The sequence below is a fragment of the Choloepus didactylus genome, chromosome 5, assembly GCF_015220235.1.
Source record: "Choloepus didactylus isolate mChoDid1 chromosome 5, mChoDid1.pri, whole genome shotgun sequence".
In the NCBI taxonomy this organism is placed as follows: Eukaryota; Metazoa; Chordata; class Mammalia; order Pilosa; family Megalonychidae; genus Choloepus; species Choloepus didactylus.
In genome coordinates this window covers 140,421,238-140,489,486 of record NC_051311.1, presented here as the reverse complement: position 1 = coordinate 140,489,486, position 68,249 = coordinate 140,421,238, and the positions used below count along the sequence as shown (strand labels likewise).

General features: G+C 38.4%; 1 protein-coding gene across 1 annotated transcript; it reads right to left on the bottom strand.

Moving 5' to 3' along the window:
- Nucleotides 1–12,205: 12,205 nt before the first annotated feature.
- Nucleotides 12,206–54,934, bottom strand: GARS1 (glycyl-tRNA synthetase 1). Its single transcript, XM_037836991.1, has 17 exons — nt 54,639–54,934; nt 50,518–50,619; nt 49,760–49,862; nt 48,652–48,793; nt 47,368–47,456; nt 46,917–46,993; nt 39,922–40,067; nt 37,783–37,932; nt 31,541–31,703; nt 30,352–30,516; nt 22,832–22,939; nt 21,888–22,033; nt 19,313–19,398; nt 17,170–17,279; nt 14,617–14,710; nt 13,801–13,991; nt 12,206–12,526 (listed from the first exon to the last, which is right to left on the bottom strand). The coding sequence occupies exons 1-17, from the start codon at nt 54,870–54,872 to the stop codon at nt 12,401–12,403; spliced, it is 2,232 nt and encodes a 743-aa protein (XP_037692919.1). The 5' UTR covers nt 54,873–54,934; the 3' UTR covers nt 12,206–12,400.
- Nucleotides 54,935–68,249: the final 13,315 nt, after the last annotated feature.

The following is a 68,249-nucleotide window of genomic DNA, read 5'->3' as shown; positions in this document are numbered from 1 at the left end:
AGGGAGTGGGGGTGGCTCTAACAATCAAATCTCCCTGGTGATCCTGGAGATTTAAAGCTGCTGCAATAGTCTAATCCTTCAGTTCAGTCCTGCCACAGTTTGTCTCTGCCACTGACCCACAGGTCCTTGGTATTGGCGTATGGCTCCTGAGACTTGCGAGTGGGTCCCTCTTCCAGGCCGTGCACCCCCTGGTCCTCTGTTGAGGGATGACTGTGCTATGTCACAGGTGAGTGCCCCCCAGGGCAGTTCTGGGCTGCTGGGCTGTGTAGGGAGGCTCCCAGTCTGCTGAAATGATGGCTGAATGGGGCTTTGTTAATTCACACTGCTCCATTCCCAACTCTGGGACAATCAACTGAGGTTGCAGGGAAGGCTAATGTCCACGCCCAGTTTTGTGGTATGTGCCTGTTATTTGAAGCACTTCCATCACACTGGGTTGTCTGGGGCAGCTCTGGGCTATGGGGCTGGCGATGGACAGGGGTGTTTCCTGTCCACCAGGATGATGACCGTGAGCGGACACCCCCCTTTTCTTGGGAAGTTGTGGTATTTAGTGAATTTTCTCAGCCACTGGATTATTGCCTTTTGTCTCAGAGTTCTCTTAGTTCTGCTCTTGTCTTGACCTGCCCAAATTGCAAGTCTTTGAAGCTTTCTGTATTGGGCTTCTTAGAGTAATTGTTTTAGAAAAAGAAAAAAGGATTAAAAAAAAAAAAAAGGGCCCTCCTCACAGATCTAATGTGTTATTGAAATGCTAAGAGACAAAGCAATTAGGGCCATTAAGGAAAGGTCCACAGGGCAGAGAGATCAGCTTTTCTTCGGGATTTGCATATGAGCCTCAGGGCCTGAGCTCTGCCCTTCCCCTTTCTATGTTCACCAGAACTCCAAAAATCCTCCGCTTTTATTTTGGAGTTTTTCGTGTTGTTTTTTTTTTTCTATGCCTGTCTCCTCTCTGCTGGGCTGGCTGCTCTCAGATTCTCTGGTGTCTGGTCTCAGTCTATCTATGGTTGGAGTTTGGATCAGTAGAATGAGTTTCCGATAAGGGCTGCCACTGCAGTACTCCCTTCTCCTTCCCAGAGCTGACAGCCCCTCCTCCCATGGGACTGAGCCTGGCAGGGAGGGGCGCGGGTCCCCTGGCCACAAAAACTTACAGATTTCGCTGATCTCAGCAGTTCCACATTTTCATGAGTGTTGTATGAAGTATGCCCAAAGTCAGATTGCTCTGTGGTGTCCAGTCCACGCAGTTCCTGGCTTTCTACCTACTTTCCTGGAGGAGTAACTAAAACATACAGCTCACCAGTCCGCCATCTTGCCCCGCCTCTCCTGAGATTACTGTTGATTGGGTCTTCTCCCAATTTTCTCATTAGGGTTTTATTTTGCTTAGGGCCTCAGGCCCTTCACATGCGTGGACCTGTAGCATGCCTCCCCCATCCCAGAACCTTTGTAGGGGCTCATCCTCCAACCAGCGAACCCCACCCACCCTACAGGGCCCAGCTCAAATAGGCCCTCTTCCAGGAAGCCTTCCAGCCAGCATCAGTTGATGTGTCCCCTCTGGCAGATCCTGGGGCAGTCCCTGCCAGGTTCTGCTGCCAGGCTATGCATTCCTGGGGATGTGTGCTATTGCTTCTCCACATAGCAAGATCCCTGCCTCCCTACAGGGAAATGCCAGAAGCTGTCAAACTGCAACCCTGTGACCTTGATTCTTGAAGATGATTGTATAACTATGTATATTGCATAGTGTGACTGTGTGATTGTGAAAACTTTGTGGCTGACACTCCCTTTATCCAGCGTATGGACAGATGAGTGGAAAAATGGGGACCAAAATTAGGTGAAGAACAGGGTGGGATGGAAGGGATGGAAAAAGTTAGGGGTTCTTTTCTGCTTTTATTGTTATTTTGGAGTAAGGAAAAGGTTCAAAAATTGATTCTGGTGATGAAAGCACAACTGTATGATGGTGCTATGAATAATTGTACACTGCGGATGACTTTAGGGTGGGTGGATATATCTCAATTAAACTATTAAAAAAAGTAAATGAACAATGGGCAGAGGAGGGGAATGGGATGTTTTGGATATTCTTTTTTATTTTAATTTTAATTTTATTTTTTGGAGTAATGAAAATGTTCAAAGTTTGATTGTGGTATTGAAAGCACAACTATATGATGATATTGTGAACAACTGATTGTACACTTTGAATGATTGTATGTTGTGTGATCATATCTCAATAAAATTGCATTAAAAAAAAAATCCCTGTATCCAGGAGCTCTAGGAACATTTGTTGACTCCACTGACCTTTCCTGTTGGTGCCACCCAGAGCTGGTGAACCACAGGCCAGAGTTCAGTATTAACAAAAGACCAAAGCCACAAAGAGAAATCCCGGAGGTCTGTTAACTTTGCATAGAGAGAAAACCCATCCTCTGGCCCTGGACCCACCAGTAACGCAGCCGCGATGCCAACTGCAGGATGAGGGCACCCCTCTCCACTTCACAGGGTGGGAGAGCCTCACTCACCTCCTTCCAGACTCCTCTGCAGGTGTCCACAGATAACGCTCACCCCACAAGTGATTCTGCCTCCCCTCAAGGCCTGACCTTCACCAGGTCCTTAAGGTACGGTGACCAGACACAGTGTGCCCCGATTGTCTAGGTTTATAGCTGTGGTCCTAGTGTAATGAACATCATCCCTGTCACTCTCACTATGTTCTGGATTGGAGCCCTACCTAAAGTCCACATTTGTCTGAGTACACAGTAGGGGCCATAAATGGGCTAGAATAATTGAATGATGAAAGTCAGCTCCACAAAAAAGTGGGAATGTTAGCTAATGCACTTTGGGAAGAGAACCTGAGTCGAAGGAACCCTCTGAGGCTAAGACCAGAGTCCCATCTCAATATCCGCTTGTTGGACAAATGAATGAGCAGGGGCAGGAAGGAGCTAGTGATTCTAACTCTGGAAGAAAACTGTCCCTCAGCCTCTGATGCAAATACAACAACATAATTAATTGTGCTTCTTAATTAGCTCTGCAGGACACTGAGTAAGGCCCCCTCTGTCTCGCTGTGGCCTAGCTGCAATAAATAGCTGAGGCCTAGCTGCAATAAATAGCCAGCTCCATGGATCCCCACGGAGGCCTCTCTGCCCAGGAAGGCGGAGAAACTTGGAGACCTCCTTCCTCTCCCAGTTCTAGTTTCCACTGTCTCTGGGAAAGGCCGGAAGAAGGCCCGTGAACCCTGCTGCTGCCTCCTTTCCTACTTATTCTTCCTGCTGGGCCCAAATACCTTCAATTTACAAGCAGAATTCATATTCCCATGTGGTGGTTTGAAACTGTATGTACTGCAGAAATCATGTTCTTAAAGCTAATCAAGTCCTGTGAGTGTGGACCCACTGTAAGCAGAACCTTTTGATGAGGTTATTTCAGTTAAGGCATGGCCCAGGGTCTTAATCCTCTTATTGGAGTCCTTTACAAACAGAATGAATACAAACAGAGACAGAAAAAGCCATGGAAGCAAGAAGTTGAGAGTAAGGAAACTTGGAAGAGAAGAGAGAGACTAGCAGATGCTGCCACGTGCCTTGCCATGTGGCAGAGGAGCCCAGGATCACTGGCAGCCAGTCTTGGGGAAGAAAGCATCATCTTGATGATGCCTTGATTTGAACATTTTCATGGACTCACAACTGTAAGCTTGTAAGCTAATAAATTCCCATTGTTAAAATCTAACCCAGTTCATGGTATATGGCTTTCAGTGGCCTATACCATCCCACTTGCCCACGTGGAGGCATGTACTATGGAATCTGTGCCTTTGTCCCTAAGCCAATGAACCATCCCAGGCCCTGTGCCTCCAAGTTCACCTCAATCCTCAGCTCACAACAGATTCTGGGCTATCTGAATGTTAAGATCTTTACATGTAAAGGAATGACATGCCAGTGCTGGTGTGTTTTTCCAAAAAGGAGCTCCTTCTGGAGAAAGCAGTCCTCTATGACCTGCAGTGGGAGATCTTAACTCCATTTGGGTAGCTGAAAATGTGAAAATGTGATGAATCTTTTTCCCTAGAAATATCTAGATTTATATAAAATAATGCATGTAATTTCTTCAGAAATCCTTGAAGGACCAATGGAACCAAGTTTAAGAGCCCCTGACCTACAGATAAAATACAAATGCTCTAATTTCCTGAATAAGAATGCCCAAAAGGGGTGGTTTCTCAAGCCTGGCTGTGTAGCCTGGCCGTGCAGGGATTTCTAAGTGCCGCCCCAGACCTCCTGAGCAACATCGCTGGAGGTGTGAGCTTACACATTTCCCAGGCTGCAGGAGCTGTTCTCATGCAGGAGGGCCCCTAGGACCATTGGTACACAAGCCCTTCACACCTGTCTCTCATGGCCATGCCCACCCCACTCCCCACTCCTTGGACTGGGCAACCCCACCTTTCCAGGCTGGGCCATGCTCACCTACTGTGGCGAAGCCTAGGTCTCCTGCACTGAACTGTGAAAGGTTTGAGGACAGGCCCATGTGTGGCTCAGTATTGAATTGCAAGCACCCAGGACCCAGGGAAATCAGGGGGTCTCGCCCAGCCCTGGGAACTGTCCCTAAAAGACCTTGAAGTCCAGGGATAGTGTCTGTCTGCCTGGAACCTCTTCCCAGAATCTAAAAGTTGTATAAGAATTTTAAAATTCCCTGCTTTCAATTTTGTGATATCTTTAATATCTTACCTGTTACAAAACATCTTTTTCATATAGTCAATTGAAAGTTTTATAGGACAAAACAGTTACCATTAGATTCAGGCTGAGGTTCTGGCCTGGAATGGAGACTAGCAGCTAGACCACGCCCCTTGATTACCCTGGCCACGCCCTGATAAGGCCCCCAGCAGTCACCCCAGTCCTTAGTAACACCCTATTCTGCCCAGTTCCCTGATTTTCACTTTTGCCTTATCAGTTGGTTCAAACTGGACAAAATCAGAAAATTCTTGCTACCTCTACCTACAAATGTGCAAAACAACAAAATTCTGACCTAAAGTTACCTATGACTAATTATAATACTAAAATCTCTGTCCCTCCTCGTGCTGTCATTTGTTACGCGATGTATGAGCAGGCATGATCTTCCACTGCGCATGCTCCACTTAACCCTGCCTGCAAACATACGTCATCTCACCCCATCTGCTTCACCTCATTCCACCACCCTAAACCAACCTCTTCCATATCATATAAAAATCCTATACCTTTTCAGCTTGGGGAGCCAGATTTGAGCCTTGCCTTCCGTTTCCTTGCTTGACTGACTCGCAATAAACTCTTTCCTCGAAATCTTGGTGTCATAGTTTTGACTTCTATGCACATCGGGCAATGAGCTCGCTTGCTTGGTGACATCGGTGGGTTTTTTTCTTTCCCAAGATTTCATTGTACATAATCTTGCTGTCAATTAACTCACATTCAGATGCAGAACAGTGGATTTGATGAGCCAAAAAAAGGTTTTAATTAGCCTAAACTGTTTTAGTTAGCATAACTGCTTTTGCACTAATTGTTGGTGATTGAGTTTTAAGACCTAACAAATGCAGACACTGGCTGGAAAAATTCCACACTGGCTTCCTTCTGCACTAAGTCCTATAAAAAGAGAAGGCAGAGAGCTCCCAAAGAGAGAACTCTTTCTTTCCAGTCTCAAGCTTATGGAACTACTATTAGATTCAGGCTCAGGCTGTGGACTGGAATGGAGACATGGAGGGTTACAGTGGGGCTATTGCAGCTAGTTTCTAGAAGATTCAAGACTAGAATCCAGTTTACTGTATTCCCAGCACAGAGCTCACTGCACCCCTCTGCTTTCCCTTCTCTCTCATATGGCAAGAATGCAGCTTCAGATAAAATTACCCACGGAAATTGAAATCCCCACTGCTGCCTCCCCCACATCCGCTTTTCTAATTGTTTCATTGGATATGCAGACAAGTGATAGGTTCTTCCAAATTCATATTTTTGAAGGAAAACCCCTTTCAGGAGAGCAATGGGTCCAGAATTTCACATTGCAAGCAAGTTCACAGCAGGGCAATAGTAGAGGAAACACTGAAAAGAACAACTACCCCCTCTGAGGAGTCCCCTACGGCTCATCTTGATTGTATTATCCCCTTCCCCAACATACACCATACACAGAGCCAATATCCAGTAAATATTTGCTAATTCAAATTGGATCTTTTTCTCTTTCAAATCCAGTTGCACATGGACTGAGGCCTCTCCATCCACTGTCCAGAGCTGTAGTTCTGCAATGTCCCCTCTGGCCAGCTTGAAGAGGCCTTAGATTTAAGAAAAATCAAGCCAGAAATGGCTAGTCCTTTAAATAAAGCTTCATGTTAACTGAAGCTTTATTCAATTAACATGAGAGCCCACTGGGTCCCAACACAGGTCTGTTTGCCTAAAGCTCTGCTGATGGGGAATTTCTTTCCTTTTTAAGGAGTTCTGTGAAGTGTATTTAATGGTGATGGATATCAGTTTTATGTAATGCAAATTGCCCAAGGTAGTGTCAGAGCCCGGTTCACCTCTGTATGTGTCAACCTCCAAAGTCTATGCTTTAACTATCAATGCCTCACAGTAGGAGGAAATGGCATTGGGGCAGGAAAACAGAGATGGTTGCAGATTTTCAACCCAACTACTAAAAAGCACAGAAAAGCCAGACAGGCCAAGGACAGCAGCCTCGTTCTCACAGTGGATGCAGGAGTGAGGGTAAAACACATTAATTCTACTCAGTTGTTCCATGGGTATACTTATTAAAAATTGAAATTATTCAGTTCAGCCACCTTTCAGAAAAGGAATCCTTGAAGAAAGTAGAAAAACAGACTACATGACTCAAGTGACAACTCAGCTCTCCCTCCTTAAGCAGGGGCCCTTCCTTACAGTTCTGATATTATCCCCCCAGTTTTGATACTTCTAGCCATGCACAGGCTTATGCCCTTAGTGCCTTATGAAAAGCTGACTCAATTCTCTGACACACTTTAGAAGGGACGTGCCCTCAATTCATAACCCAGGCAAAAGAAAGAATCTTAAACAGCTTCACAAATGGTGCATAAATAGTTTTGGTAAATCTAGGTATCAAGGCAAACATGGATGCTCTGAAATAACCTCCTGATGCCAAATAAAAATTCTATGTGCTTTGTGGTAAATATCCTAAATGGACCAATGTTGAATAGGCAAGGGCCAAATCAGAGAGAGAGAAGAAAAAAGGGGAAAAAAATGAACTAGATAGACATTAAGCCAAATTATTTGTTGAGAACAAACATGGCTGTGTGGAGACAGAAGATACGGAAACCGCCACCTACTTACCCACTGTTACTCTAAGCAGCCCCTCCCTTACTAGTTTGCAGAAGTTTCCACTCCTTTCTCTTTGAGCTTTCACCTTCTCAGGTTTATTCTTAAGAAGTTTGCTTCACTGCAAGATAGTTTCCTGTTTTCCTCTCCCTTTGCAGCACCTGTTAAAGCCAGTTCTGACTGATTCTAGCCACAAGCACATGCACCATCAGGAAAAGCCCCGACCTAATTATAATAGTAAAAACCACACCCACAGATTATACTAAGCTGCCATTTTTGAGCATGGCACCACACAAAGTAGCATGATTTGGAACTGCGTGCGCTCCACTTGACCCTACTCCTTATCCCATGTCACCTCGCCTTATTCTAAACCACATCCTTGGAGCCACCTACCCCAAATACATAAATGTCTCAAACCTTTTCAACTCAGGGAGACAGACATGAGGCATGCCTGGCAATAAACTCTTTTCTCAAAACCCTGGTGCCAGGACATTAACTTCTGTGCTCATCAAAAAACAAGCCCACTTAGGTGGTGGCAATCTCTGTTGTGCAACCCAACAGTGAGCCTACTAATAGGCTGCTTTCACCTTCTCTCACTTTTCCGTCTAGTGTTATCAACCCCTTCCTCAAGGACAAGTCTATACACACACTTCTCTCGAAGTCAATCAAGGAAAAGCAGGCTCCTTAATCTGGTTGAGAACCAACTCCAAAGTGTGGGACAGTAAGGAAAGGTCTTGGGTTGTGGGACAAGGGATTTAGGTTAACAACTAAATTTAGGTTATTCATAAGTGTTTTCTGAATACAGCTCAGGTGTATTTAAGACTGCCAAAGACAGAAGAGTAAGTTAGTAGGCTTCTCCAGGCCCCTTCCTCTACAGATCTAGGAACCTGCTCCATTAGACACAAAATCAACTCCAAGATTCCAAGATTCCAAGATACTGATTTAACTGGCTGTCAGCTCAAGACAGCCATTTTGATTTCAAGAGCTCAGGCTTCCCCAGCATTTGAGAAGGTAAATTCCACTGCTGTCAGGGAACACATGTAATTTCTTATTCACTAGGGCTGAGTAATCTGGAGCACTTCTCTTTTTAAATGAAAGATTTAGACTCTTCAAGACGTCTTTCTCGAGTCATCTTCACCACTATTCACAAAAGGTAGAAACTAGCAAAACATAGATGGCAGCAGAGTATGATATGATTGAGAACTTTGAACTTGGTTCAAAACTGTTTCTGGCTCCAGGTGGCCAAGTGAACTTGAAAAGGTACAGCTTCCTTTTCCTTTTATGTAAAAGGACAATAATGACACATTATTGTAAGAGTTATATATAACAAACATAAACTGTCTTAGAATAGCCTGGCACATGGTAGGCACCCGAAAATGTGCCTTTCTCCTTACAAACCCTATGCAATAGTCTTCACTAAAATCTCTGGGGAAACAGGGCAGGCTGGGCTTATGGGGCAGAGAGAAATCCATCTGTCAATGCGATACAAGGTAGGCAGGACACAAGCTGTATGATGCTTGGAGTTACGAGAGCACATTTACAGTCATCTCAGTGGAGTAACACAAAAACAGTGCCAGATAAATTCACCTTTTCTGGAAACTTTGGTGTTACACACACGGCACCTATTGTCAGAAGAAACCCTTCTCCATTCCGCAGATCCTTCCCCACTCCAGGGCGTCAAGGATCTTCACGACTTGAGCTGAGAGGCATCTCCTACAACAGTTCTCCTTAAGTGCTTTCAAAAAAGTATCTGTGCCCAGGCCCCCTGAGAGCAATTCATTAAATTAGTTTGAGTTGGGGTCCAGACACAAGCATTTTTTCAAGCTCAAGTGATTCTCATGTGCAGCTGGAATCAAGAACCACTGCCTGAACACCTTTTACTAAAATGCAGCAGGCTTAAAAAGGTGTGTCCCTCTGACATGGTATGTGCTATCATCCAGCTGAGAGAAGAGCAGCACATCACCAGCACAAGGGAAGGAGCTCTTGGATGGGAGAGTGGAGCTGGTCTCCTCTCAGGCAATCCCGGGCGAGGCTCCCAAATTATATCCCAATTTCCGAAGAAGACGTTAATTCCATCTACATGAATTTAACACAATTACTGCCTGGAGGCAGCCCAATAACTAAGAATTACTGAAGAGGCAATAAGAGGTGAATTTTGAGGCAGAGCAAAATTATTCATCCATTCACTCACTGAAACTTCAACTAAATTTCATTCTGGTGGTGAAGTCTGTCTGCTGGGCAGATGCCAAAAAAAAAAAGAAAAAGAAAAAGAAAAAAAGCTTTCCTTAAACATAGCCAGACCACTAGCAAAGATCCTAGTGCAAGGCTTTTTAATCTGAGCCCCACTCAAGAGATACAGACAAACCCATTGTGACAGGAGGTTAATTTATGTGTGGCTATATCCAGAGATAATCCAGATTTATCTGCAGGGCATCTGATTCTCCCATGAATAGACTCCACTCACTGCCATTAATTATCCTCAGCTTATACTGGCTAAGGGGACAGTAAATAAAGGTCTAGAACAAATCTATTTCAAGTGATTTATTAAACAAAATAATTTTCCAAGTCCTTGTCATAATGAACCTTGGACATCTGACATCTGAAGTACCATTCCATGCAATTAGTAAGATAATTTCTCTAGTTCCATAATTAATTGGTGATAAATTGCTTTTCTGGAATTCCAATCTACATTCAGTATTTGCCATTAAGAACTTTTAAGCAATATTAAGGTTCTAGCCTCTTGCAGAAACTGAGCAAAAACCTCACTTTATACTTGACTGAATGCCTTGTATTTCAACCTAAGATATGTTTTAAAGAATCTAACATCTGTGTTCTTACGTACATTCCATGGAAACCAGTTAGAATCTGACTCTCCCCCACCACTATATTTTTGGGGAGTGATGAGCAAGAATAATTTCTGCAAGAGACAATGCTATTTATCTGGTTCCTGTTTACCTAGCCCACAGTTCAACACACACAAATACTGCACATAAGTAATAAAAAAGGCCTCATAGAATATCAAATCAGAAAGACTCTCGCTTCAAATATATATTGGGCTTGAACATGACAAGCAAACTCTCAAGTGTAACTTGAGTGAAAACTGCTCTTTTCCTGGTTGTGCTTTGAATTAAGCAAATACAGTACAAACAGAACCAGAAAACTGCCGCTGGGCCATCTTCCCCCATAAGGAAATCAATCACTTCAGAGTGATCCTCTCAGGAGTGATTTCTCTTAGGAGACATCATGCATTGCCACCTAGGGGATGAACAGAGAAAGGGAGGGCTTGCAGAATTAATATCTAGCATCTAACTAATGACAAATGTATTCACCAATGAAAAGTGAAGAGAGCTTTGGTTCTAATCCCTTTATGACCCAAAGTAGACAAATTCCTCTATGTGTTTTATTGTATTAATGAGTTCGTAACAGGGTCTGAGGTTGTGGTGATTTTTCAACTATGGAGGCAATCACTGTAAAAGGAAGTAAACAGGAAAAGGTAAAGACAACCCTCCAACACCATGAGAATGCTCCCACTTACGTGCTGTATTATAAGGAATTTGAGGTGAGAGGAATCCCTGGAAAGCAAAAACTTGGCTCATTTAAACTCTAGCTCCTTCAAAGTTAATAAGCACTTGGCAAAAGAGGAATAAACTTTACTATAAGGCTTTCTTCCTCAAAAGATCTGTTTAAAAATTCAAGACTCATCCAAAGTCTAGGAATACCTACTATGTATAGCACTGTCATAGGCATCACTGGAGATGACATAAAAATTGGAACACCCCTGGGAGATTACTTGTGCAGCTAAGAAATCACAACTTCAATTGCTTTTGATACCCGAGTAAAAGGAAAACATTCTGGAGACCACCCTTCCCTTTCCCCATTCCATATGGAAGTAGAAATACTAGATTAGCTCCTAACTCCGCAAATAAATAGCTGTTCAGATTTGTGCATCCCTGAATTTTTCCCTTACAATTAAACATTCATATTCTGAGTATTCAATAAAAATATAAGAAAGTCTTTCAAATGCTCAGCCAAAACTACCAGGGCTAGAATCAAGATACTGGGGATGGTTGAGAAGAACTGCTAGTCAGACATGTTCCTCTATCATCATGCGTGCAATGACTCCAGGGCTACCTGTGAAGCCAAGTCTAAACTGCAAAGCACATCGTAAAACAGAGGCTTTCTGTCAATGCAGCCCCTCTTGCAGGCTATAAAGAGCCAAGTCACCTGTCAGCAGAACATTAGGGTTAGCTGCCTACACCCCCATGCCAGTACCCCTCCTTCTCCACTGCTCCTGCCATGCTGTTCCCACCTCAGCCTCTCTCAGAAACCATTCCAACTTCTCGGAGGCTGTTAGCACAACACATCACTTGCTCAGAAAAAGAGAGAGTAAGCATAAAAAAAATTTTCTTAGAAGAGCAACTGAATGGATGGAGAGGCCACACCACTGCACCTGTTACAGGTTTAGGAACATCAGCTGCTTTAGTGTTCACAGGTCATGCTGGGGAAAGGAGTTTTTCTAGAATTTTACTAGAACTTTTTAAATGAGAAAAAGAGAAATGCTCTCATATTGTGTTAAAAATAAACACATTAACCATGTTTACATATTGTATGATTCCATTTATATGAAATATCCAGAAAAGGCAAATCTACAGAAATAGGAAGTAGATTAGTGGTTGCTTGGGGCTGGGGTAGCAATGGAGAGTGATGGTAAATGACCATGAGATTTATTTTTGCGGAGTGGAAATGTGCTAAAATTAAATGTGGAGATGGTTGCACAACTCTGTAAATATACTAACCATTGAACTGTTCCCTTAAAACAGGTGAATCTGATGGTATGTAAATTACATCTCAATAAAGCAATTAATAAAAAATACATGGTGTTTAACATTAAGCCTTAAGTGTGTCTACCCAAAGATGGGAAAAACAGCTTTGATGAAAACACAGGAACACAAGCATATGGATTACAAAGTTTTGTTCAGAATTCCTTCAACTTTAATTGTGAGGGTTTGGATAGGAAGGGAAAATCAGGCAGCCACTGAGGATAAAATACAGTCCCTGGGTACAATCACAATGCTGTTTTTTTTTGTAAAGTGGACATGATAAGAATTATTTTTTTATTAGCACAAGTGGCAAAAGACTCCAAATTGTCCTCACTCCTCAATCGTTTCTTTTTTACCAGTCTCTTGCCCTTCAAACAGAGGATATCTGGCCTCCACATCAGCCCACGTGATGCTGCCACTGGCCAGATCGCAGATTACACTGGGAAGTTCAGAGACCTGGGGTCAAAAAAAAAAGAAGTCTAAGAATCAACAAACTTGTTTAGATTTTCACAAAGAATATTTACCCTGAACCCAGGAAAACTTACATAGAGCCAAAACAATGTCTAAATCATAATAGGATCCCTCTATCAACTGGCCTCAAATAGTGATCCAATCTTGTTTCTTGGCACTCCCACCAAAGCCTCCTTACATAATTCTCCCCCTCCCAAGCCTTTGTTTATATCCTCTCCCAGCCTTGAATGCCTCCCAGCTTCACTGGAGCATCCAATTCTTCTATGAAGCCTTCCCCAACTACTCTAAATCTCGGTGTCTCTTGAAGTTCCATCAGGAGTGTTAGATTTAACTCTTACAACAGGGGCCAGCTGCTCTTCAGCCATAACCAGATGTTGGCGGCCATGGAGCGGAGGTCCTCAAACTTGAGTGTGCATCACAGTCATCTGGAGGTCACGTTAAAACAGACTCTGCCTCACTTCCACCTAAGTGATGAGTAGGTGTGGGGTGGGGCCTGAGATTGTGCTTATCTAACAAGTTTCTCGGTGATGCTGCTACTGCTGGTCCAGGGACCACACTTTGAGAACCGCTGCCATATGGGAATGCAGGTCCGGAGCAGCCAGATTTGATTTTGTAAAAGATAAACCAGAAGTCTATGATTTTGGAATTAAGGCCATAAACTCCTCTGGAAAAAAGCAGTCTTTTACTTCTGTTCTCCCTGTTATTAACTCTCTGTATCAAGTTGAGTACATACTGGGCACTGTATAAAAACACCTGCTCAACATTAATAAATTAGTCAGGCAGTCGTCAAAGTGGCTACCACTCTATCCATTCCATTACCACCTTCCTTCCCTTTCTGTGCTCACACATCTCCATTAGTCCCTTCCCAAGAACTAGAATTACTGAGATATTATTGTCTGTTTTATATATAAATACAATTATACAAACGTCTAAGCCCCCAAAGCCTGCCAGTAAAATTATGGCAAAAATCTCTTGGGCTCATTTTCCCTTGCCCAAATAAACAAACAATGACAAAAGCAAACTACCTGAGAATGAGTCCACAGCTATTCAAATGGCTCTACAATATTAGAGAAGAGCTAATGGATATTTTCATAATTAAACCAAAGGGACTGGGGAATCTAGGCTGTGTCTGATACAAACCTATTACTGAAATTAAAAGGAAAAATAAAAGAAGGAAGATCACAAATACATCAAACTCCAACTCAAATCAGGAGGAACCGGTACACATTTCTATCCCTGAGAATAGAGAAGCTGATCACCTCTGCTCTTATCTGCCGCATGGAGTCTCGGTCTCTCAGAGTTGCAGTGTGAGGGGTCTTGTTCACTGTATCAAAGTCAATGGTGATGCCAAAAGCCACACCAATCTCATCAGTCCTGGCATAACGTCTTCCAATAGACCCAGAGGAGTCGTCCACTTTGTGAGAAACGCCGTTTCTGGTCAGGGCATCAGCTATCCAAAATAAATAAAGCAAATTAAAAATAAAATAATGAAGAACATCCCAATGTCATCTAAATGTCATCTTATATGCTCAGGAAACTTTTGAAAGGGTCTTATGCAAGACAGCAACATGTCACAGTTGCCAGAGAAAGAAAAACCCCAAGTTTAATTGAGCCCAGACCTCCTCTCACCTGATCCAAATGCAGCACTGGACCGAGAGCCAAGACCAGGAGACTGGTCCTGACTCTGCCACCTCCAGCTGCATGACCCTAAGCAGCTTAACTCTTCCCACTTCCCAACTCTGAAATAAGTGGCCACACTGGACGACCACTAGATCCCTTCCAGTGGTGACGAGAGTCGGTGGTGGTAGACCTACTAGGGTTGCTACACTCTACTAGGGTTGCCCTGATGAAATGGGCATCAAGGGCAATATGAGAAGCAAGCATGTTTTAAGTATGACTCTTGGGTCCTACTTTGACTCATTCAAATATTAGGAAATAAGAGCAGAAGCTAAAATCACTTCAATTTATTCTTAATTCAATAATGTTTAATTTTTATTGAAATAAATGATACTTTTTCTAAAATTCAGCCTACTTGAGGGTGTTCACAAAGAGATTACACAATTGGATTTGCTTACATAATTCCTTGACAAACGGCATGAACTCCTGATTCTGGCTCAGTGGAAGAACGGAACATTTGAACGGAGCTACTACTGCAGGGAAACTGAAGAACTAGATGGTTTAAAAAGAAAGAAATCCAAATACGTTAGTTTTTAATTATCTAAATAATACCTTGCCCTGTTAATGTCCCAAACCAAAAGAGGTTAAAATTCAATGGACGTCCAAGCATAACTTCACTATCAAGATGCCAGAAAACATGCTATGAAAAGTAGTATGATAAAAGAGAAGAAACAGGACAACCAGAATCAGAAATACATGGTTTTCAACTCTGAATCTGGACCAACTTGGTGAACCCTCTGAACCCAGTTTCTCCGTCTACAAAGTAGGTTTCTACCGCTTACTTTATATGTCTGTTGAAAAAAAGTCAAATGATGTGAAAGCACTCTGAAAGCTACTATATATATATAAGATGGTAATTTAATACCACACAAAAGCCTTACTTCTTTCTGTGAAGATCACCTTAAGAACTTTCCCCAGATCATCAAGTAACAAGTGGTGGTACCAAAAAAAACCTCACTATCATTTAAGAGATTCGGCATAGCAGAAGAATCTAGGACCCTTAATGACCACGTAAAACAGAAAACTTTAATTAGCTCACAAATATATGCCCAAAAGAAACAGTACAAAGCAAAAAGATGTTCTATATACCTATACTGAAGAGTGTAGCCCTCCTGAACTGTTCCTGAAATAGGTTTCTGAGTTACTCAGAAATTTACAAAAGGCAAAGATGTACTGTGGAATGCCAGAGCCAATCTACCAATTTAGGTTGGGAATGAGAGCTGAAGGCACTTCTTAAATATCTGCACAACAGGCTCACTTGAAGGGCAGAATATGCAACTGGGAATGAATTCTTTCCACAAAAATGATAAATGACACAAGGTTCTAAGTTAGCTCCCAAAAAGCTTAGTTAACCTTTCATGCCAAACAGCAGGGAATAGGCCACAGTAAATAAATCCTGGATTCTACTAATATGGTTGCCTCTATCACACAAAGTACAGAAGTCCATTCCCCTCCTCCATCTTGTGATAATTCCATTTAAAGTGACAGAGGAGCAGGAATAAATTTATTAATGTCATTTACAATGTTTTCATTCCAAATTTACAAAATTTATAAAAATGGGTTGAGGGACTATGTTCTCGTAATTTAGAAACATTTTTAGTTTCCTACAACTAATCAAATTTCTCTTCATGATGGGAATCTCAATATAATAAAACACTGTCCTAACTTATTCTTGCTTAGCCTTTAAGAAATTCCTATTAATACTCATTATATCAATATTGTTAGATTCAAAAGAACAGCTAAAAGATTTTTTTAGAAGCTATTAGAAAAATAAGTAGGAAAAACGTGAAGCTAGCTTGACATTTGAAAAGAATATATTCAGTTATTTTGCGTGGAATAAATTCAGTTATTTGTCTTCTGTTTATATGCCTGGTGCCTAGCCCAGGTTTTAAACAATCTTTTGAATGAAGGAAAAGCTGCTCCTTCAATACCAGGAAATGAAGATGCAACTTTAGGGCAGAGATTAAAATAGTGACGTTATTAGCTACATACTACCAAAAGCATGTTAGTCTTTTTAAACAGTAATGCCAAAAACTCAGCAGTCCATTCTTCAAGGTTAAATATCCTAAAAAGAACTACAGAATTGATGCCCAACATTATGTGCTCTCTCATGCTTTAGAATGATCATGTAGATGAGATTGTTCCTCTCAATTAATTTCACATAATCAACCTCTCCTTTCTAGCCAGTCTTCTTCTGATTGGTTTTCCTGGAATTTTTGCAGGCCCGAGGCTAGATGAGAAAGGTGAAGGGACAATGTGGAGATAAAGTGGAAGGTATAAAGGTGATCCAGAAACATCAGAGCCAAAATAAAACTTCAGGGAGTTGAGTTCTTATAAACTCCTATCTTCAGCAACGCCTGGATGCCAGAAAGGGCTATACTTTTAAATAGTAGTGCCTAATTTATGATCTGTCAATCTCCCATTTCGGAATCACCTGGGGTTCTTATTTAAAAATGCAGATCCCTCGGCCTCAGACCTAATGAATAAGTAACTCTAGAATGAACCTAGGAATTAACATCTTAAACAAATACCCCAGACAATTTTAAGCACTTTGAAAAGGATCCCTTTAATGTTATATCAGTGCATATATACAGTTTTTTGGTTTGGCCAAATTCTGTGAACCATCTTGTCTTTCCCAGCTTTCTGAAAATAAGAGTACATGCAGAAAGTAACAATCTTTCTGTTGCTGCAAACTCCCCAAATAATATGTTGTATCTCAGAATTGAGAGCAACAGGCAAGTATTATTTTGCTTTAAAAAGAATGGCTTCTAGAATAACCTATACATTCTCAAGCTCAAATGAGATTACATAAGAAAGCATTTTGCTTTGTAAATAGCATCACTAATGCATAACAATAAATAACCACAAATTGATCATTTCAGAGTACTTCAGTAAATTTTATTCTCTGAAACCGTAAGAAAACTAATAACACACTGGTCAGGGGAGCTTACCGTTCTTTGTTCATCTCCCTCGCGTACATGGAATGTATGCTCTAATACTGTATACATGATCCTTCCCAGGCCAAAGGAGGGTTCAATTACATTTGGAACAACTTCTTCCACTGTAAAAGAGATAGAAATTCAATAACGTTCTCACAAATCCTAGATAATGCATCTCAGATTCTCTTCAAACAATTCTTAGCACTAAAAATATCTCCATTCTAGACAGATTTTGATCTCTGTACATCAGAACAAAGAAATCAGAATATTCTTAAAAGCTATTTGCTGGTGGGAAACATAACACCTTTGAAGAGAAGGTTGGAGTGAAAAAATTTTCACTAAATTAGATAATTCTTTGTTTAAAAAAAGAGTTAAAAAGAACCTACAATGTATACCTTCCCTTGCTGGTAAACATATGAACAACAGCAGCTATATTCCTTTATGACCTGCCCTGTCAATAAAGAAAAGTCTACCACCATAGCTGGCAAGAAATTGGCAAAAACAATTCCTTCAGAAATACTGGAAATTGTTGCACTGTAATCCAGTAGCTCTGATCTTTGATAATGATTATATAGCTATACAGCAAGAAAAAAAAAAAAAAAAAAAGTTGGTTGCCTGTGTTTGTATGGATCTACTTCCGGATGTTTTATTCTGTTCTACTGCTCTATATAACTATCTCTGAGAATACTACACTGTATTGGTTAACCTACCTTTATTGTAAGTTTTAAAACTGGGTAGAGTGCAATACTAGGGGTCAATAAGGGGGTGGATAAGGGGTATGGGATGCTTGGGGTTTTCTTTTTTTCTTTTTATTTCTTTTTCTGGAGTAACACAAATGTTCTAAAATTGATCATGGTGATGAATGCACAACTATGTGATGATACTGTGAACCACGATTGTATACTTTGGATGGCTTGAATGGTGTGTGAATATATCAATAAAATTACACCAAAAAAAAAATAATAACAATTCCTTCATGCAACAAGCAGCACATGGTTCGTGTTTACTTTCTTTCTTGCTATCTAGATGAGAGCTCTTAAGAGAGTCAAGTTACTGCCATTGCTGTTTCCAAGAGAAGAGTCTGCTCAGGGATCAGCACCCAATCAAAGACATTTCTTCCACGGGCCCCAGAGCTCTTCCCATGGGGGTACTACACCTGTGATACACACAGGAAATACTTATTATTCATAAAGGAAGCACTGCTAAGCACTGTCCCAACAGACGGTAATCGACCCTGACCTTGGAGAGTACACGTTAAAGGAAATGACAAGTGATATTTGGAACCAAATATCACAAATGGGAGCAGGGAGGAGGAGATGTTGCTTCTTTTCTCTGTAATAAAGAGTAAGAATAATATTTTAGAAATATGATCAAGGTATTTTCTGCCCATCTTTCTGTTGCAGTTCGAGTAACAGTGAAGTACAGTTGTGAACTCTGCCATAGTGATGGCTAAAAAGCCCCAAAGCATGAATAAGAATCCCCTTTTACTCTCATCTCTGTTCAGATTGCTTCTACCACTCAGTGAAGCCTGGCTACAATGAAGCAGGCCAAAAACAAATGGACAGGTAGCCCTGCTCTCTCCACTGGCAGCAGCTTCCCAAATACCCACTACTCTCAGCTTCAATTCAGCCATAATTAACTATCAGTATCATTTGTAGATGCTGCAAAATATTCAGTTCCCAATTCACAGAATTTCTTCTACAAAAAAAAAAACACATAATAATAATAATTATCATTTCCTTGGCTTTTAAAAAAGCATGAAAGATCACTGATCCAAATGACTTTAATTTGCCCAAAAAAACCCACACGGGGTGGTGTGATTTTCCTCTTTTGCTTAAGAAACAAAAGTTCAGTTCTGCAAAATGAAAAAACTATTTTAAATAAAGACATATTTTTTGCATGTACCTTGGGCCACAGGAAATATAAAGATGGTGTAACTATTCTCTAGTATAAGTACAATTATGTTAAGAAAAAAACAAAACCCAAGATAATGTCTTAAACAATATTCATCAAATTTAGGGTTGTGGCATTAAACATTTTTTTCTTTCTCTCTTCAAATTTTCTGTAAAATGGCTGTCTAATAAAATATTAAAAAAAAAAAAAAAACTTTAAGCAGCAATTTTTTTGTTTGTTTCACTTATTTTTACAAATTTACCATGCAGTGTTTTCTGGAATCTCTTCACACTGACCATGTCTTTTGTTAACTGAAATGTTTTCCCTTCAGTTTCAATAGTGAATTCCCTATGAAAAAACAAAACACATTATATTAGTGAAAACATGTACCCTTTGCTTTAACTTAAAGGAGTTTTACAGACTGCTAAATTGTTTTTTATTTTAAGTGTAATACAACTAATTTGACTCTCCAGATATAATACCTAAAGCCAAATTTAAATTATTCCAGAAGAAACACCAAATCAGACACTACTCTAACTATGGCACCAAACAGTATTCTGGGGAAGCACCAAAAAGTCTGACTAGTTTTATAAAATTCCACAAGTGACTCAATGACACTAATTCCTCTGATTTGAGATCAAGGTAAAGACATAAACAATTTTTAAAATACAGTTTCAGAATAACAATAAACTCGTCAGATAGAGGCCTGCTGGTAAAAAGTGGTAAAAAGACCACTGTTTTCATTATTGTCCCAACAAATGTAAAAAATGAGCTGGCTCGTCATCTTATAGGAAGTTGTTTCAAAACTCCCAGCCTGTGGTGTTTTCCTCCACCTCACCTGGCCCTTGGATGTATGCTCAAGTGAATTAACTTGGCCGAGCCACACCGTCAGTGTCCAGCACTCAAAAGTCAAATGAGTCCCTCCCAGCTCCTATCCTGGCTGGCAGCATTCATGGGTGGCCAAAGCCACAGGAGGCAGTGACCATGGAGTTATGCCCCCATATCTGCCTCCTCAGGCAACATTTGTCAATCACCCATTGCAGAAGCAGTTTTCGAAAAACTTGTAACTGATCAAAATATTTCAGATGATTGGATACAGTGCAGCAATATCCATATAGGGAATAAGAAAGCCAGATATGGAATAAGAAAGCCATATATGGAATAAGGAAGCCTCCTGATTATCGAGGGCAAAATCATATGAACAAGCATGATATTCCAGTGAATCACACTGCCTGGCAGGTTACCAAAGCAGACTGTGAATAGAAAAAGTAATCAAGTTAAAAACTTCAAAGCTTAAATCGAACTACTTGGGAACTATGATCCACAAAAACAACTTAGCACTGAAGACTCCTCTTCTGGGAGTGACTCCGACTTTGAGACTGTTTATCAGCAGTGTGTTAGGTGCTACAAAGCACTTTTGGAGAACTCACAGTAAAGCTGCATCCGTTCATTGCTGAAGGCCAAGAAAGATGAATATCTTTACAGTGATGCTCTATGTTTTTCAATCAATCAGTGTGTTAAAGTGTAATGTTTCATAGCTCAAGGCCAGAACTGTTTTGGGGTACATTAAATGTTCTTAAACTAACTAGACCTCCCACCTTGCCACAATTACAAAAATAGTGGAACAAAGTAATAGAACCACAAAATATATTATTTTGTGTGTGTTTTTGTAACATAATCATTTCTTTCCAATGTTAAACTTTAAGGTACTAATCCAATGACTACCAGCATTCTGCTATACTTAATTATGATCTTAATAAATAATGAAGTAAAACATCACTTCAAGGCTCAGGTCAACATCTGAGCCCACTGACTTAAACACGATCCACTCTACCTCTGCAGTAAATTGATAGGGATAACTTGATGGACAAATGTCCTCTCTTCACCTATACTACCTTTCATTTTTTTTAACTCCAGGGCCTTTTATCAAATTACATAGCCCCAGTTTCAGGTATTCACAATCTTGATTAGAAAAGTATTTGAATTCACACACACCCATAGTGCAAACCTATATGTTAAAAAGATAGAAAAGATTGGATTTATGGAATTAATCTTTAACACCTTTGATAATTCTTCATTTTTGTTTATCTAGTTTATTTCACAAAGAAGTCAGCTTATTTGCTCCCACTTGGACCACTTTAGCTCCGAAAATTTAATTATATCCAGAAAGGACACTGCATGCTGTTTTATCTTATGCTCACTTTGACAAACGTGTCCGGTTTTATATGCACATATAACTCAAATGTCAAATATATATTGGCTTAGATAGGGAAAAAATAATTTTAAAAACTGGAAAAAGAGAACTCTATTTTTTTGAAGTCCGTAAATAATATGTGAAGTGTTCTTTCATTCGTGTTTCATTTATAGGAGAATATAGGTAATTTCTGTGCAATCTGAGATAATTGTAATCTTTGGATCAATGTCCAGAATTTTTTAGTTTGCCAGACATTGTGTATTTTATATTGTTTTAGTACTAGATTTTGCTGTATTCCTTTAAAGATTCACCTCTATAGTTTTTACGTTTCTGCTTAAAATAATTACAGAGACCACTGCAACTCCCCAAGAAAGAACAATGACTTGAGATAGGAGATTGTAGCTTCTAATCCTTCTTCACTCTATCCCTTGCACAAGTCTCCTGCTCTAAGGAAGTTATTAGAAACATAATTATCTTCATAGTCCATTTCAAATCTGTTTTTAGAAATCCTAGCAGACAGTTCTCTCAATGTAGCCAAATTCAGTACTTACCTACAATAAATGTCTAAAGAAACCAATCTCATCTTAACTTTCAGAACCTGGCAGAGAGGACATACCTGGTGGAAGCCCATCTTAAATCTTACCCTTTCTCATTCAGCAGATTCTCCATTTCTGTAATGTAACACTCATCACAGATGGCAAGGTATTCCATCACGAGCTTTGCATCCTTCTTATATGCCTTACCAATTGCTCCCTTACTGGGTTCAAACTGAACAACATTGACTGTTTTGTAGGAAATAGTCAAGGAATCCCCAAAAAATAGCTTGAGAACAATGATCAACTTTAAAACAGCTACCAGTTCTCTATTAATATCCCACATGCTGTTTATGTTGGTTTCAAATGTAAAATGAAACAACTATCTAAAAAGTCATTCAAACAAACCTCATTCAAAAATAAGTAAACCCCATCAATAGACTTTTTCAGTTATAGTGAGATAAAAGGGATACAATCTAATCAGCAATATAATCCAATCTATAGCATAATAACCTCTGATAACCCTTTATCCATTTCTAAAATGTCCCAACAGCACAGAATCTATATCCTGTCACTGGCCTAGCCCTAAGAAATTGGCTCGCAACCTCAGTGCTGGTAAAGGAAAGAAATTTCTAGCCTGCTGATTTAAATATCAAGTGAGTTAAATTATTTCATCTACCATAAAATGGTACTCATTTTTTAACAGAAACAGTATTCACCAGGTACCCTTTATATAAAGAGCATGGAGGTAGGTGCAGGTGTGGAGAAATGCATTTTGGAAATGGCTAAGGAAAACTGGTCCACACCTTGAAAGACATTCAGAGCATTCCTCTCAATACGCTTCTTTAAAGGACCACATACTGAGTGGGTATATGTCACACTGTAAGTAAAGAGACTAGGAAAGGACTAATGAGATGTATAATATAAGAGGTTTAAACAAGTATTACCAAAGTATCTAAAACATCTCCATTTATGGATTTATATATTACCAAGATGTTTAAACTTCAGTTCTGAGTACCAGGATCTGGATTTCTAGAATAACCAGAAAGGATATGGGTTCTTTCAGAGGTTTCTCAGCCACAAGTGGAACTTTGGTGGCTCGTGCATGACAGGAAAGGTCATAACAGGATCGGTCAGCACATCCAACAATCTCAATCCAGCCCTAAAAAGACATGATCAATAAAAACATCTGTCATTTACACTGGATTCATTAACATATGCAGGAGTATATGCTAAGTTGTTCACATATTCAAGGATAATTCAATTACAGAATCTCCAGTCATATTTTATAAATGTTTGGAATAGGAATAGTTTCCTAAGTCAGGCAGCTAAGAAGCCTATAAAATATAATCCACACATGTACACAAAGTAGCCTTCCTATTTTGTGGTCAGATTTACTTTGCCATATTGTAAATGTAGAATATACTTACTAATGTATTATAGGATTCAATTATGGAAATATAATGTGAACCTAGACAAAATCTGGAAATTTGGTTCAAAATGAATTTGGCAAAAACCAGCACCCTCTTTGGATAATAGGCATCATTACTGTTCTCACAACCTGGCACCAGCTGGCTGTATAAATACATCTCAGCTGGTCATGAACATGGGCATTTGTACTCAACTCAGTTTCATTACTGAACAAAGGAAAACTCAGTAGGGAGCAGGTCTAGTTTAGATCACAGAATACAACTGTATTACAGGGTTACTATTGCTTTGGGGCCAGGTTCTTTTTCTTATAATACCCAAGATATTTTTCAAAAGCAAGATTCAGGCTGTTTTCAAAGACCCACAAGAACCTGTTATTTGAGTAAGAACAAATGAATTAAAAAAAAAAAAAAAGGCTTACCTTAGTAGGTATCTAGTTGGACCTTTTCATTAATATTTATTTTTTGCCTTTGATCCAAATAGTTTAGGAAAATTCAACCATTACAACTACTGTTTTCCAAGCAACTGTTACCACTTGGGGCAATTTGAAGAGGGCAAATATAAAACTCATACAGTCTAAGAAACCCCAACTGATAACAACATAAAAGGAATTAAAGAAAAGAACAAAGTCTGAAAATACATAACTTGATAATCTAACATTCACTAAAGATGTCAACTTTTGCATTTATATACTAAAAAGTAAAATTATTTAAATGTCTTGAACTTGAAAATGGCACTTAAGGCAGTTACAAAAGTGAATATCCCTGTTCTTGGGAAATGTACATAGCAGTACTAAGCATTCAAGGAGCATGATGTATGGAACTTACACTCAAGTGGTCTGAAAACAGATTGACAGATAGGTAGGTAGGTAGGTAGATAAAATGTTGTGGTAAATATGGCAAAATGTTAAAATTTCTGAATCTAGGTAGTGTGGGGGGAGGGTAAGAGTATGTTAGAGTTGTCTGTATGGGGTTTGTATTATTTTTCTAACTGTCCCATCAGTTTTGAAAGTAGTTGTGCTGGTTTGAATGTATTGTGTCCCCCAAACGCCATTGTCTTTGATGCAACTTTGTGTGGACGGACCTATCGGTGTTGATTAGATTGAAATTCTTTGAGTGATTCTGTGGAGATGCACCCCACCCAGCTGTGGGTGATGACTCTGATTGGTTAATTTGAATGGAGGTGTTGGCCCACCCATTGGGTGGCTCTGAATTAAATTACTGGAGCACTATATAAGATTAGACAGAAGGAACAAGCTGCTACAGCCAAATGAGCTGACAAACAGAAGGAACTCAGTGCAGCTGAGAGTGACATTTTGAAGAGGAGCTATAGCCAACTTTGAAGAAAGCACAGGAGCTGCAGATGAGAGACATTTTGAAGACGGCCATTGAAGGCAGATTTTTGCTCTAGAGAAGCTAAGAGAGGAAAAATACCCTAAGTGCAACTAAGAGTGACATTTTTGAGGAACTGCAGCCTAGAGAGGAATGTCCTGGCAGAAAGCCATTTGAAACCAGAACTTTAGAGCAGATGCCAGCCACATGCCTTCCCAGCTAACAGAGGTTTTCTGGACACCATCGGCCATCCTCTAGTGAAGGAACCCAATTGCTGATGTGTTACTTTGGACACTTTATGGCCTTAAGACTATAACTGTGTAACCAAATAAACCCCCTTTTATAAAAGCCAATCTATCCTGGTGTTTTGCATTCTGGCAGCATTAGCAAACTAGAAGAGTAGTTCAAAATAAAAAGTTAAAAAAAAAAGTGAAATTATAAAAATGTGCCTGAGAACGATAAGTAACAACCTTGGGATAGTAGTTACCTCTCAAGAGGGAGAGGAAAAGGGTGTGGCCTTGACTGTGTCAGTACCATTATTTTTACTAAAAAATAAAATAGAAAGCACATTAAAAGAGAATATTAAAAGTCTTCAAAGGAGTTTCTCCCCTTTCCTTAGAAGTTTCTGCTGTTTGGAGCTTCTGGTTTTGATTAATCCTGTCTTCCAATGATGTCACACAAAATGATGTAGCCTAATCTCAATGCTAGGCCCAAATTTTCTGATCCCCCCCCACCCGCACCAACCCTTTAAGGTTTAGTCACAGCTCACAATGGCACTCAGATACAAATTAGCAGGGTTTACTAAAGCAGTGTAACGTAACAGTTAAGATGGGCCTGGAGTCAGACAGTGTGGTGCATGTTCCAGCTCCACCACTTGCTACCAGCTATGAAACCTGAGCAAATTACGTCTCAGCACCTCAGTTTCTTCCTTTGTAAAATGAGGAAAATAACAACCATGAATAGGGTTACTGTGAGAATTACATAAGATAATACATATAAAACACTTACAATGGTACTCCGTCCCTTAACAATCACGAATGCTGAAGGAACAAACAAACAAAATAAATGAAAGGAAATCCAGGCCAGATTTAGAATCTAAATTAAGAGGAACAAGAACTGCACCTGATTTAACCTGAAATTAGTATTAGAGAAAAAAAAAGAGAGGAACTGGTATGGAAGAAAAAGGAAAGAAATAATCTTTTCTCCTACAAAATGAAAAATATTTTATTAGTTTGATCTGAATATAAAACAAAATTCCAGAAAATCCAAAAACTGTAAAGAAATTAATGCTCACCCATATAATTATCATTTTGGCATATGCCAAGCAAGCTCGCTAAGAAAGTGATAAGAAAAACATAATAGATTATAATAATCATTTCCTAATTCCACAAAGAAGAAAGAATACATTAAAAACAACACCAGTAACAACCACTATGAACTTAAGCAAATCATTACACATTTACGTGGGTGTGTATGTTTGTAATGCATGTCTGGCCTGTTTTGTACAGTCAGCAAGCTAAGAACGGCTTTTACGTTTTAAAGTGCTGTTTAAAAAAAGCAAAAAAATAAAGAAGATATGTGACAGAGACCATATGTGGCTTTTCACAGAAAATGTTTACCAATTCCTGATCTAGAAGAGACTTTTGGGGAGAGACGTGTGATTGAAAGTTTTACTTTCTACATAACATTCTTCAGAACTTTTTTTTCCTTTTCTTTTAACAAAAAGGAATCATTTCCTTTTTAAATTACTAAGTTTTATTTTTAATTTTTAAAAATTGAACCCATTGGAGTTGGGAGGAGCTAAGCTGGCAGCATAGAGAGGTGTGGAAGTTAGTCAGTCCCCTGCAACAACTAATAAACAACCAGGAATAACTAGTAAATAATCTGGAGTGACTACTGGGGGACAACTGTGACTGTCCACACATTGTACACCAGCCTGGATTGGGTGGAAAGGCTGAGATTGCACCATAAAATCTGTAAGTAGAAACTGCAGAACCATGCTGGGAGCCCCTCCCCCCACCACAGGCTGAGCTGCAAAACCTCACTGTAGAGAAAGCAGCACTCTCCAAGCAAGCGAATATAACCCAGTTGAGCTCCAACTGGGGTTTTAATTAACAAATGTGGACTGCTGAATTCAAGCTACAAACATAGACAAGCAGCAAAGTACCCTGAGGTTGCTCCCAGTGGAGAGGAGGTGGGGCTGATGGAGAGGGGAAAAAATTAATTAACAAAAGAAAAAAACAATACAGAAACTTTCAGAGACTGACCTTAGAGAGCTGGAAAACACCTGTTTCCCAGGAGGGGGAGTCCAGAAGACCAGGTGCTCTATCTGACTGACGGCGAAATTGGGAGGCCATGGACTGGCTCTGAAAGGGGGCTTTCTTTCCCTTTTTCACTCTCTCAATCAGAGTGGCTCAGTGAGCCTCAGCCATTTTCAGTTCACAGCACTCTGACCCAGACAGGGGTGGAGTTGACAGAGCCAGAGAGACAAAGGAACTAGTGAAATGCTGAAGATAGCTTCTTAGAGAGTATATCTTTCCTAAGAGGAAGGAAGTGGGGCCCAGCTCAAGGGCCTGCCCTCCCCTCAGAACTCAGACCCCAGAGCCTGAGGGAAGACAGCCAAAACAGAAACTAAAGGGGCCATACCTCCTAACACCAGTTGGGAGTGACAGGCTGACAGGCTCCACCTGCTGGGCAGGTTAGGAAAAGCACAGAGGCTACAGGCCTCACAGGAAAGTCTGTCAATCTCTAACACACATCCGCAGGGAGACTTGAAACTGAATATAACCCCACTCTGAGATCTGAACCCATTCTGGTCTGGGAAAATCTGATTGGGTAACTGGGGAAGCCAGATGCCTAGACAACAGAGGACTACAAACTACACTGGAAAGGGTGGAGATATGGCCCAGTAAAAGGAACAAACTTATACCTCAATCAAGATACAGTTGAGATATTGTTTCACTTTAAAGAAACAGTCAATTAAAAATTAATGAAGAAATATGCTAAATCAAATAAAAAACCAAATCAATGAGTTCAGGGAAGATACAGCAAAAGAGATGAAGGATATAAAGAAAACACCAGGCGAACATAAGGTAGAAATCAAAGTTTGAAAAAACTACTGGCAGAATCTATGGAAATGAAAGGCACAACACATGATCCCATCTCTTATGAAAGACAAAATTACAGATCCAAGAAGCACAGCGTACCCTAAAAAGAAAAGATCTGAATAGACCTATGCCAAGACACTTAAAAATCAGATTATCAAATGTCAAAGACAAAGAGAGAATACTGAAAGCAGCAAGAGAAAAGTGATCCATCACATACAAAGGAAGCTTGATAAGACTATGTGTGGATTTCTCAGTAGAAACCATGGAGCAAGAAGGAAGTGGTGTGATATATTTAAGATACTGAAAGAGAAAAACTGCCAACCAAGTATCCTACATCCAGTAAAACTGTCCTTCAAATATGAGGGAGGGTTTAAAATATTCTCTGACAAACAGACAATGAGAGAGTTTGTGAACAAGATACCTGCTCTACAGGAAATACTAAAGGGAACACTACAGACAGATAGGGAAAGACAGGAGTGAGAGGTCTGGAACACAATTTTGGGTGATGGTAGCACAGCAATGTAAGTACACTGAACAAAGATGACTGTGAGTATGGTTGAAAGAGGAAGGTTAGGAGCATGTGAACACCAGAAGCAAAGAGGAAAGATAAAGACTGGGACTGTATAACTCAGTGAAACCTAGAGTGCTCAGCAATTGCGATAAAACGTACAAATGTTTTTACATGAAGGAGAACGAATGAATGTCAAACTTGCAAGGTGTTAAAAATGGGGTGGTATTGGGGAAAAAAATACAACCAATGCAAACTAGAGACAATAGTTAAGAGAAACATTGTATTATGCTTCCTTTAATGTAACAAAAGCAATATACCAAAGCTAAATGCCTATAAGAGGGAGACACAAGGGAGGAGTATGGGACTCTTGGCATTGGTGATGTTGCCTGACTCTTACTGTACTTTAGTTTAATCCTATCCTTCCTTTTGTTGCTTTTTAGCTGTCATTTTTTCTTTCTTTTCTTTTCTTTTTCTTTTGTCTCTACCTTCTTTGACTCTTTCTCCTCCTTTGGGGAAGAAATGGAGATGTCCTTATATAGAAAGTGGTGATGGTGGCGAATGCATAAATACATTATTATACAGGGAACATCGATTGTTTACTAAGGACGGAATGTATGGTGGGTGAACACAACCATCTTAAAACAAAAACAAACAAAAAAAAGGGATGATGAAGAATCCTTGAGGTCACTATATTGAGTGAAATAAGTCAGACACAAAAGGACAAATAGTGTATGGTCACACTGATATGAATTAATTATAATATGTAAACTCATAGACATGAAATATAAGTTACCAGGATATGGAATGAGGCTAAAGAATGGGGAGCAGTTGCATATTATGAACAGAATGTTTACGTTGAACTTAAGAGTTTGGAAATGGACAGAGGTGATGGTAGCACGTTACTGTGAGAATAACTAACAGTGCTGAGTGGTGTGTGAATGTGGTGGTACGGGGAAGCTTAGAGTCATGTATGTCACCAGAAGGAAAGCTGGAGGTTAAAATATGGGAACTTATAAAACATTGAATCTTGTGGTGGACTATGTCTGTGGTTAACTGTACAAATATTAGAAATCTCTTTCATGAACTAGAACAAATGTATGACACTATGACTAGAAGTTAATAACAGAGGGGTATATAGGGAAAAATATACCTATTGCAAACCATGTACTACGGTTAGAGTAGTATTTTAACGTTCTTTCATCAACAGTAACAAATGCACTATACCAATACCATGAGTTAATAATGGAGGGTGGTTAGGCGTATGGGAGGACTTGAGCTTTCTTATTTGTTTTCATTTATTTTCTGGAATAATAAATGCATAGCTGTATGATGGTACCATGGGCAATTGATTGTGCACACTGGATGATTGTATGGTATGTGAACAATCCCAATAAAATTGAATTAAAAAAAAAATTGAACCCATTAAAAGCAAGCCAGTTAAAAAAGTAAAGCTTTAGTGGAACCAAAAGCATACAGAAACCAATGACCCTGGGCTAAAGTCTCTTTCCACATGAGTGAGGAAGTGTTGCTAGCACTCAATAAGGGAAATGCAAGAAGGCTCCCAGCTACCTTGTTTTGGATGCCAGCTTGTCCCACTGCCACCAATGCTGAAAGCATCTCCTATATTCAAATGCCTTTCAATCCTAAGCTTCAGTACTGATGTTCATGTTTGGGTGCTGGGAGGGAAGAATGGAGAGGTAACCTGGGGGTTTTCTGTGAATTTTTATTAAATACATAGAATTTCAGGAAAGGTAGTTCCTAATCAAGAGATCAGAATCTACCAGTCTATCTCAAAAATCTACCAAAATAGCTCTCTAACCTAAGAGCACTAACTTTCTTTACTCAGCCCCATGACCACTTTCAACATTTGCTGGGGTCCTTGTCAAGAAGGAGCCACCCTAACTTAGCTCCACCAGTAATACTGCCCACTCCAGGAACTTATGTATCAGCACTGCCCCATCAGCTATCCTCTCTCTTCCTGAGAAAGCTGTGCAAGTCTACAAAAGGGGCCCTGGAACACGAAGAATAGCCCTCTCCTTATAAGAAGGTGGCTGGCAACTGCCTTCTCTGTTTTGATCAGGAAAAGATTTTTCTTTTTGTTCTACTCTGACACAGAGTACCCGCAAAGCAATTCTGATACCCATGCTTCTAAATTAACAACATGAAAACCACATAATAACCATTCCACTCTCCTTACATAGGAAGTTTTGGATTCGGCATCCCAACAGTCACAGGCATAATGGGCCATCTCGTTCTCCATGTGCTGTCGGAAGCGGAGTTTATCTGGAGATACTCCAACCTTCACGAGGTAGAGGTAGATGCGGCCAATGAAATAGCCTAATACTGAGTTATTAATCACACCCTAAAAAAAAAAAAGAAAGAAAAAGAAGAAAAAATGCACACATACTTTTGAAGGCCAAGGCATCATTTTCTACAGTTATTAATAATCTTCTGAAAAATATTTGAACCACAACGTAAACTCGTTTATCCAGCTTTCAGAACAATTTCAAGTAGAAAGTGAGAATGTGATCTTTGCTATTTTTAAAAGGGTCAATGTCAATTTAACAAGCTGATAATAATAGAGTTATTCAAAATCTTTCCCCTTGTATTTCACAGGGTCAGCAAAAATTCAGCCAATTCCTCATGGCTTCTAAATCTACAATACTAAATATGATATTTACAATAAGGGCCCTAAAGAATGGCAAAAAAAAACCCTTCTGAATTAACAAAAGATGTTGACGGGATTTTAATGTATCCATATTCACTAAAAATTTGTGAAGCCCATGCAGTATATGTAATCTTACAATCTTAGTACTGGAGGAATCTTAGAAATCATCTAGCCCCATCTCCTACCTGCTGCAAGGGTTTCTCTGATATATGGGTGAGAAGTTATCACCCAGGCTCTACTTGAATATTTTCAGGGCCAGGAAGCTCATTGCTTCCCAGGACTACCCCACTCTACTACTGGGCAGCAGGTATTGCTGGGAAGTTCTCACTTAATCATTTCTCTAGGTAAATATTTAGAGAAATTCTCCTATATGCAAGGCTTTATCCCAATTATTATGGGTATTACAGAAGAGTTTAAAATTCAGAGGGCTTGCTTTCTAGGAGTCAAATTCTGTCTCCCCAAAATTTATTTCTAAGTGTTCTGATAAACATTTTTTTTTTCATGTTAGCCCCAATGGTCCACAAGTTGCTATATTCAGGTGATTTCCTCTAACTATAATAAATAAAAGGTTATAATAAATTAAAAGATTATCAATACTGTATAAAAATAAAATGGCTGTTAAAATAAAAGGTTTTATCATCCAGTAAACAGCATTTGCTTAACTGCTACAAACTCTGAATAGGTATAACCTAAAAAAAAATTATTTAAGGTCTTTTACCTGTTCTACAGCATCTCCTAAGTGCATTTTCCGAGCAGACTGTCCACTGATCTGGGCTTTTGCTGAATACAAATAAAGATGGAGGTCTGCCACATTTTGGAACTTGGGATGGTCTTTCTCATTGGGATCTACAAAGTGTTCAATTTCTGCCATTGTGAACTCTCTGAAAGCAAAAACAAAGGATAAAAATTGTTTGTTATACTATTAAAAAATCAATAAACAAGGCCCCTATATTCAAGTGCAGGGCACACTGACAAAAGTCCCATGCTGCATAAATCTCTTATCACTAAATAGCAAATTGGTCTCGTAAAGGAATGGCCAAAATAAAAAATCCCCAAACTTTGGATTTAGGTTTTTCTGGGTGGTTGTTTTAAACATATTGATGAAAACTTCATTATCTCACATTTAAAATAAATACAAACCTCTCTGAAAAATTAATTCCTTCTCTCTAGCCAAAACCACAGATTATTACTTTTAACAGATAATTTTTAAAAGAAGAGATAGTTTTAAAAATTATGAAATCTTCAAATGTCACACAAAAAAAGAAACTAGATATTGAATAGTGATGTCAAAAATTGGCTTTCCTTAAAGCATTAGCAACTCTTTATAAATATACACCAAAGGAAGCTCCTGATGTTTATATATTTACTTTTCATAGAATAGGAAATTAAAAATGAATTAAAATTTGTTCTTCAGCTTTTAAGCAGTTTGATTTCTTCTTTTTTATTGCTCTGAACAAGTAAATGGCTGATAATGGCACCAGACAGCTGGTTTCTTTAGAATAAAAAGCTTTTTAAATAAAATGTTATTCAAGGCAAAGGACATGAGGCATTAACTGAACAAGCTAACATCAAGCTAACTACATGGCGAGGAATAAACATGCACATAGTAATGGTTTCCAAAGAGATTTCTCTGAATGGCAATTTAGAAGCTATTGGGGGAAAAAGTGTTTTAAAATTAATTTTGTGAGTCAAAATCAAATTTCTCTCCTTTAAAAAAAAAAAAAGAAAACCACATATTCACACTCTGAAGATTATCTTAGATGTTTTACAAGTAATGCAAAATTGCTTAAGTGGGTCCTAAAACACAGGAAACGCATTGCAAAAGAGTTCTGATTTTTAAACTTTATTCTTTAATAGAATCACTTGTTTGGCCCATAACACTGATTTTTAATCATTATTCAACAACTATAAAACATCTTCTGGGTGAATAAAAATGTGAGAGAACAAACAAACATGGTTTTGCCCTCATAAACCTTATAACTGCAATGATAACAAAAGACTGTCTAAAATGCAGGGCAGAGAAAAACAAGAGCCCTATTATAAAAAAACAAACATAAAAAACTACAAGTGTTGGAGAGATGTGGAGAAATAGTAGCACTTATTCACTGCTGGTGGAAATGTAGAATAGTGCAGCCACTGTGGAAGACAGTTCGGTGGTTTCTCAGGAAGCTAAGTATAGAACTGCCCTATGATCTGGCAATCCTGCTGCTAGGTAAATACCCAGAAGAACTGAGAGCAGGGACGCAAACAGATATTTGCATACCAATGTTCATAGCGGCATTATTCGCAGTTGCCAAAAGATGGAAACAGCCCAGCAGTCCATCAACCAATGAATGGATAAACAAAATGTGGTATATACATATGATGGAATATTATTCAACGGTAAGAAGGAATGAAGTCCTGATGTATGCAACAACATGGATGAACCTCGAGGACATTATGTTGAGTGAAATAAGCCAGACACAAAGGACAAATATAGTATGGTCTCACTAACATGAATTACTTATAATGAGCAAACACTTGAAATTAAAATCTAGAGTATAGGTTACCAGGAGACAGAATGAGGGCAGAGAACGGGGAGCTGATGCTTACTTTGTATAGAATTTTTAATGAGGTTGATTATAAATGTTTGGATATCGATAGAGGTGATGGTAGCACATTACTGTAAATGTAATTAACAGCGCTGAATTATGGGTGTGACTATGGTTGAAAGGGGAAGTTTAGGGTCGTGTTTGTCACTAGAAGGAAAGTTAGAGAACAAAACATGAAGGTGCATAGCATAGTGAAACCTGTTGTGGACATGACTGTGGTCAACTGTACAAATATAAGAATGTTCTTACATGAACTAGAACAAATGTACATTACTCTGGTGTTAATAATAGAGTGGTATATGGGAAAAAATACAACTAGTGCAAACTATGAAGTATAGTTAACAGTAATATTGTAATATTCTTTCATCAATTGTAACAAAGGTACTATAACAGTGCCAAGTGTCAATAATAGGGGGTTATAAGGGTTATGGGATTTTTCTTCCTGGAGCAATGAGAATGTTCTCAGGTTGGCTGTGGTGATGAATGCACAACTCTGTGATTACACCGAGAGCCACTGATTGTACACTTTGGACAGATTGTATGGTGTGTGAATAAAACTGTTTTAAAACAAAAACAAAACAAATAAACAAACAAAAAACAAGGGCCCTAGTACAGAATCTCAAAAGAAGCTGCTGCCAACATCTTTCCATTTGTTCTGTCAAGTAATCCCAGCAAACAGATATCATATGGGAATCAACAGTGATTTAACCAGTTCTGCCTCTAGTCTTAGAGTTCAAACACCATACCTGAATCTGTGGGCAATTGAAATACATGTAGGAAGACAGAACCAATCAATCAAAATAAAATAAAATAAAATAAAAATCATCATCTGAACAAGCTAATATCCCTGTAACTGAGAGTTAACAGTTAACAAATGATTATAATTACTAAGTCATTATATAGATGCTTTCTTACTTTCTGGTATATTGTAGAATAGCCAAAAGGAAATACCTGAAATTATTGAAACCCATTGAACTATAACCCAGATGCCTTGATCTTTGATGATGATTATATATGTATACATATAATAACAATTATTATCCTCTGACTGGGAAATCCTCATGACTGGCCCTGCTTGTACCCCCCTATCCTGTTTTACAACTTTCAAGTCTTATGAATCACAGACAAAACCTAATGTTAATTAATGAAAGAACTTGAGTCAGCCCAGAACTAACTAACCTCAATTCCTAAATTATCTTACTAGACAAAGCTAGATCTAAACAAATACCTATAAGTGACCTATACCTCATTATAATAATAAAAATCATGCCCATTATGTTAAGGCTACATTTTTTTATACATTCTGTGACTAAGCATTTAATCAATCTGCACATGTTCAATAATTAGACTATCTCTAACTTGTCACCCAGAGCCCTTATACTCATTATCCTTTCTTTGAATAGTATAAAACTCTCAGAGAGTTACTGCAGTTTGGAGAGACAGGTCTGAGCCCAGAAGCCTCCTGTTCTCCTTGCTTTGCCCATAAGACTCCTCTTCTCCTTGCTTTGCAGTTTGCAATAAAGCCCTTTCTCACTTTGAAACCCTGGTGTCACAGGATTGGTTGTTGTGTGCAGCAGGTAGAGAACCCACCCTTTGATCGGTATCACCCCCAACCAAAACAAAAGGCTCTACAAAAACTAATCACAATGCTAGGGCTTCAAGAAGAAATCATAACATTAAACAAATAAATCCTATCCCTACCATGGAATAAAAATCATGGGGATGTTTACTCATGCAATAAGAGTAGAATTCTGGTCAGGAACTTACAGAGGCATAAAACAAAATCTGCCAAATTCAAGTCCACAGAGGAACACTTTGAGGTGAAAATGATCAAGGAATAAAATGTTTGAATGCCCTAAGGACCTTTCTGCCAGCTAACCTCTGGCTTTCTTACTTAACATTTTGTATTCCACTGGTCCCAGGCTTTGCATTACCTCCCATTCCTTTTTAAATATGCCTATAGCTATCTACTCTACTCTGCGTCTATCCCTTCCTGAAACAATGGCAAGGTCAGTTTTACACAGCTTCCTCAGTAATTCGAAAGCATGCTTGCTAGACACTATTGGAACAGAAAAGCCAAAAGGCAAAATAGAGTAAAAAAAGAAAAGAAAAAACCTAGACGGTGATAAATAAAACATTCAAATCTGATACGTTTTTCACTGTCAAAATAACTAGTTAAAGTTTCTGACTGCCTCTTCTTTCCATATAAAAGCTCAGAGTGGTCTTTCCTCATTCTTTTTTTAAGTTGTGTAAGCTTTCCTCCAGGAAACCTGAAAGCACTACAGGCCTCAAGATCCAGTTTCAAGAATAAAGAGGCATTTCCTCATAGAGGGCATCACGGTGACTAGTAACATTAGGCTGGTGCTTTGGGGGCTATGATCTAGTCAGTGGCTGGGGTACGCTATGAATGAAGTCTGTAATTACAGTAAGTAAGAAGAGAGGCAAGGAAAGGAATGGGGCCGGGAGCTGGCAAAAATACTTTGGAGCCTAAGAAAGTTAAGGTTAGTGACATATTCTATTTCTTATGTGGAATTTATTACTCTTAGAGATATTAATAGGAAGAAAATTTACGGAATTCACAAAAAAGCCTGGTCCTAAATAGCAAAGTCATATTAAGTTTCTAAAGAAAAGTAGAACCAAATTGTACCAGTATTCCTTCCCATACATTCCTGGGTACATCTGACAAGGCAGTGTTAAAAGAAATAAACAAAACAGAGTTACTACGGCTAAAAGATTTAAAATGGAGTAGGGAGATCAGTCTGCAGGTTACTCTTATGCAGACCTCAGCCAGATATCACAAACTTTTGCCAACGTATACAAAGCCTCAAGCAACAATGTTCCTCAAAACCCTAAGGACATCTGGAACATAAACAAACAACAAGATAAAGGACTCAGTAAACTATTAACCTGAAGGACTTTTGGGGAACCCCAAATGTCCACCAACCCCAAACAATTTATCTAATCTTCTTTTCCTTTATAAACTCTTGCCTGGACCCTCTCTGTCTAACTAAGCCATTTTGGCAGGTGACCTCACTGCCCTCCCCTCTATGTGGGACCTGACTCCCAGGGGTGTAATCTCCCTGGCAACGCAGGCTATGACTCCCAGGGATGAATCTGGACCCAGCATTGTGGGATTGAGAACATCTTCTTGACCAAAAGGGGGATGTGAAATGAAATGAAATTAAGCTTCAGTGGCTGAGAGATTTCAAATGGAGTCAAGAGGTCACTGTGGTAGACATACTTATGCACTATATAGATAACGCTTTTTAGGTTTTAATGTATTGGAATAGCTAGAAGTAAATATCTGAAACTACCAAACTCCAACCCAGTAGCCTTGACTCTTGAAGACAATTGTATAACAATGTAGATTACAAGGGGTGACAGTGTGATAGTCAAAACCTTGTGGATCGTACTCCCTTTATCTAGTGTATGGACAGATGAATAGATAAATGGGAACAAAAACTAAATGAAAAATAGGGTGGGATGAGGGGGATGATTTGGGTGTTCTTTTTTATTTTAATTTTTTATTCTTATTCTGATTCTTTCTGGTATAAGGAAAATGTTCAAAATAGACTGGGGTGATGAATGCACAGCTATATGATGGTACTGTGAACAGCTGATTGCACACCATGGATGACTGTATGGTTCGTGAATATATCTCAATAAAACTGAATTAAAAAAAAAACCTCTTGCCCAGAAATGCCAAGAAGGAACGCTATTTGGGTTGCTACCTGAATCTGTGCTCCCTATATTGCAATTCTAAGACCCCAGATAAATGCTTTTGTTGCCTTGCAGCTTAGTTTGTTATTTCTTGATTGACAGCAGGTTATTAGAAAAGAAGCAATAGAATTGGAGTAGATGAGGGTAAGCTTGCTAGCTGGCCTTTCTGTCTTATTAGCCCCCCGCAAATAGTTGGAGGTGGTATCCAGAACCCAGTTGGTTACTGAAATACCTGACCCCACCCAAACCCAGCAATGACCTTTGCCCTGGACAACTAGAATGATCCTCTTGTCATAACCACCCTGCCATCCCAACCCACCCTACACTTACATCACCATGCCCAGAAGCTGTCCCGGTTTAGGCAGTCAAGATCTTACCATCCTCAAAACAGACGATGAACAAGGGAGAGAGCTAATTTTGGTGCAGGTGAAAAACTGAAGCTATTCTTAACCCTCTGTTCTTTCCCTTCAAATTCATTTCTGTCACTTCAAACTGCCTATCATCTCAGAGATTACATTTGGACATTATGAACAGTAAAGCACTGTCATACCAGGATAAAGCAGAATTGTTTCAAAACAGTAAGCTTGCATTTCCTACCAAATGCCAGGGTCATTCACTAGTTTTAGCAGAAGAATAACATGGGCAGTACCTGACTCGGATCAGTCCGGATCGAGGGGAGATCTCATTTCTAAAAGAATTTCCAATCTGTGCAGCAGCAAAAGGCAACTTTCCTTGGTTGAATTCCAAAAGTCGTTTGAAATTCAGGAAAATCCCCTGTGCAGTTTCTGGCCTCAAGTACCTATAGATTAAAGCAAATCAGTCTTATAAAGAGAAAAATTATGTTTTCCAACAAATTTTAATTCTAGATACAAGTCCTAAAAGTCCTAAATATACCATTTTCACAAAAAGTTGTACAGGCTTTAAAATGAAGTTTTAGAAATCGACATTTTCCTGGGGAAAAAAAAAAAGGGTATACATGAAAGTACTGGAAAATGTCTTAGATAATTGGTATGGCAATACTACTGCTGGAAATGTCATTTTTGTTATCACTCCAGTGGGTCAAAATACTTCCTCTCTCATACCATCTCTGAAACCTCTGGTATCTTCCTGACTAATCATTTATATGAAGGCAGATGACAATTTTAGATCCTTCTGAAAATAAGGCTAAGTATACCTACTAATCTGCACATTAAAACAAACTTTGGGGATAAACAGAAGCCAGTATGGGGTAACATTTAACATCAGAGCTCAATCATCATAAGCAATCATCCTACCAGGGCAGGCAGTTATCATGGTGTTTTTTTATTTTCTTGCTTGTGATATTTTACATTTTCAACCAGAGGCTTTTCTGCATTTCTTCATATTTTAAACATATTCAAGCAAATCCTCTCCCTAATTTCACAGAAAATATTCTATGGAAAATCATCAACTCAGAATGTGTTCCCAAAGGCCTACTTCAAAATAAATATTTTATTAAAACAACATTAAAGTCAAGGAAAAAAACCTAAAACTTTACCCTGATTCTCATTCCAATACTAACTCTCTTCATTTTTGTGGTTCTTTATACAGATTTCACCCAAATATAACTACAGTTTATCCACATATTAATAAGTAGCATGTATAAAATTACATTATTTCCCCTTTCACTTATACTTTACCATTTTCTGAAAAATTATAAAAACTTCTCATATTTAATAGTTGCAGAATATTCTACTAAAATGATGTATGTTACTATAATTTACTTAACCATCCTCAAAATTACTGGATATATGTTATTTCTACTTTAAATTTATATATATATATATTTTATAAATATGGATTCCTTTCCTTTCAAATTATTTCCTTAGATAAATTCCCAGGAGTGGGATGACTCCATAAACAGGGCCAGATGGTATGGCCCTCTTTACATAAAATACTCCAAATCAACCTGGTGTCTTAAAATAACTCTAATAACAGTCTGTCACGATTAATTGTTATCACTCTTTAATTTCTACTTCAAAAACTAAGACCTAGCTTCCTCTAACAAAAGCTTACCCTTTCTTACCCTAAAACGAGACCATAAGAAAAATAGCTGAAGCTACAAAATGGAATACTGGCTAAGTTTAACAGTAGACAAGAAATACGGAGATGCAGATTCTAGTTCTGGATCATCCTGTAAATTGTTCTGATTTTCTTTATTCCAATCTGTGAAAATCACATCTTTCTAGTCAACAGGCTAGACTTACACTGTCCAATACAGTAGACTACTAGCTGCATGCCTATTTACATTTATGTTAAAATTAAATAAATTTTAAAATTTAGTTCCTCAGAGGCCCCATTTCAAGTACTCGACAGCTACATGTGGTTAGCAGCTACCATATCAGACAGCAGTTTATAGAACATTTCCATCATCACAGAAAGTTCTACTGGACAGAGCTGTGCTAGACTAAATGGCTTCTAAAGTCTCTTTCAGCAATAAGCTTGATGCCTTTCAAAATCATTCTTCAACTGCCCCTCGTCTTATGTAGCTATAGCCAGAAGATATGATGAACACAAACTTTTATAATTTATATTAATGCAAAAAAAAAAAGTATCATGTGCTTAAAAAAAAACAAAATAAAATATTAAGAAAGAATTAGAAATACAATCCAAGAATATGTCTGTCATTATTTCTTCTTAATATATTTATTGGGACTTTCTATAAATCATTTTTCAATGTTTTTCCTTCAGAGCATTGATATTTATCTTTTACTAAGAGAAATTTTAACAACCTTGTTGCATAAATAGATTAACAGTAGGTGACACATACCCAGGCATGTTCCCTCCAGGCCCAATGAAGGTCTTGAACATTAAGTTAAAAGATACTGGTGGGGATAGATCATTTCCCGTAATGGGAGATTTTACATTGTAGTTCACAAAAAGATCCCCAAGTTCTTGCTGTCCATAGTTATCGAGCTAAAGAATATGTCAAGAAAATAATTAGTATAAAAGACTGAGAGAAAACAAGGCATAAGATAAAGTATTGTAAATAACGTCATCCCTCCATTGTTAAAATCCACACAAAATAAGAATATCATAATTAAACTAACCTTCAGGATATCCACATTAAAATCATAACCAATTTATACATTTTCTATACCGTCAGATAAATGAAGTACCTGTCTGGAAAAGACCCAAAACTCATACATAAACCATTCCATCATGAAAAATAAGGCAAAATACCTTTTGTTCAATTATATTCATTGGTTGGCAAGCATCTGAAATCACATAATTAAGTTTCCAAAGATGAGTTTTACTACTCTGTGCAAATTTAAAAGTCAGGTACATTTCTTTGTCTAGTAATTCAATGTGCATTTAACTTTCCTTTCACACTAGATATTAAGCTCTTTATTCATCTCTGCATTTCCCACTGTACTGTACATTCTATACATTGACAATCAGTGCCAAACCCTTTAAAATGATGTGTGACCTCCAAGAATTTCAAATAACAATGATAAACCATTTATTAGTAAAGAATATATAAAACATTAAAAAAAAAATTTCCTAGTAAACTTTCCAACTGTACCCCTTACAGGGAGTATGACTTGGGATTAAATTCTTACCTAACTTTTGTGAGCTTCAGTTTGCTCATCTGTAAAATGTGGAAGAGAGAATCTACCTTTCAGGGATACTATGAAGATTAAATGAGATAATATATGTAAAGCACTTAGAGCCTAGTGTACAGTACCAACTCAATAAAGGGACTGTATATATTGTAATACTACAATATATATTTGCTACCTTCATAAATACAATGCGCATTTTCCCTCCACAAAAAGGTAACACGCTCACACTAATCATATGTTCAAAATCTGAATGAACAATTAAAAAAGTATTAAGCCTTTTTGGCTCAAGCTCAATTTACAAAATTGAACAAAACAAGCATGCGCTATTTTGCTATGACAATTTCTATAGACTTTCTAGAGGGAATTTAAAAATGCTATACTTCATACAATAGGAGGGTGGAATCAACAGGAAACTGTTCCAATGACCTCCAAGATATGAATAGCATAAATACAATAAACTGGTCTCTCTATTTGAGGAGAAAGTCAAAGAGCCTTATGGACATCTTTACATTTTCCAGATAATTCAAGAATATATAACACTTTTCAATAGAACACATAACGAAAAAGGAAGTCAGGAAGAAAGATTCTGAAGATATAGAGAGCAATCAAATTCCTATGGAGGGGAATTTGTCAATATCTAGCAAAATTACATTTGCATTTACCTTTTGACCCAGCAATCCCACTTCTAGAAATCTATCTCAGAGACATAATAGCAAAAATAAGAAAAGATGCAAGTACATGGCTATTCATTGCAGCACTATCTGGAATGGCAATTTCAACAGAGGCCTGGTTATATTATCTGGTACAACCACATAATGGAGATTTATAGAGCCATAAAATGGAATGAAGTATATTTCTATATATTACTGTGGAGCAAATGTTAGGATTTTTGTGTGTGTGTGAAAAAAGCACAATGGAAAACTGTGTATGGCATGCTATCATTTACCTACAAAGAGGGCATACAAATATCTATATGCCTTTGCTTATATTCTGAAAAAAATTTAAAAATAAAAAAAGGAAGTCACTTTTAATTTAAAAGTTGGTTACCTATGGGGTAGGAAGGAAATAGGTAAAGGAAATAGGGATAGAAGCTAGACTTATTCGAATATGCCCTGTTTTACAGATTTTAGTTTAGACCTATGAAATTTTAAGATAATTATAAAACAAACTTAAATTTCTATAAACGAATTCCTAAAGACTGAAACTGGAACAAAATACATGAACTAACTGGGTATCTAGCTGGTGACCTAACAACATGGAAAGAATGACTCCAAGTGATGTTAAAACACATTTATGATCAAAATGGATCAAAGACCTAAATATAAGAACTAATACCATAAAACTCCTAGAAGAAAATGTAGGGAAACATCTTCAAGATCTAGTGATAGGCAGTAGATTCTTAGAATTTACACCCAAGCCACAAGCAACAAAAGAAAAAATAGATAAATGGAAACTCCTCAAAATCAAATACTTCAAGGACTTTAAAAGGGTAAAAAGGCAACCAATTCAAAGGGAGAACACATTTGGAAACCACATATCTGATAAGTGTTTGATATCCAGAATATATAAAGAAATCCTACAACTCAACAATGAAAAGATAAACAACCCAATTAAAAAATGGGTAAAAGATATGAATAGACAGTTTTCCAAAGAGGAAAACAGATGGCTAAAAAGCATATGAAAAGATACTCAGCATCACTAGCAATTAGAGAAATGCAAATCAAAACCACAATGAGATACCATCTCACACCTACTAGAACGGCTGCCATTAAACAAACAGGAAACTGCAAGTTGATGAGGCTGTGGGGAAATTGGAATACTTATTCACTGCTGGTGGGAATGTAAAATGGTACATCCACTGTGGAGGGATGGTTTGGTGATGCCTCACGAAGCTAAATATAGAGTTGCCTAATGACCCGGCAATCCCACTAGTACAGATATACCCAGAAAAGCAGGGACACGAACAGACATTGGCACACCGATGTTCATAGCAACATTACTCACAATTGCCAAAAGATGGAAACAACCCAACTGTCCATCAACAGATGAATGAGTAAACAAAATGTGGTATATATATACGATGGAATATCATTCAGCAGTAAGAAGGAATGAAGTCCCAAAGAATGTGACATGAATGAACCTAAAGTGAAATAAGTCAGACACAAAAGGACAAATATTGTATGATCTCTCTGATATGAACTAATTATAATATGTAAAACTCATAGGCATACATAGAATATAGGATACCAGGATACAGTATGAGGCTAAATAATGGGGAGTGATTGTTTAACATATGCAGGATGTTTAACTAGGTTGAACTTAAATGTTTAGAAATGGATAGAGGTGATGGTAGCATGTTATTGTGAGAATAATTAACAGTACTGAATGATGTAGTAGAAAGGGGAAGATTAGAGTCATGTGTGTCACCAGAAGGAAAGTTGGAGGTTAAAACATGGCAATGTGTAACATAGTGTTGGACAATGTCTGTGATTAACTGCACAAATATACAACAGTTCTTTCATGAATTAGAACAAATGTACAACACTATTACAAGGAGTTAACAAGAGGTATATGGGGAAAAAATCTATCTACTGCAAATATGTACTATAGTTAACAGCAATATTTCATATTCTTTCATCAACAGTAACAAATATACCACACCAATACTATGGGTCCATAATGGGGAGGGGGGGCGGATAGGGGGTATGGGAAGATTTTGGTTCTTTTTTCTATTTTTATTTCTTTTATGGAGTAATGAAAATTTCTAAAATTGATCTTGGAGATGTTTGCACAACTATGTGATGAAACTGTGAGCCAATGATTGTATGCCTTGGATGGTTTGTATAGTGTGTGAATATATCTCAATAAAACTGCAGTCTAAAAAAAGCAAGTTATCAGACTGTGCATTGCTGGTGCATCCCTAAGGAAAAAAAGAGCAAAACTTTAAAAACTATTTTCAATCTTAATATTGTTGATAGTAGCATTGGTATCATTATTCCAAAGCTGTTAATGTGCATAATGTGGGATAAAAGCATATCAAAAGTTATGTTTGCATTGTTAAGAACTGGGATTTTTGGTGTGAGTAAAGGTGATAAAGATTTAAGATTAATAAAATAAAGTAAAACCCCCACAGACTTAAAGTATAAGGATCAATATGAACTCATGATAATTTTACCTTTTAAAAAATACCAATTTCCCAGCTCTGTCTAGAAAAGGCCCAGCACCGGTGACCAACACCATTCCTTCTGCTAGGTACCAGGGCTCCTTGGAGAAATGGCTGATTCCAGGTCTGGGACAGGAAAGATCCACTATCTTGTCACACCAAAATGCAAGGAAGTTATCCAAGACTACCAGGGCTTTGTCAGTGGGACTCAATAGCCAATTCCTGGTAGCCAAAGAGTGGACAATTTGACCATAAATAAGGATGATAACTACAATTGATTGAAAATTATCAAATGTTTTAACCCATAAATTCATAACAGTAGAAGGGAGGGAGGGAGAAAGAGGCAGACAGGAACTCATTGCGTAATTTTGACAGATGCTAGAGAACCAAATAATTGAAAACAGGTTGAAAAAAGGGAGGAGTAGTTAAACAGTGCCTCAGAAAAATCAAATAGCTGATGACAGTAAGTTTTTCCTTATGGAAATATTCTAGCTAATAAACAAAGAAGGAATAACAGAGTGAGAAAATCAACATTTTAAAATCCCTAATCAATGAATGGAGATAGACAGTGATCAACAGATTCTAAATCACAAAAGAGATAATCAGGCATATTGTACCTCCTAACACCACTTAAGAAGTATCCTGCCAAAAATACCTGATCAAGCCTCTAGATCTACAAATTTATAGGAAATACACAAACAGAGGAACATGTTAAACATTACCACAATGCAGTCAACCAAATATAAATGGTAGAAAACAGTGAAGAACAAGTCTCAGCTTCTTTAACAAAACCATTTTAAAATGAAAATGTAAGGGGGAAAAAAGATAAATAACCAATAGATTGAAAGAGATTTAAGAAACATTTCAAGCTATACAAAACATGGACTTTATCTGGATCTAGATTCAAACAAAAAAGATTTAAAACAACCAGGGAAATGTTAACACTAACTGAACATTTGATGATGCTACAATTGTTAATATTTACCCAGATAACAGCGCTGAGGTCCTCTTTTAAAGAGTTCTTATCTTTCAGAAATATATAATAAAACATTTACAGATTTAACAAAATGAGGGGGGAGGCAGGGGAGTGAGTGGGAGATAGTTAGACAAAACTGGCCATGGTTTGATAACACTGAAGCAGGATGATGGGTATGTACCACTTTCTAATTTTATATGTTTGGATTTTCCATAACAAAAAGTTAAAAAATTATCTTAAAAATTGGTACATCCAGAGGTGTGTCAGCAAAAAAGGACAGAAGAGAAACAAGAGAAATAATTCCGTGCTGGTGAATTCATATAGCAGGAGTCAAGCTCTTCCTGACCCAGGGGATGATTCAGAGCCTTTTAAAGAAACAGCACAGCATGCTTCATAAAGCTGAAAGGAGTCACGGGCACTACAGGTGCAGAACATACTATCACTTGGTCAAGCAACAGATGGGCCTTTAGCCACTGATTCCATGGGGGCCATTTCTGAGTATCAGACCATCTCCCGTGGGTCCCTCACATTTCATTGAGGATTATACTGACAGCTGTATATAGATATGACATGACAAATCAGAGAACACACCATCCTCCTAGAATATGGATCCGAGAAGGAACAGAAAAACAGTGCTCCAACTATAAATCATGAGTTATCAAATCAACCAAAACTCCTGATTCTGATAATTTACTTAGAAATGAACAAGACTATTAAGATCAAAGACAAACATACAAAACCTTAGAATGTGTCTCTCTAGTCAGTCTGAAATCCCAAATGGGAAACAGAAGAATTCAGGGGGTAATTAAGAGGCATTTTTCATTTCTTTTTTTCCTAATAAAGGTCATTCTGCTTTTCGAAAAGGAAGGAAATGAGAAAAAAATGTGAGGTTATAAGCGTCAAAATACAAGACTGACTTTTTAAATCTTGAGTAACAATACTAAAGCATGAGCTTGAAGCAAGTGATCAAATATGCTTCACAAGGACCAAAATAAATCAGCAGATGACTCAACAGTCAGATTCGGAAGGTTTTATTTAAATAAGGAAGAAGAAAAACTCTTAGCTAATGTTGGAAAGCTAGATACCATAGAGAAAAATTACCCTGTCAAAAAGATTTAGGATAACTGAAGAAGTTTCCAGTAATTCTCATGAGAAAAAAGCAAAGAAGCAGGGAGTCTTACATTCTGCCTCAGATATTTATATATCAATGTAAAGAAAACAGGTCATAAAGAAAATAGGTTATAAAAATGGTACTGGGAATTTTTACCGAAGGACATAAATAAAATTTAAGAGATGAGCCTTGGTAGACCTCATAACTAAACACGGTATTGGAGAAATGTACTTTGCTTAAATAAAACAGCTGATTGACAAGGTGAGAAAAGAAGTACAGTTATCATTAATACTCAAAGTGAATTTTCTTGATCCCAAGGAAAAAAAAGGATATGAACTATTTGTGATACACAGGTTTGCCTGTACCTGGTAAAAGGTAAGAACAGATTATCTCTATGGTCTCTTTTGCCTACCCTAAAATTTGTCAATTTAAGAAAGATTATAAAATTTTAGGTCTACAAAGAAACTGGGAAAAGGAGGGGTAGAAAAGCAGGGATCTGCCCATCAGGTTTTCAGAATAATAGCAAGTAGTCAGGGACAGCCTCAACAGACATAGATCAGGTGGCTGACGAGACAGTGTCCATAAAGCTATCTGCCCCCAAATCACCATACCAACACTGACCACCATTCATCATTAGCCTCCTCCGGTTTAAGCTATGAAATCCAAAAAACTGAAGTTTCTGAGGACAGAGAACAAATTTAATGCCTCTTTATGCTGACTTCTTAGCTTTGGCTGAAATAAATGGTTAGCCACCAAAGAGAGAGAGAGAATAAAATAAAATAAAAATAAAAATAAAAATACACAAAGAGAAGCTATGAAACAGAAGGTCAGTTCCACTTCTTTACAACTGTGGCCAGGGTCAACACAAGCTGGAATTCAACAGTATCAAACACTGAAAGACAGACCATGCCCACCTAGGTGACTGATATAACGTCTCTAAAGCACTCACCTGGGCCAAGACACTTTCCATCTCTGATTTCTTCTCAGCAGAACACTTCTTATCAGACATTAATTTCTGTAAATGAGCTAGAAGAATGGTGTTGATACATGTCAATTTCAACCAATAGGAAAAAGGACAGTGCACTTTTGAGTTAAACACCGGACAGGTTAAAAAAAAAAAAAAAAAATCCAAGAATAACACTCAATTTACATGAATCCCTTAGTTGATTAGCAGAGATTTTTTTGCTGGCTTGGAATTTCTGATTATCTGCATATAACTTAAAAAAAAAAATAAATAAATAAGGGACCTGCTACGAATTCTTAAAATCTGTACACTTTACTGCTGGCAGGTTGTATCTCAAAAAAATTGAAAAAATTAGGGAGAAAAGTTTAATGTAACCTCTTTGTTCTGATTAATCCGACTTGAAAGATATTCATTCATGTAAGATGAAGAACCATACCTTTTAATAGATGGTCAGCACGAAAACATTCTCCATTTTTCACGTCTTTCACCATGAAGTCAGCAAATTTGTCTACATGGCCGGAGGTCCTAAGTTAAATGCCAAATCAATTTATCATTCTCATACAAATTAATATATAGATTTTACCTTATAAGACAACCCCCTTCTATGTTTAGCCACAGTTTATATTTATGTATCTGAAAGATGGAAGCTCCCACATCTACAATAGTCACATATCCATGGAAGATGATAACATTTGCCAGAGAAAACTCATCTCTCCAAGTTCTTCCTCCCCAGAAGAAATAAGACATTAACTATATTATGCTTTTTCACAGACTGTCATAGAGTTTGTACTATTTTGCAGGATCAATTAATCCATATCTATGCCATTATTATTAGTGATCTAAGCAAAGGCCACAACTATTGGGAATTTGACTAGCCAAGAATTCAGGATAGCTCAATAAAGACACTGACCCTAAGGGAAACTTTTCTGCCCCCGACACTTGTATGGACATTGGTATTTTCTCTATACAGCTCTTATTTATGGAGCAAGTAGCTAAAGAATAAGTGGTCCTAATTTTTTAGATCCATCACAAAGAATTCCTCTCGTCTTGAAATTAAGAGAGAGCCTAAAGGATGCAGAAAGTGAAATTTAGTTCTTTATCAGACAGCATTAAATGAGGGAAGTGATGAGACATAAAATGGTAAGAATTCTTCTCTCACAGCTTTATATTCATTCCATATAATCCTGCTACTTTCAACAATGTTGGTAGGAATAATCTAAGTTTCTGCACTGAAACTTCAATATAAATAGTAGTATTTGATTGAAGATGTGCACACATCTTTGCCCAAAACTTCTACGAAATTATAAGGAAATAATCAGGGATATACATAAAAATTCACCTATAGGAATGTTCGGCAAAGTCAGAAGTCACAAGCAACTTAAACACCTACAATATGGCTTTAGCTATATATATTATGGCACATCCATAAAACAGAGTACTACTCTGTCATTAAATAAAAATGCTTTAGAAGAAAATTTAATGACATGAGTAAATGTTCACCTACAGTATGTGAAAAAAAGTAATGTGTTGCTAACACTGAAACATATAGGGACTTACAGTGTAAAAGACTGGAAGGATAAACACTTGAATTTTAACCTGGATATCTGTGGACAGTATTTTCTTTGTTTTTCTGTACTTTTCAGATTTGCTACAATGAACATGGGTAGATTTAAAAAAAATACATATTAAAGAACTTTAGCCCTCGAAGTAGGGATCTTACTTTAAAACTGGCTCAGGGGTGAGCATGGTACAATCAATCTCCAGGATCTGTTCCTCTTGGATAAAGTGCTGCCTCCAAGTCTGAATAATATTGTTTTTCAAAGCACACCCAACTGGCCCAAAATCATACAGACCACTAACACCTGTAAAATACGGGTGAGGAAAACATGCACTTTACTTTGTACTCTGCACAAATGAAGGAAAGGAGACATGTAAAACTGATACCTGTAAGACTTTACGTACTCCCCGAAAATGTATTAAAGCCAACAATTCAAATCCCTCAACACTGAGGAGCCTCACTTTCAGCTAGTTGACAGAAGTAAAACTCCAAATGAAAACAGAAAAAAGTTCTCCCATATACAAGAAACAAAATGAAAAAAAAAACAAACAGATTATAGTTTTGTCACAGAATTAAAAAATAATTTGTCACATCAGTGACAACAATGATCTAAAATTTCAATGTCCTATCACCTATTCTTGAGTAATTCAGCAACTATTTAAACCTCAAGAAGTTAAACATTCAGAGATCTGCTTAGCCAAACTTCAGAATCAAATTTCAATGGCAAAGTACACGAAGCCTAATATTGTTACAATGATCTCTTTTGACTATAAAAAATGTATTTCTACATTTAATCTACAATTATATTCATCTATATAATAGCTTCATGGAGCATTCCGAAGTTACAAAGATTGATCTACTTACCTAAGAAGAATGTTCTTTCCAGAAAGCTGCCAATAAATAATCTAATAACCCTTACCACTGCTCTTGTGTGGAGAGGCACAAATCTGTTAGCCAGAACTATGCTAGCCTTCTCCTGCTAAGTCTCCACTGCATTATAAACAGTCTGTAAGTACATGGACATATTCAGTTTTTAATACCTAGACCCCCACCAGTTGTTCCTCACACCTTAATGGAAAAAAAGCAGTCTTCAAGTATAAGTAGGATAGAGGGAAGAATAGGTATTCCATCAAATGGCTACTCTAAACAAAATATCCATCCTTTGCTTTATGTGCTACAATTAGACAGCTATTGGCAAGTTATGTTCTTGATTTAAGAACATTTAAAGCCATTAATAACAGAATTGTGCTTTCTATCATTAATCTCCTACCTCCATAAATAGCAAAAGCTTGATCGTAGAAAAACCTCCTTTTCAGGGTATCTTCCATTTTTGCTCTGTCTACAATGTCATCTTTGGGTTGTAATGCCAGCTCCTGTAAGGGATTTTTAAATAAAGTGTTTGATTGAGGTATGTACAACAGTGTTGAGAATTTGAACTTATATATGTGAATTTAGTTTACTACTCAGCAAAATTCAATATAAATGTTATCAAATAAGTAAGATTTTGATGCCTTTTAAAAAATAGAAACCTTAGATTTCTTTTCCCTTTGAGTCAGAGAAAAGACACCTTTGCTTAATTATTTAAGAAAGCATATGATCATTTCCAAGATTACAAGACTAAGCTTACTTAGATGCACATAGTGAAAAGCAATGTCTGAAGTTTTGGTGAATCACTATAGCAAATTGTGACTCATAAATGCAAACTATTTCAGATTGCTGATGGGAGGAGGTTTATCATTTGGAAAGTTTGGGAGCAGGTATCAGATGAACAGATTTTCCCCTATAAGAAAAAAATTTAAAAATACAACAAACCATTATTGTTAGGCATGGAAAAATTCATAAAGAAGAGCACAGTGCCTTCTGGGGACAAGAAATCTACCACATAGAGGAGGAGAAGGCCGCTGAAGAACAGAGATAAACCAAATGATACTCATTCAGAAACTTTTCTAGGTCTCTCCCATCCAAGAAGACTAAAGAGGAAGAATCCTAAACCTACTTACATTCCTATTATAGAATCCCAAGACTCACCTTTGCTTCCAGAACCCTCTTCCGGGCTTTGAGTTCAGCTACTGCTTTGTCTACATCTACTTGGGGTGCTTTATCTTCTTTCAGTTTTCGTACAAGATCTCCCTAGTCAACAGAGAGAATTTATATTCAGGATTGGTTTCAGAAGTCAAGAGAAGTTAGGAATATATTGTTTAAAGATGGTTTTAAAAAGTTATCTGTTTAAGAATGATATAATTCAAATGTTTATTATGTGGGAGGTCATTATGAATCACTGAGCGTTTCTGGCCTCAGCATTTATAATCCTGCAGAATATACACAAGTACAAATATTCCTATTTTTTCCTTTTATTGGGGAAGGTAAGGGAGAAGAGAAAAGAATTGTTACAAGTAGGAAGGAGCAAGATTTGTACAGAGAACAAAGAATCAACAAATAGACCACTCTCTCCTTAAATCTCTCCTCTCTTACTTAAAAAACAGCTCTCTTAGTTGTCCACTCACTTCTGTGACCATTTCTACTCAGTCTCTGCTGACTCATTTTCCTCTGCCTTCTTTTTCCTTGTTAATTTCTCTGGACTATTTCATTCACTTCCAACAACTGCCACTTGTACACTGATTCCCACACTTCCAGCAATGTGGTGGAACAGTTTCAAAAACAACTATTTTCCAATGTATAACAAAAGTAGCAAGAAGTATGGCAGTTTCATATTTTTGCAAATTTCTTTAATGTCTAGCTTAATAGAAGACAACCTGATTCTTGTCTCTGCTTCTCCTGCAATATGGTGTTTTAACTGAAGTATATGAAGAAAATCATATGTAGTTGGAACAGTGAGTATTTTAAGAGTCTTTCCAGATAATTGTGGATGTTCTTCTTTGATACTACACCAAAACTCTACAAGCAGTAGCTTCTTAAAGGTTAGCTGCAATGTGGAATCTGAAACCATAACAACTTTTTGTACTGTTACATCAAATCCACTGATCTACCTTAAAATTTTAATGGATCTTTTACCAATGCTTGACTTTGTAACAGCAGGCATTAGTCATTTGGAAAATATTGGTTAACTAACTTCTGCAGATCTTCCAAATATTGACACATTTGTTACATGGTATCAAAATTTCATATTCATTAATATCACCATTCATCTCATCAAAAAAGTTTTTAAGTATTGGGAAGTTGTCAAGTTCCTATTAGCAGATTCAGGTTTCTGAAAATTCCCTTTTTTCCCCAAAAGCTTGAATTTTATTGTTGGCCACAAATACTACCAGATGCTTACTTCATTCATTTTCAAGAATATGAATGCTCAATACCCAATGTGAATAACAATAGTTTGTCAGAGATTTTACAAATAATGCTCCATGAAAAAAAAGCAGATAGTTCAGGTTGTAACTCAAGCAACTGCACAGTGCTTTTCTTGAGACAACCATCAGATTTGGTATGCTCTATGCACACTTCCCATTTCATCAAACAAAATATTAAAAAGATGTGTGCTCAGGAGTCTGGATTTAATAAAATTAGTAATTTTCACTGCTTCATCAAGGACATTCTTAATCATAACTGACTTCTGTTTTTAACTGCAAAGGTGTGACAAGAGAATATAAAGACCACTAGTATGATTTGGTGCCTCTGACTTGACTGGTGTTAAGATTACAGCAATTTTACCCACCACTGCTTTTGCACCATTAGTGCAAATATCAACACAGTGAAGACCCATAACATCTTAGTTTTATTAGGAAAATGGTTTTGACCTTGAAAACCTGCAGGAGTTTGCATAACACCACTGCCCTAAAACAATGTTTCCCAAACAAGACAGTCCAGGACAAAGACAGTTTTTACCAATACATGGCAAAATGAGAAAAATAAAGACAATGTATTAGACCTTTTTCAAAGCTAAACCTACTAAATGTAAAAGACTGTTCTTTATTCTGAGTTTATGGTCTGACTTTTTTTTTTTTCCTTTTGTTACTAAAATATTCTCTCCCTCTCTCTCTCTGTCTCTCTTTAACAAAACGTTGGGGGAAATTAGATGGTTTGTTGTTTGTACTGGGTTTTGTTAATTCACTCACTTGACAAAATAAAGGATAGCCACCCTATGTTAGTTCCTAATTAAAAAAAAAAAAAACTGTCCTAGGCAGCCGTTCACAAAACAATCAATACAGTTTCTAGATGCTATGAAGCCATCTTACAAGTTTCATAATTAATTCTCCAGGAAATAACTAAGAAATGCTGTGGGAAAATACTACATTTCAGTAAATCAACAAATCAAACATTTAAAAAGCAACTACATCCAGGTAGGAGAGCAGAGCAGAGCAGCAAGTTTATATCAAGCATATGCCACTAAGAAGACCAGTCATTAAACACCTTAAAAAACACACTCCATGCATGTCTTCAATTGCACAAACTTTACAATGGAATACATAAAACAGACAAAGTTGACAGTGTCTCTCATTTCCTCACATGAAAAATGAAGGGGTTAAACTGGAGGATCTTTAAATTCCCTTCCAGCTGACACTCTGTGATTCAAAGTTCCAGGTAGTTAACTTACATTTGTGTGGTCCTGGAAAATTAGTAAAAGAACCCAAACTAACTTACATGATCTAACTTACATATTCAGAAAATGAAGTACAAAAAAAAAAAAAATGATCAAGCCAAAATAAACAATATACAAGATAGTAACAGCATCAGAAGCTGTTCCATGATCAAACTTTACAGCAGTTAACTAGTTCCATTGGATAATTTGCAATGCAGTTCCAGGCTAACGTGGCAGAGGGAGGGGTTGGGTGTGTGTTTTTTCCAAATTAGATGTATTCTCTCTTGTAAAGGGAGGGAGATTGAAAGAAAAAAAAAAAATGGGAGTTACCGAAAAGACAAAGAAACCACATCTAATTTTATTTGGGGAAAATGAGTGGGGGAAGACGGAGACTAACCATGCCCAGTATTCTTGATACCAATAATGGAGGAAAAAAATAAGCCTACAGTGAAATTTCAAAATAAAATACTATTAAATCAGTCAGGCTCAAACTAGAGAGGAGCAGAGATTGTAAAGTGGCAGAATTCGCGGCTGCTCTGCCCCAATAAATTGTTTCCGAGAGAAGGTCCCACCCTCGCTAGCGTAAGGCAAGTTATTGCATCAGGCGCCGGTGCAGGAGAAACCCGTTTGGCGTTTACTACTAGGTCATCAATCCCGGCGGTCCAACTGCAAGCTTGTGGCTCTACCAGAGTGGCTGTGAGGATCCATCTGAAATAATCTTTCCCCTGTCCTTTCTAAATTCTGATCTCCAGGAAAAAAAAAAGGTCTTTTTTTAAAACACCAAGTTCTTCAGCCCATGAAACTCCCTCCCTTCCTCAAAATCAGATTTCAAAATGTTCCATACTAAGGATGGCCGATTTCACTGTAAAGTCAACAATATTTACAATTTCCCAGGCTTACACATTCTGAAAGTTCACTCATTCTAAATGGACCTTACTCTCCGGTCAGTTCAGAACCCAGAAAATGAAACAGAAGCATAGGATAACGAATTCACACAATTATTAGAAAAGAAGGTTGGACACCTCCCCATATCCTCGTTTCAACTATTCTTATTTTTCTCAACCGATCATTCGGCTAACTAAACACTGAATGAAGGAGATGTAAAGGAGGAAGCACTATTCAAAGCATCCTGGATTTAAAAGGGAGCCTCAGCTCATCAATAATCAGGGAAGAAATCAGAATCCTCGCCAGCCAGGGTGCACAAAGAACACAGCAAAGACTGGAAAATGAAGTTCAGGTTATTCGGCTAGGACAGAAGAACCAAAGGGTGACAGATCTCATGGCAAAGCCCCATCGGAGAGAGAAGAGGCGCGGTCAGTAACAGGGATAGAGAAAGAACAGATCGGAAGGAAAAGGACTCAGAATATCGAAGGAGACCCAAGTGAGTCACCCAAAGAGAAGGGGAGAAGGGGGTCCGCTGGAGGAAAGGGGGCTGACGAATGCGGAGACCTGGGTCCAAAGTAGGGGAAGCAAAGAAGACTCCAGGAAACCGAAGGGCTTCAGAGGATGAAGGGAAAGGAGGTAACCTTCGAGAGGTAGATGGATGCCGGGGAGAAGAGAGACGACCACCAGGGAGAAGGGCCGGGGGCTGCGGAGGGGGCGCGCCGCGCCGGCTTACCTGCTGGCGCACCGCTAGTCTGAGAGGTGCCAGCACCTCTTCAGCCCCGGCGCCGTCCATGCTGCTCCGGGAGACGGCGGCGGGGAATGAGATCCGGGAGCGGGCAGGCGTGCTGAGGGGCCGGAGACGCGGGAGCGGAGGCTGGGGCTGGAGGCCGTGCGGCAGCGGCAGCGGCAGCGACAGGAGCAGAGCAGCGCGGGCGGCTCTAAGCAGCGCCGGACGCGAGGAGGTCATGAGCCGGCAGCCCACGGAGATCTGGAGGGGGCGGAGGCGGAAGCGGCGCGCGCGGCCGGGTCCGGAGCATGATGAAATCGCCGCGTAAACGCCGCGGCGCGCGCGCAGCCGCATGTTATTCATCCCACGACGTGGCGCCGGGCTGCCACCGGCAGATTCGACAGAACACTACGGAAGGACCCGGAATCGTTTCGCCCTCCCACGCGGCTTACTCTACTCTTGACACCAGGGAGAGCTCCGAGGTTGCAGGTAGTCCCATGGGCTCAGATTTGCACAACCCACCCCTATAAGGGTGGACATTCAAGAACGCTGCTTCATACGAGATAACGCAGACTGAGACGTACGAGGACCTTCAATGTATACCGTTGTACACGGGCATCGACAACTCGAGCAGACCCACCAGGGTACAAACTTCTGTTTCTATTTTTTCACCCCAGGGCCTTAAAGGGTCATAAAACGTCAAGTCAGATAGAGATTTCGACTTAGTGTTGCTTGAGCTTCTCAGCTGAGAAAACAGGTCCAGAGAGGTTAATGATTTGCCTGAAGTCACACAGCCATTCCCTGCCAATGTCAAGAACAAAACAAGAACAAAAAGCCACGGAAAGGAGTAGAAGGAGTGAGGGGTTGGGATCACGAAAGATTTTTTTGGAAAAGGTAAGTTCTGGTCAGTCTTTGCAGATGAGCAGGATTTGGATCAGCAAAAATGAGGAAAGGCAAGAGGTCCCAACAGAAATAAGAAGAGGTGGGAAACAGGCTAGCCCAGGGGTTTGAAGATGAGAATTCAGGTGCCTGGTAAATCCCTCTGCGCAGTCTTGCCTCAACACACCAGCCTTTAGAGTTTAGACCCCAGGGAACCGACCATCCTGAGCTGGCTTCCTCATTTCCTCTCTCCCTCCTGCCCGAAGGGTGGGTTGGCTGGGGAGTCACGGGAAAGAAGATGGAAAAGCTGGATTTGCCCCCAGGGAGAGAATAGAAAAATAGAGAATTTGTTGGTTATAAAAACAGCATTGAACACACCCACCAGAAAGCCTAAAATGAAAATGACGGAAAATACCAACTGGCCGCCTGGGACTCGCCTACACCGTTGAGGGAAGTGTCCTCAGGTGCAGCCACTCTGGAGAACTCTTTGGCAGTATCGGCTGAAGCTGACCATACACCCTTCCTGTGACCAACAATTCCACTCCTGTACAAACTTCTCTCAGAAGTCCCGTTTCCCAGGTACCCAAATCCATGTGACTTTTCTTCCTGTTCCAATTTATGGTTCCAGAGGCACAGTTCCACATTAGCCCGGCTGGCAGCTGAAGAATATTCTGCAGTATCAAACAATTCATATTTTTAAAACTTTTACTTCAAAATTTGATATTCATTATAACTTTTATTTGGCTCTTATTTTAATAGGTAATTTTGAATATTTTAAAATGTGAAATACAATTTTAATTTTCAGCTTTTACATTTACTTTTGTTTGCATTTTTATTAAAGTTTATGCAAATTTTGTATACTCTAAATGCAATTATATTTTATTTTTTTAATTCTTCAGGTAAATAATGTTTCATCCATTTTCACATTAGGATAGTCCTCTCACTAGTCTTCAAATCCATTGTTTCCCACTCACTGCTGCCTCAGTGATTATTTCTGAAAGGCAAATCTGAGCATGTCAGGCCTCTACTTTTTTCGTGGCCCTTAGAATTTTCCAAGCAGTTTTCTTTAGTAAACTAGGTCTGCAAGATAATAATAATTGCTAACATTTGTTGAGGAATTAACTATATACAGATAATATTCTAATGTAATTTATTTATCGATCCAAATGAGATAGGTTCTATGATTATTACCTTTTTACAGGTGTGAGATTCAAGGCACTGATATGTTAAACCTGTCCAAGGTCACAAAACTACTAAGTGAGTAGGGGACCAGAATGTGAACCTGGGGAGCAGAGGCAGCTTCTCCATGAAGCTAATGAAGCTTTAAGTGAGCTTCAGGGCCCCTCACTTGGATGGGATTTTTCAAGGCTCTGCCAGAGGCCCTAGCGTTGTGTTCACATAATTATATTTTTTCTCTTTATTTCTTTTCTTCTTTTCTTTTCTCTGTTTTTTTTCTTTGAGAAAGGTGAAGTTTGCATTTCTTGAACTGCACAAATCTTAAGTATACAAGTCAACGGATTTTGACAAAGTATACCGACCTGTATCTCCACTGCAATCAAGATATAGGGTGCTTCTCTCACCTCACAAAGTTTTTTCATGTATCTTCATAGCACACTGTCCCTACCCCCAACCAGGCACCCACTATTCTGATTTCTTTCCTCTTAGATTAGTTTTGCCTGTCCTAGACTGTTGTATAAATGGAATCATATAATATGTATTCTCTCAGACTTCTATCACTGAGGATAATGTCTGAGAGATTAATCCATGTTATTGCATATATCGTAATTTATCCTTTCGATTGCTTAGTGGTATTCTATTGTATGAATATACCACAATTTGTTAATCTGTTCAGTACATGATGGACATTTGGGTTGTTTCCTGTTTGGGGCTATTATGAATTAAGTTGCTTTGAACATTCCTGAACAATTCTTTGTGGACATATGTTTTCACTTTTCTTGGTAAATACTTAGGAATAGGTCAAAGGGTAGAAATTTAGTCAGTTTTACTACAAATTGCCACAACTTTTTCCCATGTGGTTGTATAATTTCACATTCTCATGGGCAATATATTAGTGTTCCATTGTGCCACATCCTCGTCAACATTTGACAATGCCAGTCTTTTCGATTTTAGCTCTTCTAATGGGTGTAGTGGTATCTCGTTATGTTTTTAAACTGCATTCCCCCGATGATTAATGATGTTGAGCCTGTTTCCGTATGTTTAATAGCCATTTGTATATCCTCTTTTGTGAAGTGTCTTCGGATTTTTTGGTCCATTTATATTGGGTTCTTTGCTTTTCAATATTGAATTGTAGGAATTTTATATATTCTGATATGTCTTTCATCAGATATGTTTTGTGAATATTTTCTTACAGTCTGTGGCTTGCTATTCATTGTTTAAGAGATGACTTTTGTGAGCAGAAATTTTTTATTTTGATGAAGTCTAATTTAGCATTTTTTTCTTCTGGGTCCTGTCTAAATAATCTTTGCATACACTTGGATCACAAAGATATTCTCCCAAATATTAATCTAAAAGTTTCATAGTTTTGGCTTTTATGTTTTGGTCTGTGATCCATTGTGAATTAATTTTTATATATAGTATGAGGTAGGGGGTCAACATTCATTATTTTCCTATACAAATATCCAGTTGGTCCAGCACCATTTGTTGAAAAGTCTTTCCTTTCCCCAATTGATCAGCTCTGGTGACTTTGTCAAAATAAATTGACCCTGTAAGTGTGAGCCTATTCCACGGATCCAGCTATCAATTTTTATGCCAATATCATACTTCCTTGGTTTACAATAGCTTTGTAGTAACTTTTCTTCTTTTTCATAATTGTTTTGGCTATTGCAAGTCCTTTCCATTTCTATATAAATTTTAGGATTGATTTGTCAATTTAAAAAGTTGCCTCCTAAGGAGAGGCTAGACCTCCCTATAATTGTGCCTAAGAGCCTCCTCCCGAATGCCTCTTTGTTGCTCAGATGTGGCCCTCTCTCTCTAGCTAAGCCAACTTGGCAGGTGAAATCACTGCCTTCCCCCTTACATGGGATCAGACACTCAGGGGAGTGAATCTCCCTGGCAACGTGCAATATGACTCCCAGGGAGGAATGTAGACCCAGCATCATGGGATGGAGAACATCTTCTTGACCAAAAGGGGGAAGTAAAAGGAAATGAAATAAGCTTCAGTGGCCGAGAGATTCCAGAAGGAGCCGAGAGGTCACTCTGGTGGGCACTCTTACGCACAATTTAGACAACCCTTTTTAGGTTCTAAAGAATTGGGGTAGCTGGTGGTGGATACCTGAAACTATCAAACGACAATCCAGAACCCGTGAATCTTGAAGACAATTGTATAAAAATGTAGCTTATGAGGGGTGACAATAGGATTGGGAAAGCCATAAGGACCACACTCCCCTTTGTCTAGTTTATGGATGGATGAGTAGAAAAATGGAAGGAAACAAACAAACAAACAAACAAAGGCACCCAGTGTTCTTTTTTACTTTAATTGTTCTTTTTCACTTTAATTATTATTCTTGTTATTTTTGTGTGTGTGGTAATGAAGATGTCAGGGATTGATTTTGGTGATGAATGCACAACTGTGTAATGGTACTGTGAACAACTGAATGTACAATTTGTTTTGTATGACTGCGTGGTATGTGAATATATCAATAAAATGAATTCAAAAAAAGTTGACTGGTGTGATTTTGTAGTTCTCAGTGTACAAGGCTTGAGTGTCTTTTGCTGAATTTTTTCTTAAGTATTTTATATTATTTGACTCCTTTGTGAGTGTTATTTTATTTTCTAATTGTTTGTTACTAATGTATAGAAATATAATGGATTTTATCCAGTGATATTGAGTCCTGATACTTTCACTTACTAGTTCTAATAGTTTTTGTAGATTCTTTGGGATTTTCTATGTTAATACTCATGCCATTTGTAAATAGAATCAATTTTAATTCTTCCTTTGCAATGTTTATCCCTTTTTTCCCTTACCACACAATGCTGAATAAAAGTGGTGAGAGTAAACTCCTTGCCTTGTTCCTGATCTTAGAGGGAAAAAAATGTTCAGTGTTTCTCTAAGTATCATGTTAGATGTAAAAATTTTTAATGTCTTTATCAGATTAAGGAAGTTCCTGCCCATTCATAGTTTGCTTAAAGATTTTGCCATGAATGGATAGTGAGATTTGTAAAATGCTCTGTATGCATCTATTGAGATAATCATATGTTTTTTCTCCTTTATCCTCTTAATATGTTGAATTGCATTGTTGGATTTCTCAAATGTTAAGTTAACCTTGCATTCTCAAGACAAACCCCAGTTTGCCATAATGTTTTATCCTTATATTTTATTGGATTAGATTTGCTAATATTTTGATAAGTATTTTGGCCTCTGTATCATGAGCAACATTGGTTTGCAATTTTCTTTTTATATCATTGTCAGGTTTTGGTATCAAGATAGGCTAGATTCACAAAAAGAGTTGGGAAGAGTTTCTCCTCTATTTTCTGTAATACCAATCTGTGTAGAATTAACAGATTTCTTCTGTAACTGGTTGGTAGAATTTCACCAGTGAAGCTACTTGGGCCTGGAGTTTTCTTTGTGATAAGGTCCTTTCATAGAAGTTGAGCTATTCATGTGTTCTATAAATCTTTTGTCACTTTTGGTAAGTTTTGTTTTTAAAGGAAATCAGTCCATTTCATATAGATTGTCATATTTGTTGGCATAATATTCCAATATTGTACTTAAAATATATGTACAAGATCTGGAGTAAAATCCTCTCTTTCATTCCTGACACCAGTTATATGTTTTTTCCCTCACTTTGTGTTTCATTGATCAGCTTGCTGAACATTTACCAATGATATCAATAATTTCAAACATATCACTTTTGGCTTTGTTAATTTTTCTCTCTTGTTTTGTCCATTTTCTATTCCATTGATTCCCACTTTTATGTTTATAATTTCTTTCTTTATACTTAATTTGGGTTTAATTTGCTCTTTTTTTTCTGGTTTCTCTGGTGGAAACTTAGATAATTCATTGTAAGCCTTTCTTCTTTTCTAAAACAAACTTTGAAAACTATGTATTTCACTCTAAGCACTGATTTAGTTGAATCACAAAATTTTTAATGCATTAAAAATGTTTTCATTTTCCAATTAAAGGGTTTTCTCTATCATTTAGTTAAAAATATTTTCTATTTTCACTTATGATTTCTTCCTTGACCCAGTAGTTATCAAGGTATGGGTTGTTTAATTTCCAAATATTTGGGGCTTTTTAACATATACAAATATTATTATTGCCTTCTAGTTCAATCCCATGGAGTCTAAGAAAAACTTTTGAAATGTGTTGATTCGTTTTATGGCCCAGTATCTGGTATATCTTGCTGAGAACTCCATGTGCACTTGAAAAGAGTGTGTCTTATGCAGTTGTTCTATGTAGCGTTTTTTAAACATCGTTTAGATCAAGGTGGTTGGTGATTTTTTCAGATCTTCTCTATCATTACTAAATTTTTGTCTAGTTGTTCTATCAGTAACTGAAAGAGGATGTTAAAATCTCTGACTATGATTATGATTTTTCTTTTTCTCCCTTAAGTTTTGTCATGTTCTGCTTCATGTATTTTGAGTTTGTTTTAAGGCACATACATATTCAAAATTGTTCTATCCTCCTGCTGAATGACACTTTCATTGTTATGAAATTGCCTCTTCATCTCTAACTATAACTTGTGTCTTTAAATATGTTTAGTGTAGGCTAATATAGACACCCCAGCTTCTTTATGCCTGGTGCCAGTGGCCATTGAGGACTGAGGCCTTCTGCCGGCAGCCTATGCACCATCTCAGAAATGCATCCTCCAGTCCTGGTCCCACCTTCAAGTAGCTGCAGCCCCAGCCATCATCTTGACTGTCACATAGTAAGCACCCTGATCCAGGAACTAAGCTGCTCCTGAATTTCTGACCTACAGACACTGTGAGTTAACAAATTGTTGTTTTTTTAAGCTGCTAAGTATGGGGATAATGTGTTACACAAACATAGATAACCGATAGAGAGTTCTTCCCTGAATTTGGTGTACGATCCCTTCCCTTGAGAAGTGTCTGACCGAACTGTTGGCCTTCCAGGGAACTCTTGGGGTTTGGACAGTGAGTATCATAGCAGGGAGGTAACATCCCCTGCATCTTCCATACTGCAGAAGGGCCCTGGCTCCTGTCATCGAGTCATTCATTTACTTGAGAAGCAGAGAACTCCCAGTCTTGGTTATTAGGGGCATCTTCCCTGGGGTCCAGGCATCGTGGTCAGGGCTAAGCAGGGAAGTACTCTGAAGAATATTCCAAATGCAGGATGCATGAACCAGCATTGCCAGCCAGGTGATCTGGCCCCTCCTTTCTGACTCCTGAAACATTAACAAAGTTTTGCCTAAACTTCCAGCCTGCCTTAGCAAAGATTTGTTTCTTCCTCCTTCCCTCTCAAAAAATGAAGAGACAAAGTCTTCTGGAGCTTGAGTGATGTCTGTGGCTAAGACAGGGTAATTCATGACAAGATTAATTTGTTTTTATATCACTTGTGTAGAAGCATCAGGAGGAAAGATGACTGTTTCCTTTCCCTTCCTGTCTTGACACCCAGGGCACAGTTAAAGAAAGATTTTATTTTCTAAAACTTAAATTAGGAATCAGAGAGAGCATGCATACTCAGGGGCTTGGAAGTGGGAAGCGGAAGTAAATTGAAGCAGAGGGGCAGGATTTTCTCTGTGACAAGAAAGACTGCCAAGGTCTGTGGATCCCAGAAGAAGTGGAGACCTGCAGCTGTTCCTGCATAGCAGCTTGGGAACCATGCCAGCATCTCAGAGAGAAGGGTCATGCCATGCCCCTAGGGAGGCCGTATCCAAGTGCTAGGACTCCTGGCCTTCGAAAGGACTCCTGTGTGTCAGCATGGAGCACGAATGACCAGTGACTGGCTTTCAAGGGACCTCTTAGGGCTTGGACAGTGAGCGTCACAGCAGTGAGGTACTCCCATCCCTGAGTCTTCTGTACTGCATGCGTGCCCTGGCGTGTGTCAGATAACCATCATTCAGTAAACATTTACCAAGCAACCACTATGTGCCAGGCATTGTCCTAGGCATGGGAGGGATAGCAACAAACAAAGCAGGCAAGTTCTGCTTATATATTACAGGATTAAACTGGCAATATAAAAATAAGGTGATTAATATAAAAATCAGATAAAGAGTCTAAAAAAGAATTAAGTAGGTGAATTTGAGAAAGCCTGATGGAAGGTGAGAGTGGACTTTAAATGGGCCTCTCTGAGGAGGTGACATTTGATCTAGGACATGAGGTTGACAAGGAATCAGCTGTGAGAAGATAGGGTAAAACAGCAGGTGCAAAGGCCCTGAGGCAGGAACCTGCTTGGCCTTTGGAAAGAACAGTAAAAACACCCATGTGTGTAGAATATTGTGAGCAAAGGGGAGAGTGGGATAAAGTAAGGTGAGAGAGGTAAGCAGAGGCTAGATCTTATGGATCTTCTATACCATGGAGAAAATTTTAATTCACTTTCAGTGCAGTGAGAAGTCACTGAAGGGTTTTAAGCAGGGGAGTGAATGGTCTGATGTCTGTTTAAAATGATCATTCTGGCTGTGTGTGGAGATTGGATTGTGTGCCAGTTTGGATATATTATGCCCCCCAAAAAGCCATATTTTTAAAAATTTTTTTTTAAATTCAGTTTTACTGAGATATATTCACATACCATACAGTCATCTATGGTGTACATCAACTTTTCACAGTACCATCATCACCCCAATCTGTTTTTGAACATTTTCCTTACACCAGAAAGAATCAGAATAAGAATAAAAAATACAAGTAAAAAAGAACACCCAAATTATCCCCCCCATCCCACCCTATTTTTCATTTAGTTTTTGTCCCCATTTTTCTACTCATCCATCCATACACTGGATAAAGGGAGTGCAGTCCACAAGATTTTCACAATCACACTGTCACCCCTTGTAATCTACATTATTATACAATCATCTTCAAGAGTCAAGGCTACTGGGTTGGAGTTTGATAGTTTCAGGTATTTACTTCTAGCTATTCTGATACATTAAAACCTAAAAAGTGTTATCTATATAGTGCGTAAGAATGTCCAACAGAGTGACCCCTCGACTCTATTTGAAATCTCTCAGCCACTGAAGCTTTATTTCATTTCATTTCACATAACCCTTTTGGTCAAGAAGATGTTCTCAATCCCACGATGCTGGGAGTCATATTCTGTGTTGCCAGGGAGATTTACACCTTTGGGAGTCAGATCCCATGTAGGGGGGAGGGTAATGAGATCACCTGTCGAGGTGGAAAAAGCCATGTTTTTTAATGCAATTTTGGGGCAGATTTATTAATCTTTTGATTAGGGTGGAACCTTTTGATTGAGTGTTTCCATGGAGAGGTGACTCACCCAACTGTGGGTGATACTTTTCATTAGATTATTTCCATGGAGTCATGCCTCCCCCCATTCAGGGTGGGTCTTGTTTAGTTCACTGGAGTATTTAAGAGAGAAGCTAAGAGCTGACACAGGCTCAGATACTTGCTGACTCTAAGAGATGCTTGGAGATGCGGACAGAAGGACTTTTGGAGGTGCTAAGCTAAGAGTTGAAGCCCAGAGTTTGCCCTGGAGAAGCTAAGAGAGGACTCCCAGATGCTTAGAGAAGAAAACCTCTGGAATTAGAGGCAGAAAGCAACTCAACCCGGAAGCAAAAAACCAGCAGGTGCCGGCCACGCACCTTCCCTGCTAACAGAGGTGTTCTGGATGACATCGGCCTTTCTTCGGTGAAGGTATCCTCTTGTTGATACCTTAGTTTGGATGCTTTTATGGCCTAGGGCTTTAAATTTGTAACCACATAAACCCCCTTTATAAAAGCCTGTCCTTTTCTGGTATTTTGCATAATGACAGCATTAGCAAACCGGAACAAACTGTAATGGGACATGAGGAGAGGCATGGAGACCAGTTATGAGGGTATTGCAGCTACCAGTTAGAGTGCTTGGATTAGGGTAGTAATGGTGGAAATGCTGAGAAGGGGTTGGATTTGAGAAACTTTTTGAAGGTAGAACAAAGCAGACACGCTCATGGGTTAGATGTGTGGGGAATGGACGGAAAGTCAGGGAAAGGAAAAAGAAAGATAGACTTATGGGTATTTTTTTATTGGGGGGGTATCAGATGACTGTCCATCTTATTTTATTATGTGAAAATTTTTTTATCTTTTAATTTTTATTCTGGTAACATATATGACCTAAAATTTCCCCCTTTAACCACAATCACATCTATAATTCACTGCTAATTATACTCACAGTAACGTGCTCCCATCACCACCATCCATTTCAAAACCTTTACAATCAGCCTAAACAGAAATTCCATACAACTTAAGCATCCACTACCCATTCTAGATTTTCACTCTATGAGTTTGCTTATATAATAAGTTCATAACTGTGGGATCATGCAGTATTTGTTCTTTTGTGCCTGGCTTATTTTACTCAACATAATGTCCTCAAGATTCATCCATGTTGTTGCATGCATCAGGACTTCATTCCTTCTCACAGGTGAATAATACTCCGTTTTATTTATATACCACATTTAGTTGATGGACGCTTGGGTTGCTTCCATCATTTGGCAGTGAATAATGCCACTGTGAATATTGGTGTGCAAATGCGCAAATGTCTGTTCGCATCCCTGCTTTCAGTTCCTCTAGGTTTATTCCTAGTAGCAGGATTGCTGGATCATATGGTGATTCTATACTTGGCTTCCTGAGGACCTGCAAAACTGTCTTCAACAGCAGCTGCACCGTTTTACATTCCCACCAGCAAATGAATGAGCATTCCTGTTTCTCCATATCCTCTCCAACACTTGTAGTTTTCTGTTTTTTACTAGTCACCATTCTAGTAGGTGTGAAATGATATCTCATTGTGGTTTTGATTTACATTTCCCTTATAACTAATGATGTTGAACAACTTTTCATTTGCTTTTTCATGCAGCTTTTAAAAATTTGTTTATCTTCTTTGGAGAAACGTCTATTCAGATCTTTTGCCCATTTTTTAATTGGATTGTTTGTCTTTTTGTTGTTTAGTTATAGGATTTCTTTATATACTGTGGATATTAAACCCTTACCAGATATATGGTTTCCAAATATTTTCTCCCATTGAGTAGGTTTTCTTTTCACTTTCATGATAAAGTTCTTTGATGCACAAACATTTTTCATTTTGATGAGGTCCGATTTATCTATTTTGTTGTTGTTGTTTGTGCTTTGGGTGTAAAGTCTAAGAAACCATTGCTTAACACAAGATCCCAAAGATGCTTCCCTATATTTTCTTCTGGGAGTTTCATAGCCCTGGTTCTTATATTTAGGTTTTTGATACATTTCAGGTTAATTTTTGTATATGGTGTGAGGCAGGGGTCCTCTTTCATTCTTTTGCCTATGGATATCCACTTCTCGCAGCATCATTTGCTGAAGAGACAATTCTTTCCCAGTTGAGTGGACTTGGCAGCATGGTCAAAAATCAATTGGCCATACCTAAGAGTACATAGACTGAGGAACAGAATGGTGAACTGTGACGTATGCATACAATGGAGTATTGAGCAACTACAAGAAGGAGTGAAGCTGTGAGACATGCAGTGAGGTGAATGGATCGTGTACACAGCATTTGAGTGAAGTATGCCAGAAATAAAGGCAAACACTGTAATGCCTCACCAATATGGACTAACTACAATGTGTAAACTCAGAATTGAATCTTAGAACACAGCCTAACATGGAAATGATTATTGTACTGTTCCCTAGATTGTAAGCTCTTACAGCAGTCAACTCTATTCCTGAATTGTAATGGCTATCACCAAACATTGAGATGCTGATCCCTTAGTGTATAACCTGATTGGTCTCTGGAACAATGGGTATCTCTGAGACACCTGAAACTCAGAGCTAGAGCTCAACAGTTATGAATGTCCATATTAGTGCATACAGTAACTGTTAAAAAAAAAGCTGAAAAAGAGCCCAGACTTCAATTAGTGACATGAATGAAGCAGATCTGGTTAAGACTAGGGCAAACTGGGCCAAAGGGTAAAGGTCAAAACTGACTGTGTTTTAAAACTTCAACTTCCATGTGAGACCAAGGTAAGAGATGTCTATTTGGTGCAGGATCTATATTTTCTAAACAGTATAACTTTACAGTTGGTTTGTTCAAACACCGCAATTACATGGAACTTTAAATAAGAAGTGAGATACAGTAGGTTAGTATAGGTTAGAGTGAAATAGTGACACATCCTGAAGTAATTTGGGCAGAGAATAAAAAATATATTTACAGCCCCCCCCCCCAAGGAGCTGGGGGAAAGTGTGGAAGTGTTGGACTTCCTCATCTGGACTGATGATGATGTCACAAACATTAGGACTGGTGGTTTGATGTGCCAAGCCCTCTATCATGGGACTTGCCCTTATGAAACTCATTACTGCAAAGGAGAGGCTAAACCTGCAAATAATTGTGCCTAAGAGTCTCCCCCTGAGTACCTCTTTGTTGCTCAGATGTGGCCCTCTCTCTCTGTCTCTAACTGAGCCCCTCAGCAAGTGAACTCACTGCCCTCCCCCCCTACGTGGGACCCAACTCCCAGGGGTGTAAATCTCCCTGGCAATGCAGGATATGACTCCCTGGGATGAATCTGGACCTGGCATTGTGGGATTGAGAATATCTTCTTGACCAAAAGGGGGATGCAAAATGAGATGAAATAGTGGCTGAGAGATTTCAAATAGAGTTGAGAGGTCACTATGGTGGACATTCTTAAGCACTATATAGATAACACCTCTTAGGTTTTAATGTATTGGAATAGCTAACAGTAAATACCTGAAACTACCAAACTCCAACCCAGTAGTCTAGACTCCTGAAGATGATTGTATAACAATGTAGATTACAAGGGGTGACAGTGTGATTGTGAAAACCTGTGGATCACACCCCCTTTATTAGCGTATGGATGGATGAGTAGAAAAATGGGGACAAAAACTAAATGAAAAATAGGGTGGGATGGGGGGGTGGTTCAGGTGTTCTTTTTTACTTTTATTTTTTATTCTGATTCTGATTCTGATGTAAGGAAAATGTTCAGAAATAGATTGTGGTGATGAATGCATAACTATATGATTATACTGTGAACAGTTGATTGTATACCATGGACAATTGTATGGTATGTGAATATATTTCAATAAAACTGAATTTAATTAAAAAAAATCAATTGGCCATAGATGTAAGGGTCTATTTCTAAACTCTCACTTCGATTCCATTGGTCAGTATATCTATGCATGTGCCAGTACCATAATGTTTTGACCACTGTAGCTTAGTGATAAGCTTTAAAGTCAGGAAGTGTGAGTCCTCCAACTTTGTTCTTTTTCAAGATGTTTTTGGCTATTTGGGGCCCCTTAACCTTCCAATGAATTTGATAAATGGCTTTTACATTTCTTCAAAGTAGGCTGTTGGAATTTTAATTGGTATTGTGCTGAATCTATGAATCAATTAGGGTAGAACTGACATCTTAAAGATATTTTCTTCCAGTCCATGAACATAGAATGTCCTTCCCTTTATTGAGTTCTTTTAACAGTGTTTCTTAGTTTTCTGATACAAGTCCTTTACATCCTTGGTTAAATTTATTCCTAGATGTTTGATTCTTTTAGTTGCTATTATAAATGGAAGTTTTTCTTAATTTCCTCCTCATATTGCTCATAACTAGTGTATAGAAACACTACTGATTTGGGAGTACTGATC

Coding starts and splice junctions, on each gene's coding strand:
- GARS1 (XM_037836991.1), bottom strand. CDS start 54,872: ATGACCTCCTCGCGTCCGGCGCTGCTTAGAGCCGCCCGCGCTGCTCTG. Junction 31,704..37,782: donor TCCGGACTGATCCGAGTCAG/GTACTGCCCATG, acceptor TTTTGCTTTCAG/AGAGTTCACAATGGCAGAAA. Junction 17,280..19,312: donor ATTCCAGAAAACACTGCATG/GTAAATTTGTAA, acceptor TCTCTTTTACAG/TGGAAGAAGTTGTTCCAAAT.